Genomic DNA, 72089 nt, shown 5'->3' with positions numbered 1-72089 from the left:
GAGCCTGCCAAAGCGGTAGTGCTGCAAGGCCTATTGTGCAGCGCTGCACAACTACCATCCTGCCTGCCTGTGTTTGATTTAGCGCTCCACTTCCTTCCTGGAGTGCAAACGCTGAATTTTTTAAACGTAAGAAAACATTAGCGCCTGGAACTAATTTTTCCAACTTTTTAAAGTTAACGCCCCAAACGGGACGCTCACAAATTTCTTCCCTGTATACCTTATCTTGTGGGTGCTATTATTTCTAGAATTGTTCCTTAAAAATTTTGCTATCACAGAGTGGTCATTCTAGTAATATCAGATATACTGAACACATTGGAGATAACTTTAATCCCCCAAAACAGGTGGGATGTTAAAATGTAAAAAATCTCAAACCTGAACCCAACCCGCTGCAAACCCGCCCACTTCCAGTTTTATTGGAGGCGGGATGAGGGGCGGACAACCAGGAGGCAGCTTTGTCATTTGAATATTAGAATGAAGCTGCGTACCTCAGATTCTATCTCTCTCCCAGCTTTGACGCTGGCCAGCCGTGTTTCCCAGGCCTCGGGAAACCCGGCAGCTAAAGGGATGTAATGATTTTTGGATGGAAGAGGCAAGTACCTTTCCAACAATTCTCGTGGGCCAAGAGGAGCAGGGATGCTTCTCCCCAGCACGCCTGCTTTCCTCATCGCGATCAGACCCCCTCCTAATCGAACCCTCCCGTGATCACTGACTCCCTGTGATCACGGATCCCCCCCCCTCCCCATGAGCATGGACCCCCCACAATCATCGCCCTCCCCCCATGACCATCAACCCCCCCTGCGGTCACCGACCCCCGTGATCAACACCCCCCCCATCTCTGCTCCGAACCCCATCTCTTTGTGAACCCCTGCGATCACTCCCCTGACCCTCTAAGCCACGATGTAACCCCTCCCTCCCCATGATCTGTACCCCAGTAGTAGGAACCCTACCTGCCCTGGGGCGGTGGCCTCTTCTGCAGCGCTCCCCACCCGACAGAGAGCCAAGCCTCTCAATCATGATGGCGACTGGACAGGGAACCTATTGAAACAATTCCACCATGTTCAGTGAAACCAAACTTCCAGGTTTCCCGATCAGAACCTGCACCCCCAGATGGAAATCCCGCTGGGTCGGACATTGGATGAGGTCAAATACAGATGCAGCTGTAATGTTCCCCGTCCCCTGCCATGTTTGAAGAGCCTGCCAGCATTCAAGGACTAGGCTCATACTCGAGTGAGACGTCAGAGAGCTCCAGCACCTGTGGAAATGCATTCCAGAAAAATCCTCAACTTCAGAAGAGAGCAAACAAAAAACACTGAAGAAAATTTATATTTGATTAAAGCCTACTTATTTTTAGATTCATAGAATCATAGAGTCATAGAATGGTTACAGCACAGAAGGAGTCCATTTGGTCAGCTGAGCCCGTGCCAGCTCTCTGCAAGAGCACTTCAGCTAGTCCCACTCCCACATCCTTTCCCCGTAGCCCTGCAAATTTTTTCCTTCAGGTACTTATCCAATTCCCTTTTGAAAGCCACAGGAATTGAATAAGTACCTGAAGGAAAGAAATTGACACATTTCTATTATAAGAATTCCAGTGGACACATTTTGGCCACTGCCATCTTTGACATTAGTGCTATGATGGCTTTATCAGCAGCATTGCTGTCACACAACATATATCTGTAGGCAGTAATTTTTGACCTGCAAGCTAGCAATACGCTGGCAACTAATGCTGTTTAAATGCAAACTTGCCATACTTTGAATGAAAGTAAAAATGTATTTACTGAATATGAGCATGAATGTGTGTAATCTGGGATGTAAACATACTAAAAGGTGTAATTCAGGCAGAACAAATCCCCATCACGGAAATTTACAGCTAGCCGTATTCAGGTCATAAGAATGAATATAATAACAATAAACAGAAACACTTTGAGCTTTTCAATTTCTGTCCAGCAACAGAAATACAAATTTGTCAAGAATTCTTTTAAGTGGAGTCAACTGGATTGTAAAATCACTGATTTAATGCTATGATGAAACAAGGAGAGCGTGATTAGGGAGTGACACTACAATACTGGGTATCAAGCAGCTAATGGGGCAAAAAGAGCAAGGTGCAGTCATCTTGATGTTGACCTCAACGTGTGACCCTCAAGCATTGCTAATACTTTTGGAATCAGCACATGCAAGGTCTGCATGGGTACAGCTCATTGTATCCCTCTGTTAATAGCCAGAAAGGGGCTGGTGTATGGTGTATGCTTCACACTTCCACATCTATATTTACATCCTCTCCGTATAGAGAAGCAACCTGCATGCTCCTGGACTTTGAACCTCAAAAAGTTATAAAATTAATAAGCAATTTATATACAGGTGAGATTAACAATTTGGATAACTTTCCTTTATCTTTTGGGATGATATTACACTGTGTGACATTAGTGTACGAATGCACTGATACAATTATATAAAGTTCCTCTAGTTGCCATTTTAACCAGATTAACACCTTAATTAAAATAACAAGCAAAGGAATGTCATTTGAATCCATACTAGTAATTAACAGAAGCATACACCAGAGCTGTGATCATATAGATCTATGTTAACAATGCAACTCATTTGTGAGACTGGAGATAGTTTACATTAGATTATATATTACAGAGAAGCTGGAATAGCGTTTTAATTCCAAAAAAACCAAGATGCCTCATAAAAGCTGTTTTTTTTCTTTTAGCTAATATTAACTGAGCTATGTCTAAATTATTCACAAGTAGAAGTGTGAGAGATATAAAATGTTACCATACTATAAACTTCACTGTAACGAGCAGTTTTTATAAATTGTTTTAAATGTGAACCCAGATGCACAGTAGTTCTATAAATCGCGTTTTACCGCTATACTTGATACTTAAATGAAATGGTGCATGTAGGGAAGTCATTTCTCCAGGAATTAACCAAATGGTCAGGTGTTTCCTTAAAATTCCACTGCAATGCTCATGGTGCAGACAAGGTGGCGCCATCATCTGTTTCTGTAGTGAGAGATTAAAAAAGCCGACATGGATGCAGCTTAACTTCAGCACTTGGGGGGGAAAAAGCTCCCGTTTCTTACAATTCATGAATAAAAACATGCTGAAATTATGCATATTGTTCATTGTGGTTTTTGATGAATGCCATATTAAATTGTAATCTTTATTCACCATGTTTACCAATTGAATTTGCATTCCTGTTAATTTACTGCAAGCTACTGTACATAGACAGCTGCAGGCAAATGGGTTTTGTCCTTGAATCTTGAGAATAAACAGCAAAAATCCAGGTGAAAGATCATGCCCTGTTTGTGAAGGAAAGCTAAATGAAGGCTGCTGCCTATTTACAATGCAGATTCTTTTTTTATTTTAGTCCATTATTATTGGAATTTTTAAAAGGACAGCCATGAACAGATTTGTGTAGTTACTACCAGGGAATGCTATGCTGCTCTTAATGTCTGCTGACAACAGCCCTCTGATGTGAACACTGACAACAGTCAGCCAATCAAACAAGTGAAAGAAATAAAACATTATGCTTGTACTATAATAACTTTCTTTTTTTTAATTCAAAGTCTATGATTAATCTCACTTATATAAAACAGCCTTGGGGGTTTTACTGCAGTGCCAATGTAATATTTAAGGTTCAATATAAGCAAGGGACAGGGGTACATCATGTTGGAGCACCAATACATGTAGCCATGGAATGGCGGTGTGGATGAGAGGACACCAGGTCCATCTCCGTTTCAGTGAGCAACAATTTCAGTGCATCACTGTATATATATATTGTGTGTGGTGTGTGTGTGTGTGTGTGTGTTTGGGGGGGGGGGGCGGTAGATAACAACTGCTTCTCTAAAGTTAAGGGCAATACAGTCAGGGGCTCATCACTTGGATGGTCCTGCTTACCTCCTGTTTAGCCACCTCAACAGAAACAGATGGAGGAGCAAGCTATCTGAGCTTTAGAAAGTGACCTGGGAGGCCAAAAAAGGAGATAATAGAGGAGAATAAGAGAGCAATAAACATTCATTAAAAAAATCTTGTCGACTTGCAATTTTGATACGAGATCACAGGCAGGAAAATGTGAAAACATACCTGCTAGGTTGCACAGAGTAATCATCCATGTAGATTTCACATGGCTCCCCACCTTTCCCCTCCCCCATGTCAGCCATGTGTGTCCATAAACAATTTCATCCAAACCTCTGCTTCCCATATCCTAACTCCCACCCAGTCTCACTCACCCATCAACCCTGACCGACATTGGTTTCCGGTTGAGCAACGCCTTGATTTTAAAATTCCTATCTTTGTTTTCAAATACCTCGATGGCCCCACCCCTCCCTATCTCTGTAACCTCCTTCTGCCCTATAACACTCCGACATCTCTGTGCTCTTCCAATTCTAGCTTCTTGCGCATCCTCAATTTTAAACAAATGGTGGCCGTGCCTTCAGCTGCCTAGGCCCCAAGCTCTGGAATTCCCTCCCTGAACCTCACCACCTCTCTACTTCTCTCTCCTCCTTTAAGATGCTCCTTAAAACCTACCTCTTATATCAAGCTTTTGGTCAACTGCCCAAATATCTCCTTATTTAGCTCGGTGTCAAATTTTGGTTGATAACGCACCTGTGAAGCACCTTGGGATGTTTTATTACTTTAAAGTGCTATATAAATGCAAATAGTTGTTGTTGTTGTGCTGACTTCCTCAGTAAGGGCAGGAGAGGGCAAACGTTGCAAAATGGATCCAAACCTATTCTTCCACCTGTTGCAAACTCTATTTGAGTGACAGATAATTATAGAACTCAAACCTGTGACCATCTGGTTCAGAAGTCAAGAGCTGCCTCTGTTTAGGCTACTGGATCAGGTGATCGCTTAATCCAATATTTAGTAATTCAACGATTTCAGTGTGAGAAAATGCATAGAATAGCAAAATCAGCAGCTGAATATTACAATCAAAGAAAGGATCATTTTACAGAGTAGCATTTCCCTGGAATATCAATGACTGCTCTTAATGACAGCATGTGTAAAGAGCTTTAATCCTTATCAGCTGAAATACATTGGCTCAGAAATTCTGGCCTCCCGGGTCCGTACGGAGTGTGTACGGACCCGGGAAGGCATCGCAAAAGCCGTTTTTCAGCGCACAATGCGCATGTGCTGAAAACTGGCTTTTCTGATCTGTCAAGCTGGAGCTGGAGCTCGACAGATCCTCTGCATCTCGCATAGGCAAGATTGCAGTATTTACCCATATCTTGCCCAGCGGGTGTCCTGAAAACTCTTGCGCCTGATAAAAGCAGGCGCATAGCCTACTTTTACAGGGGTAAGAATTTTAAAACACACTTAAAACATAAAAAATAAAATTAAAAAAAAACACATTTAATTTTTTAAAACCCTGCCCACTACGTTAAATTTATTTTAAAGCATAATTAAAAAAACGTTTCTAAAAAATCGGAAAGATATATATTTTTAATAATACATAAATAACTTTAATTTAAATTAATGTTTAATATGTAGTGTATTTTTTCTATTTTTTATTCATGTTTTGTGTGTTTGGGGGCGTTTCTCATTCATAATAATGGGAACTCCAACTTACAGAGTTCCCATTATTATGAATGAGAACATACTTTACCTTGATTGGCTGCCCAGAGCCATGTGACTGCAGCTGCAGCTCTGCGCACGTCCTGACGTGCACGCACTGCGACGCGCAGTCAGTGGAGGCCTCAGAACCGGGATCGCTCGTGGGCGCAGCAGCTTCAGGTAGGTGCGCTTCTTTTTTCTAGAATCCAGTCGAACGCCCGCGGGAAGGAGAAACCGGGATTTCTGGGCCACTATCAGTGTCTATTGCACTTGGTATGCAACTAGTTCAGTAAGAATGATATTATGACTAGGGATCAGCTCAAAGAGATGCGACATACATGAGAAAATGTGATTGAAAAGAAGCTACCTCCGAATTTCTGTTTTGCAAACATGAGAGAGAATGGTTAGTATTTGCTGACCATTTTCCTCCTGTATCATCAAAGAATATTGGTTGCACGTTTTAAAATAAATTCTGTTTCTCTACTAATTACAATGGCAAGGGTATCAAAACCAGGATGAAATTTGGAATTTCTTAGAAGTTTGGGGCTGCCACTAGGCCACCTATTACAAATTGTGTAATATCTTTCGATCAGAGACCTAGTTTAGCTGAGATCTAGCAAGTTGCATTATTTTCTATGAATCCCCTGCAAACTCCACTGCAGGCTAATTTGCAAGCAATCCTGTAAAATATCTTCAATCTATCTTAAGTGGTTTAGAGTGGAGCTACATTTGTCTCTAATTTAAATGTTACTTCATTGATGTTCTGCTGTGTGCCTATGGTAAGGCTAAGGTAGTAGTGGTTGGGTGTAACTTGCGTGCAATGTTATTTTTCCACTGCTGATTGATAAAATTATGTGCAATGGAATTGCCGTTCATCTGATTTTAAACCAGACAGTCTGATTTTTGAGTTGAACAGTCTGGACATTTCTACAATGTAAACTATACAGTCTCTTTTAAAAAAAAATGAAGTCTATTTTTATTTCAGGTATTCATAGAAACATAGAAACATAGAAAATAGGTGCAGGAGCAGGCCATTCAGCCCTTCTAGCCTGCACCGCCATTCAATGAGTTCATGGCTGAACATGAAACTTCAGTACCCCCTTCCTGCTTTCTCGCCATAACCCTTGATCCCCCGAGTAGTAAGGACTTCATCTAACTCCCTTTTGAATATATTTAGTGAATTGGCCTCAACTACTTTCTGTGGTAGAGAATTCCACAGGTTCACCACTCTCTGGGTGAAGAAGTTTCTCCTCATCTCGGTCCTAAATGGCTTACCCCTTATCCTCAGACTGTGACCCCTGGTTATGGACTTCCCCAACATTGGGAACATTCTTTCTGCATCTAACCTGTCTAAACCCGTCAGAATTTTAAACGTTTCTATGAGGTCCCCTCTCATTCTTCTGAACTCCAGTGAATACAAGCCCAATTGATCCAATCTTTCTTGATAGGTCAGTCCCGCCATCCCGGGAATCAGTCTGGTGAACCTTCGCTGCACTCCCTCAATAGCAAGAATGTCCTTCCTCAAGTTAGGAGACCAAAACTGTACACAATACTCCAGGTGTGGCCTCACCAAGGCCCTGTACAACTGTAGCAACACCTCCCTGCCCCTGTATTCAAATCCCCTCGCTATGAAGGCCAACATGCCATTTGCTTTCTTAACCGCCTGCTGTACCTGCATGCAAACCTTCAATGACTGATGTACCATGACACCCAGGTCTCGTTGCACCTTCCCTTTTCCTAATCTGTCACCATTCAGATAATAGTCTGTCTCTCTGTTTTTACCACCAAAGTGGATAACCTCACATTTATCCACATTATACTTCATCTGCCATGCATTTGCCCACTCACCTAACCTATCCAAGTCACTCTGCAGCCTAATAGCATCCTCCTCGCAGCTCACACTGCCACCCAACTTAGTATCATCCGCAAATTTGGAGATACTGCATTTAATCCCCTCGTCTAAATCATTAATGTACAATGTAAACAGCTGGGGCCCCAGCACAGAACCTTGCGGCACTCCACTAGTCACTGCCTGCCATTCTGAAAAGTACCCGTTTACTCCTACTCTTTGCTTCCTGTCTGACAACCAGTTCTCAATCCACGTCAGCACACTACCCCCAATCCCATGTGCTTTAACTGTTAGAAGATCATAGGCAGGGTGCCCACAATGCACTAGTAGTGGGTAAGGTTTACCGCTGGTGGTGCAAATTCCCAAAATACCCCCTAAACAGTAGCAATAAAGAAAGTTACTTACATTTTCCTTTGGGTTTTAGATCAAAGTGTAACTAAAAACCGCAGCTGGTTTATCTCCGGGTCAGGGGTGTTAATGGATCTATTATGCCAGACACTGTACCATAAGCTGCTGAGGAAATGGGTTTAGGCAGCAGGTAAGTGAGAATTGCAATCTGCTTAATCTATCCACATTAAGCAGCCTGCAGAGTGTTTCAACTTGTGGGGAAGAGCATAACTAGCAGCCATCAATATAAGATAGTCACCAAGAAATAAAATAGGGAATTCAGAAGGAACTTCTTTACCCAAAGTGTGGTGCGAATGTGGAACTTGCTACCACAAGGAGTGGTTGAAGCAAATAATATCCATGCATTTAAGGCGTGGCTAGATAAGCATGTGATGGAGAAGGGAATAGAGGTTTATGCTGATAGAGTTAGATGAGGAAAGACGGGAGGAGGCTCGAGTGAAGCATAAACACTGGCATAGACTGCTTGAGCAGAATGGCCTGTTTCTGTGCTATATTTCCAATGGAATCCTATGTAAACTATAGAACAATTGTTTTTTAAGGTTTCCAATGAATTTTCATCAGCAGTAAAGAGAACATCAGGATTCAAGCCAGGATTCCCTCATTATTGCACACTCATCCTGCCCATTATCCAGCTCTGGACTTGTCAAAATGTGGCAATCCTAAACCCAATGTTCTTTTGATGGTTTTCAGATCTTGGACTGAACATGATCCTGGGGGTCATTTTTGGGGTTTGTGCAGCCACGGGTCACTCGCTGGCAGCACCTGTTAGAAGATCATAGGCAGGGTGCCCACAATGCACTAGTAGTGGGTAAGGTTTACCGCTGGTGGTGCAAATTCCCAAAATACCCCCTAAACAGTAGCAATAAAGAAAGTTACTTACATTTTCCTTTGGGTTTTAGATCAAAGTGTAACTAAAAACCGCAGCTGGTTTATCTCCGGGTCAGGGGTGTTAATGGATCTATTATGCCAGACACTGTACCATAAGCTGCTGAGGAAATGGGTTTAGGCAGCAGGTAAGTGAGAATTGCAATCTGCTTAATCTATCCACACCCAAATGATGCAGCCCTGTTTGTTATTTTGGGAAAAATGTCGAAGGGTCAGGAGGAGGGTTCCTCCACTTAAAATTAAAACTCTATTCCTAGCTGGGAAATCATAGATAGTAGAATCACAAAACTACCCACTCTAACATAAACCATGGCAGATTAAGCAGCACAGCTCCTCTCGGTGAAATGGTGTTACTGAACAAATTAAATCAGACCCACTTTAACTGCATCTTAGTTATGGAGAACACTTTTACAGAAGTTTAACAGGCTGATTTTCTTGTCCTTTACCCCATGAAATGTCCACACATCACGTGCAACGGTCAAGAAAAAGGGAGCAGAGACCCACTGTGTTGGTCCTCCGGCCTCTTTACACTGCCCTGGTCTTCCCGGGGAGGGGGCAGAGTTGGACCTGTGATTATAATAGGTGCATTCTCATTGCTGACATGTAAATGAAAAGCAAGGATGTGTTCCCAGTCTTTCGTTAGTTCCTGTTGTTATGGCCACGGGTCTGAGAGGGATCGAGCAGCAAGTGAAAGCGGGCTCCCAATGGTAGGTGGAAGTTTTATCTTCAGGTACCCACTAGATCTTTGGGCCTTGGAGCCTTCTGGCTGCTACTATCTAGAAGGTCCCAAAGCCAGTGACTAGGCCTGCAGCAATCATCCTCTCAGATTGGCAGTTGCACTCCATTTTCTGGCCTGGTTTTCTGGTGCGAAGCACAGCCAAGGGATGCACTCTTGGGACATGCTAATGGTCTGGGACACTGACATCAGCCACAGTTAAACCTTGGCACAGCTATGTACTTTAGATGTACTGCTCCTACCCAGCTCTGGGGTGTGGGTGGGGGGAGGGGGGGCAAAAAATCAACCTCTAAATGGGGTTTATTGGCATATATTTTATAGATTCTCTTTTTGCAAGGAGGAGACAAACAAGATAAAACCGTCTTCTCTTTGTTCCTGTTCTCTTAAAACAAGCAGTAGAATTTATGGATACATGAGAGGGAGAGAGAGGGGTTCATTAGGTTTTAAAGTAGGAAAAAAATTGGGAACATTAGCAAAAAAGACAAAAGCTTTAAAGCAACAGGGAGGCTACAAAAACAATTCCTGAGCCCCGAGACTGTAAGTCAATAAAAATTGACCAGTGAGTAACCGGAGATTTGTGTGAGACTAGGTAAGGTAGCTCAGGGCTGCCGGTCTCCAATCGAGCCTCTGTATATTAGGGACATACTCCAATGTAAATGCTACGACCTCAGTGTCTTTATAATTCACAAAGGAAACTAAGCTAAACAGTATGAGAATGTGGTCGGAATGTAAAGGTAAAAGGGAGCAGAAAATCAAAGTAGTTAATAGACAATAGTTTTGCTCCTTAGCAACAGTGAACTTTGAGTTTATAATATTAGACAAGCTTAAAAAAATAAGAAGTGTTGGAAACTACTGCAAGGTTTAAAAGCTTGAAGTTTGCAATGTAACATAAAGCAGAACAAACCATTATTGATAGGACGAACAGTTCCAAGACCAACTGCGGTTGCTGAAACCGAACCTGAAATCTTAATAAAAGTAATGAATGTAACAATGAACTTTTGACTCATATACTTGTGCCTGATATAAACTTATTCATCAAAAGAAAAGTCACAACAAGACTTAAAACAGACACGTGGAAGTTCATGAAAAAATTGCTCTAGTGTTTATGTACAAATGTGTTTATTTTACTGCACTATGATATATTTCATTTCTACTTTATTGCAGTCCACAATGTGCAGTATTCACCTTTCAACCACATTGCATCTGAAAACCAAGAAGGGTAAATGTAACCTCACTGGTTAATAAGATCATACAGCATTCTGTTAAGTGAATGTTGTACATCTAAGGGCACCTGCACCAGTGTCGCACACTTACAAGGTAAGTGGCTGTGGCATCACATCAACAGAGGCTATGGGGGTGGGGAAGAATTTCTATACAAAATTAAGATTTCTAGTATGATCAAACAGCATTGGCAGACATCTTGCCATATTTTACTGTGAAATGGAGGATGGGCAGATCAATTGAAGGACTTGACCTGAGAGTTTTGTCCTTCCCTTGACCTACTCTTAATTCTTCAGTTAAGTACATGCAGGATTCGCTTGCTGCGTAACTGAGGACGGTTGTGCTCAACTGACAATACTTTGATGCTGTCAGAATGGTCGTATGAAGTGACATTGGATTCAAGTACAGCCACTGGCTGCAAGGCTTTATCAACAGCCCAGTCATTTGGTTGTTTTAAAAACAATGTTAAGCAATACTGCAGAAAATATATATATGTGTGTAAAAAAACTGTGCGCTTGGTGTCAAAAATTGTAAACCAGCCCTTTATAAATAGGTTTAAGATTTCCTTACATCAAGCACTGAGGGGAAATGTTTTCCCAATGAGTGCAAAAATACAGAATTGGGAAACAGACATCTCAAAGCAACAAGTGAACATCTATTTAAAACTTGGCCTTCCAATGAGACTTTGGGCTGGATTTTCTGCCCCTATATGACCCCATTTTGCATTTAAACGATGGCAGGGAAGCATTGAAATAAATTGAAAGAGTGATTACTCCAGTCCCCAATCTGGACCATTCTTTTTTTATTTTGGTGTTTTTTTGCCAGTTCCTGTTGGCATTGGGCTGGTAGAAATAATTTCAATCATCACAATGTGGCTTACTTTGAATGTATGAGCTAGTAAGATATTTTAATTCAACGCAGTTGTGAATTATTCTTTACTATTAAGCCTAGTTTTGGGTTAATATACCTATGCATATGCATACACATCAGGATTATAAGACTTCAATGACCAATGAGAAGATCAGGGAATTGAAGCACTAGCTCAGGATTACTGCCGTGCTATGATTCTGATACGTGCAACCATTGACATAGCGTAGGTACCTCTGGTCATCTGTAACTGTGAGGGAGCAAGAAATCTATTCACTGACAGAACATTGACTAAGTATCTCTCAACCACACCAGAGTGATTCGACATAACTGAAATTTAGTTACTGAGAATTAAGCATTAATACAATCTGTGGATGATGGAATTCTGAAATAAAAAGAGAAAATGCTGGAAACACTCAATAGGTCAGACAGCATCAGTGGAGAGAGAAACAGAGCTAACGTTTCAGGTCAATGACCTTTCATCAGAACTGGAAAAGGTTAGAGATGTATCAGTTTTTAAGCAAGCACCTTCCAGGTGAAACAGCGACTTACATGTACTTCTTTTAATTTAGTATACTGTATTCGCTGCCCACGATGCAGTCTCCCCTACGTTATGGAGACCAAATGCAGATTAAGTGATCACTTTGCTGAACACCTCTGTTCAGTCTGCAAGCATGACACTGACCATCCGGTGGTCACTTGCCATTTTAATTCTCCATCCCACTCCCACTCTGACCTCTTTGTCCTCAGCCTCAAATCTGTTCCAATGAGGCTCAAGGAACAATACCTCATGTTTTGATGAGGCATTTTACAACCATCCAGACTTAAAATTAAGTGCAACAATTTCAGATCCTAACCACCACTCCCATTTTTTTGGACAGCAGATGCTGGTAATGGTTCTGCTATTGCTATTTACACCTCCTCTTGTATCATAGAATCATAGAATGATACATCACAGAAGGAAGCCATTCAGTCCATTGTGCCAGTGCCTGGTCTTTGGTAGAGCTATCCAACTAATTTGTGACAGCAGTGGATCAGTGTTAGCAATCTCAGCTCTGAGTCAGAAGTTTGTGGGTTCAAGTCCCACTTCAGAGACTTGAACCCACAACACAAAAATCTAGGCTGTCACTCCAGAGAGAGAGTGCCATCTTTCGGATGAAAAGTTAAACTGAGGCCATGTCTGCTCTCTCAGGTGGACGTAAAAGATCCTACAGCACTATCTCGAAGAAGAGCATTGGAGTTATCCTGGTATCCTGGCCAATTTTTATCCATCACAAAAACAGATGATCTGATCATTATCACATTGCTGTTTGTGGGAGCTTGCTGTGCACAAATTGACTGCCACATTTCCTACATTACAACAGTGACTACATTTCAAAAGTACTTAATTGGCCGTAAAGCGCTTTGGGAAGGCGCTATATAAATGCAAATCTTTCTTTCTAATTCCACTCCTCTACTCTTTCCCCATAGTCCTGTATTTATTTTTCCCTTCAAGTATTTATCCAATTCTCTTTTGAATGTCACTATTGAATCTGCTTCCATCATCCCTTTCAGGCAGTGCATACCAGATCACAATAACTCGCTGTGCACAAAATGTTCTCCCATGTTGCCTTTGGTTCTTTTGCTAATCACCTTAAATCTGTGTCTTCTGGTTACCTACCCTTCTGCCACTGGAAACAGTTTCTCCTTATTTAATTTATCAAAACCATTCATGATTTCGAACATCTCTATCACATCTTCTCTTAAACTTCTCTGCTCTAAGGAGAACAACCCTAGTTTCTCCAATCTCTCCACATAACTGGTACCATTCTAGTAAATCTCTTCTGAACCCTCTCCAAGGCTTTGACATCCTTCCTAAAGTGTTGTGCCTGGAATTAAATACAATACTCTAGCTGAGGCCCAACCAATGTTTTATAAAGGTTTAGTATAACTTTCTTGCTTTTGCACTCTATTCCTCGATTAATAAAGCCAAGGATCCCATATACTTTTTAACAACCTTCTCAACTTATCCTGTCACTTTCAAAGATTTGTGTACATGCACCCCCATGTCTCTCTATTTCTGTACTCCCTGGGAAACACCACTGTATATTTCCCTCCAGTCTGGAAAATAACCATTCACCACTACTCTGCTTTCTGTCCCTTAGCCAATTTTGTATCCACGCTGCCACTGTCCCTTTAATCCCATGGGACTTAATTTTGCTAATATGTTTATTATGTGGTACTTTTTGCACAGAAGCAGGAAGCCTTGACCATAGCCAGTTGGGTGAAATGAACCAATCAAATTACATAAAAATGGCAACTGGCGAACAAAACTCAATACCTTGATGACCAAGATTGATAGATTTTTATTAGCTAAGGGTTATAAGGGATATAGAGCCAAGGCAAGTAAATAGAGTTGAGGTAAAGATCAGCCATGATCTAACTGAATGATGGTACATGCTCGAGGGCCTGAATGGCCTATGTTCCTATGTTCCTATGAAATTGTTATTGTACAGGTTACATGGTACTTTGTGAAAACCACAAAGGATAGGTTTTCTTAAAGTTAATTAACATCAATATGTTACTATATACTAAAAGCCTGGGTTCATAATTGCCTTCACATTATTGTTTGCGCAACTTAAAATTATTTTGCAAAATAGGTTGGAGATATTATGCAGTAAAAATTGAGGTTATATAAGGTTATATATGCCCACAGATTAGGACTGAAGTTTCTCTGTGTGGACTGGTTAATCCATTTCTGTTAGATTTCCGTGTATACTATTTTAACAAAATCATTATGAAATATTTTTAAATAAGTAAGTTATCACAGAGTAATTTGATGCAAATGTTTTAACCAGTACAGTGGAAACAACAGATAAAAGAATTTCAATGCAATGCTTGTTAATAAGAGCAAGCACTTAGACATGCATACAAGTTTGGAATTATTAAATTATAAAAGTAGTGGGCAAGAAACTCAACACATGACCTCCAGCTTTTCTAGTACAAAATCAGGATTAGGCCGTTGAATTTCATATCGTAATCTGCCATGTCTAAACTGCGCCAGAAGCGTACAGGATACTATATTGGCTTGAACGAGTTTTAGTTGTCCAGGGCACCCACCTGAAACTAGTGTTAGGTTCCTTAAGTATGAAAATCAGGGTCCTACGCTGGCTGTCGAACCCCAAATGTGAACATAGGCAGAGCTTGCGCTGCGCACGATTTTCTTCATTATGCCGAGCCTTGAGTCTTTAAAGGGACTGCTAGAAACAGCTCAAAAAAAGGCTCAGGAAATTTTCAGTTTTTATTTTTGTAAGCCCAGGAGAAGCTAGGGTGCTCCTCCTGGGTTCAAGATAAAACTCCAATCCGCTGCTGGCATGTTCGAGGCCCCATCCCTCACCCAAGATCACCTATTACCCCCGAGATCACCTACCTCTCCTCCAGACCCGACCTGTCAGCTGCCTAAGCATAAGAGCCAGTTTCGGCGCGAGACACATATCTCCCCCAGTCTGTGAATTTATAATGGAAATGCTTACAGAGCTAATAAAAGCACATGGAACTCTAGCTCACCAGATAAAAGGGAATAGTAGAGGCTGAATATGTAACTGATGAAAGTGAAGAATTTAACCCTATTGTTTTCATTTTCTCGTATTACACAGAAATTCTGAGCTCTGTATAATTTGGATTTAAGCATAACATTTTGTGTCAAGATAGTTATATATTGGCTGGCATTCCACTATGCCCTCATTACAACATTTGAAAAGAATAATTGGAGCTGTTGACTGTAGTCAATTTTAGACTTGAATCTTTGTGCTGTATTGATTATGTAGAGAAAGATTAATACAATGTGGCAATAATTATTCAGTATGGGCTAATTTTTTCAACTCACCCAAAATTGGAATTATTTATGGTCAAAGGTCAGATTTTGTTGTCGTTCCTGGCCATTGACCAATATGGGAATTGCCCTCTATTCTCCATTAATCACATCAGTAACAGTGGGAATTCCTAAAAGAGCGAAGCTTTAGACTCAGACACTTTGTTTCCAAAGGCTAAAACATCTGTCTCAAAACAGAAGGATTAAATTATTAATTTCATTACTACATATAGCAGCCTGATCTCTGGACAACATCACAGCAGAAAATACTGGCTAATGATATACAATATAATTCAAGAGATGAAATAGAACAAAAGGCAAATGATAAATGTAACAGTCTGGGGAGTTTACCTCTTAGCACAGGTTGCTCAAAGGAATTTAACACCCACTGATAGCATTGCACACTACAATTCCCAAACTTAATGCGGGCAAAATTGCCACGCGCCCCGTTTGGGATGCATAATTTGAATTAAGTGAATATTTAGCGCCGATGAGATGGGCCACTAAATGTTGCAGAATTGGAGGCTTTGATTTTTTAAAAAATGTGCGGGGTGATATCGGAGGTGTAAATTATTAGCGCCAGAGGCGTTAACGGGGCTATAAAAAGGGGCAATTTCAGCCCCAATATCTTTACACACTTTAACACAGAGAGAAAAATATTTCTACATTCATTGCTATCTAACAATCCATTTTATTTCAGTTTGGTGTCATGTCCTAGTTAATCCTGTCACGCAAATAATTCACCTTTACTTACTCATTTCTTTTCTTTAAATATGTATATAATCATTGCAACCCAGGCAGTATCCACCCATTTGAGTATTAATAAACAGGAATGAGTTAATAGTGCATGAAGACCTTAAAGTGGAACAGTGGGAGTGTTGAATATTCTTTTCTTAAATCAGCTGTAAGTAATTACTGCATGGTGTGTTTCCGACTATTACCTCAACAGATCAATTGGATGTGAAGAATGGCTAATCAGAGAAGACACAGAGGTATTTTTGGAATATTGCTGGAATTACAGGTAAATCAGCAATGTCTTAAGTACCATTTCAATCTGTAATGAAATCATTAATTTAGCTTAAATGATGCCAGCAGATATCATGGAGGTATTATCTGGAAGGTAAAACTGTTACTACCAATTGAAGTTTTAACTAGTTTAAAGGAAAATCTTATCACAAGGGCTTCGATCAGTGTTAGCAGGCGATTTCTCTCCCATAGTTCTTACAAATGTTAATATTCATTCATATATGCAAGCATTACATTATGTAAACTAAGAGCTGCTTCTGTGCTCTTGTCCGTTTAATGGGTATGATGTTGGACCGTAGAGAGACACTTTCTAATTTGTATTTATTCATGTTTTATTCCTAGCTACAGCAAAATTTCTGAATAATAATAATATAAAATTAGCATTAATCCATGTTATTTTGCCTTGATATTACCTGATATTATTCACATGAGAAGTTATGTAATTTAAATTCCTAATTTAATATCTATCTTCCAACATTGCTAATATAAAAATAATGCTTTGAATAGATGGTCTTTGTATTAAATAACCACAAGGGATTAAATATCTTAGTTCAGTTTATTATCAGAACACACTGATGTGTGAATTTATTCTGTAGTACAAACCAGAGGAAGCATCCTAATATGATTTTAGAGGAAGAAATCAAGTTGAAGTTTGGTACATTCAATAAGTTATATTTATTGTGCAAATTGATTTATCAAATTCTATTTGAAATTGTTTGATCTTTTCAAATGTGTAGAAAATACTTTTAATGATCGTTGTGCTTAACAGACTTGCATATGTCAGAGTGTTCTTGATATTGAAGCGTAAGCACAGCAGTTCAATTAACTAATAACTTACAAATGACGTAACTGCCACAAAACTGAAGCAGCTTTGCCTGAGATATTGTTTCCCTTTGTTTAGGGTAAAACCAAATTCAGCTGAAGGAATGAACCCTTCCTGGTTAATCCGTGCCAGTACCCGGATACACAAATGATGTGGCTGCTATGAAGCGAGGCTTGATTAAATGGCCAAGCTATTCAATTCAACATACTGACCCACACGCCAGCTCATCGGCATTGTCTGTGTTTGAATCTAATGAAGGGCTTAACACCTGATGTGGTTAATAGGGTGCAGTTTTTAATGTCCTTTATTTCAGTATCTCTTCAAATGATTTTGAAAGACATAGCTGTGACTGACTTTATCCCAATCAGCAGTCATTCTGAAACCAACAGAAATATTGAGCTAGGTAATGACTCCATGGTAACATGTCACCATATAAGAAGTGAGTGATTGTGTTTCAAGGATCAATTTTATGTTAAGAGTTAGCACAAGAGAAGTGTCTTTGTTGTTTTGACAGTTCAAGCAAAATAGTAGTTTGTAATGACTGTAAATATGTTGTTTGCACTGAATACTGTTCACTTACTTGTTTACTGTTAAATAAATTTGTCTTTTGGTTTATAGTCTGAGGGGCTGAATTGGGCTCTGTAGTGCCCGTTTTTAAATGCCACACAGCATCCTAATGCTCGAAAATGCTGTCCGAGATGCACGCGCACACTTCTCAGTAAAGGGGTTTGGGTATGCGCACCTAATGACCATCAGCAGCATGCACAGCAGGCAGATAATGACGTTAAGGAATGTGCAAAGCTGATTTGATGCCAGCACTGCATTTTTGAAAGCCACGCTCCAGTCCACGGCCTGTCTTAACCTCGCACAGCTCAACACGACGTTAGATGGCATGAAGGAAACTCCACCAGCGCTACTTAAAGGGATAATGAACTACTTGCAGGTTAGTTGCTGGATTATTTCTTCTGGCTGCTGCTGCAATTGTACGCGTTTTCAAGATTTCCTATACACGTACTTGCATCAGTTTCAATAGTCTACAGGGAGAGGTCTGGCTGGTGCTGAAGTATTGTTTTGGTGATTTAAAGGCTTGTGCTGAAACGAATTGCTTCCAGGCATGGATGGCCTAGTAGACCTTCCTCTAGGAATTGAGCATAACTGGGAGAATGAGCAGAGGCCAGGCAGAGCAGGACAAGCTGCTAGAAGAGGGAGGAGGAGAGGGAGAAGGGATCTCTGCAGGAGGCTATATCAGCAAAGGGTCTTTAGTAGGCCATTCTATTACTTCAGCGATGACCAATGCTTGAGACGTCTTTGCTTCACTAAAATGGTTGTGACGGAAATCTGCTAATTGGTGCAGCATTGCCTGTGTGTGTCAAGGTGACTGTGGCTCTTAACTTTTATGCGTCTGGCTCCTTCCTGCTGCTGGAGATATTTGCAATACACTGTTGCATAATGGACGTCACTGAGGCTCTCTTTGCACAGACAGACAGCTACATCTCACTCCCTCTTGCCAGTGATAAGCAGGCAGAGCAAGCACTAGGATTTTGTCGGATTACAGGCTTCCCTATGGTGCAGTACGCCACTGACTGCACACGCATTGCCTTGCTTGCGCCTCATGTGAATTCTGCCATTTTCCTGAACCGAAAGGGATTCCACTCTCAGTGTGCAGCTGGTGTGTGACCACAGTAAGGTGACTGTCAGTTATTCTGGCTGCAGTCATTACATTACATAAGAACATAAGAACATAAGAAATAGGAGCAGGAGTAAGCCATTTGGCTCCTCGAGCCTGCTCCGTCATTCAATAAGATCATGGTTGATCGGATCATGGACTCGGCTCCACTTTCCCTGCCTGCTCCCCATAACCCTTTAATCCCTGCGGCAATCCTCTGTGCCAGTTGTATTTGACCCACCATGACAAGTCAAAGGCTGACTACCGAGCGACAAGTGTTATCTGATGACGTGACTCATGACTCCAGTCCGGAACCTACGCCCCCAGGCACAGCAGGCCTACATTGAGAACCATGCAGCCATAAGGAACATTATAGAGGACACCAATGTTCCCTCTTATTTTGGGGGGGTGCACAGCCTCTTTATGGGTGCTGCCCATTTAAAATAACACACATGCACAGTTTTTCACGCTGCCTGGACCACTCTGAAGGAACTCTGAAGTACTCAGCTGAGTCAGTATCAAGATTTACAGTAGTATGCTGCATGCTGCCGGAGTACAATGATGAGGGTTCTCTGTTTCAACCCTGGGTCTTGCTACATTTACCTAGATATTGGGCTGGCTAATAAGGGGCCGCCCATTTAAAACAGAAATGAGAAGGAATTCCTTCTCTCAGAGGGTTGTGAATCTTTGGAATTCTCTGCCCCAGAGAGCTGTGGAGGCTGGCTCATTGAATATATTTAAGGTGGAGATAGACAGATTTTTGAACAATAAGGGAGTCAAGGGTTATGGGAAGCGGGCAGGGAAGTGGAGTTGAGGCCAAGCTGTGATCAGCCATGATCTTATTGAATGGTGGAGCAGGCTCGAGGGGCAAAATGGTCTACTGCTGCTCCTATTTCTTATGTTCTTGTGCTCTCATGTTCCAAAGAGACACTCTGATTAATAGTAGATGTGAAGCCTGCTTACTGGAGAGACCAGTGACACTGGAGCATAACTAACCTAAAAGTCTAACTCCTTTTATGGAAAATCTCAGGCCTGAATGGAGCATCTCACCGTGACAGGCTATTCCATCAGAGTGGAGATGCAGGACGAGCCCAGCAGGAAGACATTCCCTTGCACTAGTGCCCTATCTGGGTCGCCATTATGTAAGGGGTGGTTTTCAGGGGGTCAGCCGATGTTTCGGGGTCCCACTTTTCGAGGCTGGTGTAGAACTTATGCAACGAGACTGTTAACTTAATAGTGTCTCTAGAAGCGCACCTAACTGCCAGAACAGGCCTTCAATTATACTAAAACAGGCTTCCTTATCTTTGCGCCAAATCAGGTCTTGGGCTTTGTTTAAACTGTTCTGTCCATTGATTTTCAAATGTCTCCTTTGTCAGTGTTTTTGGTGGGCTAGTCAGCAGTAACTCGATGAAGGTGTGATAATGTGCTATCACTGGTTTTGCATTGTTTTAGGATTGTCCAGTTTCCTGACCATCTCGTTGGGCCCATGATTTCCACTGTGCTTGATTGGGTAATTTGATTATCTCTTAGGGGGTGAATTGGTGTTGCATAGTTCCCCCAGACAGTCTGGGATCCTTAATACACGAATTTGCTTCATAGAGGTTAGCCCCACCTCCTGTATTGGGTAACTCTTTTTCGCAGCCAAAATGTTGTAGAATCTTAAAATTGATATGCTCCTTCCCATAGATGTTTAGGGGATCTGAGGCTTCTGTAATTTAGGTCCATTTTGAATTCTCTTTTCTAAAAGTCCAAACACTGAGGGGGGGGTCTCCATGAATGTATCCCCTTTTATCCCCCGCAGGCTTCGTCTCCTCCTTTAAAACTCATTTGTGTCCCGAAGTTTTTCCTTCCATTTTAAAAATCCAGAAAGTGATTCTTCTCCTCTGCAGGGGAAAGGTACCAGGAATCTTTGCGAAATATTGTTCAATTCTACATTCCCCCCTGTGATACCATATCACTTATGGTATCATTTTCCAGGTGAGCAAAGTTCCTAGCTCCCAAGAGATAACCTTCCCCGTAAATTAACTAAACTAATACCCAAAATATGCATTACGCTTATGCAACATCACCATAGATAACCACTTTTCCCTTTACAGGTACAAACTTTTTACATTTACATCCTCCCAGCTTGGAGGGGGGTTCAATCACTACAATTACATTTCAGCACAGTTACATTTCATTTCAATTACATTATATTCACCAGCATGTAGGCAACGTACAACCACATTACAGAAGGAAAAAAAAACATAGATTAAAATTAAACAACATCAATTACTGTAACATTAACCTTAATTCTAAACTAAACCTTAAAATGTAAGATGGTGCAGTCAGCTGCCTTAAACTAAAAATTAGAGCTATGTACAACTGCCACCCGTCTCCGGGTGGCCTGGTTAGTTCCTGTCAGGCCCATGCCTTGTGCGGCCTGATACCCGCCTGGATGCTAGGGTTTCTCCACAGCCGGTGAGCTGGAGACCCTTGTCTCTGGGACAGCTCGTTGCTCCTGTGAGACCCTCACCGCTGGAGGCGGCCGGCTGGGGGTCCCTATTCTGAGCGGCCTCTGTACTTCTGATCTTTGGCCTTCCCTGTCGGGCTGCCCTTCTCCTAGGGTAGAATCGCTGAAGCTCAGATGCCGGTGACCACGGTATCTTTGGCCGTGGTGTACGCAGGGTCCTTCTCAGGGCTTCGGTTACTGGAGGTGCGTCCAAATCCCAAACGATGGGTGGGATAGCCCCTCCAGTAGTGCAATTCACCGCTCCGAAAGGCACGGTTTCTGAGCCTGCCACATTCCCTGTGGGCCCTCCACCGTCGGGGGCGGACAACGGAGGGTCCCTGTCCTGAGGACGGTTCACTCCTCCCGGCTGCCCTCTGTGCTTGGCTGACTCTGGGTTGTACAGCTTGCACTGGTTGATGTGGAACCACTTAGTACAGTGGGGCAGCTTTATGGCAAAGACCATCGGGCTTGCCTTGTCGACAATGCTGTATGGCCCCATATATAATGCGTCAAAAACCCCTACCCGAGCATAGTTCCTCACCATGACCTGGTCCCCTATCTCCCATTCGTGGTGTTTGCTGGGTTTAGCAGCAATCGGTTACTCCGATGCTGTCTGCCCATTTTACTAGCAGTCTGCCAGTGAATCTGTCTGAGGTGTTCAAACAGGTTCCTGACAAACCGGTCCCGGTTCACCTCTCTGAGCTGACCTTCTGTGAGCACCGGGGCTAGGACATGGGTGAGGGTCCGCATGATCTGGCCAGTCATGAGCTCGTATGGGGAATATCCCGTGCTTTTTGACTGGCTGGCTCGGATCCCCATTAGGACCAACAGTAAGACGTCCACCCACTTTTGGGGTGAGTCTCCTGTTTCCTTCCGCAGCCTTTCTTTAATGGTGCAGTTTAAACACTCCACAATACCCGATGACTGTGGATTGTGGGCAACGTGTCATTTCCCCTCAATGCCGAGCACCTTAAGGGTTGCCTGCAATACCTGCCCGGTGAAATGGCTCCCCTGGTCTGACTCCACATACTGTGGGAGCCCCCACCGGGAGAACACTTCCCTCATTAGAATCTTAGCTGTCCCTAGTGCAGTGGCTGTTCGGCAGGGGAAGGCTTCAACCCATTTTGAGAACACGTCCACCAGGACTAGGCAGTATTTGTAGCCTTCCTGGGCAGTGGGTAGGGGCCCAATGTAGTCAATTTGGATTGACTGCCATAGTCCCTCTACCCTCCTGACGTGTCCTAGGGACACCTTCCTTTTCAGGGGGGTCAGGGTTGTTCGCAGCACACACCAGGCAGTTCGCACAGAACTCGCGGACGTCCTCCTTGAGTCCCGGCCACCATCCTGCCTGTTCCACCCGTTGCCAGGTGGTCTCAGGCCCGGGATGTCCCGCTCCTGGGCTCTCATGGGCCAGTTTTAGGAATTCCCTCTGCTGCGGCATGACCCATTGTCCCTCTTTAAACAGCATGCCTTCCTTAACGGTAATGGCTGCTATGCCGTACGGACCTTCTACTCTCTCTCCTCTAGCTAGCGCATTCAGGACAGCTTTCAGGACCGGGTCCTGTACCTGAACTGTTTTTGAGTCCGGGGCCAAAGCTATCCCTGTACTCTCTGCTGTTCTTATTCTTGACCGCTGCTATGCGGCCGGTGTCATAGGGGTCCCAGAACTTTCCCGTGCAGGTACCTTCTTTGGCCAGTTTATCAGCCTGTTGGTTTCCCTTTGCACGGGGTTCGGTTTTTGAATGGGCCTTCACCTTATGTATGTAGACCTTTCCCTCTTCCCCCACCGCTGTCATGATTTTCTCCAGCAGGGGCTTGATTGCCAGCGGATGCGTATCCGCGACGGGACCAGATAGCCAGGTACTCCGTACATGAATTACAGGTGAACATACTGTCCGAGCAAATTGTGTACGGGGTGGGGAATTCCTCGGGGTGGGTCACCACGTACATTACGGCGGACAGTTCAGCGTGCTGAGCACTCATGGTGCTGGGGAGCTTGATTGCCAGGGCAATACCTGCCCTTGGGTCATAGACTCCGCACCCGGTGAGTCGCTCGCCAGCAGATACCATGCTGGACCCGTCCACGTAGATGTCCTGGCCTGTAGGGTGTAACCCAGCCCGAAGGCCAATGTTCACCTCCCATACCCCTTCTATGGAGCACCTGTGGGCTTTCCCTGGGTAGATTAGGTTGGCTGCGAACCTTGGCTCGTGTGGGCCTTCTACTCTGAGGTCCATCTGGAAGAGGAGAAGGGTCCAGTGAGCAATGCGGGCACTGCTCACCGTCCCGTCTTAATCCTCCCATCTAGGAGCAGCTGAGTAGGTGTGTAGTGGGTTAGGAGTGTTAGAGGAGACCCTCTCGTGAAGATCAAGGATCTTTTCACTGCCCAATGTGTGGCTAGGAGGTGTCTCTCACAGTTAGAGTACCCCTTCTCCACATCTGTGAGGATCCTGGAGGAGTAAACCACCGGCCTCAGCTGGCCGTGCCGCTCTTGAAGCAGCACTGAGCTCAAACTGTGCCCGCTGGCTGCCACCTCCAGGAAAACTCCTTTCCTACATCTATCGCTCTTAAGGCTGGCATGGTCTGCAAGTCCTTCTTGAGCTGATTAAATGCTGCCTCGCAACACTCATCCCAGTCCCACTCTACACCCTTGTGTAGGAGCCTGAGCAGAGGGGCTGCGGTGGCTGCATAATCCTCAATGAAGTCTCTGCATTACCTGGTGAGCCCTAGAAAGGATCTTACCCCTGTCACTGTGTTGGGGGCTGGTAACTTCTGTACTGCCTCCCTTCTAGCCTTGTCTATGGCCCTTTCCCCAGCGCGCACAGTCAGCCCAGGAATTTGACTTCCTTCTGGCCGATCTGTGCCTTCTTGGGGTTTACTTTAAACCCTTCTTCTTTTAGCAGCTCCAGCAGCTCGGCCAGCAGTGGGCCATGCTCCTCCCCCTGATCGGTGAACAGGAGCAGGTCATCCACATACTGCACCAATTGCTGGGGTCTGCTAAAGCCCTTTAAACAATTTGCCATGCATTGGTGAAAAATGCTGGGGCTGTTGTGGAAGCCCTGGGGAAGACAGTTCCACGTGTATTGTTGGCCCTTAAAGGTAAAGGCGAACTTGTACTGGTCCTCCCGTTTTAAAGGAATGGACCAGAACCCATTTGAAATGTCCAGCACCGTGAAAGTGGTCGCGGATGCTGGAATACTCCCTATGAGGTCCGCTACGGCTGCTACAGTGGGTGCACAGGCAGGGATATTATTTAGTACTCGATAGTCCACGGTGGCTCTCCATGAGTTGTCCGGTTTCTTAACCGGCCACAGTGGAGAGTTCACATGGGTACTATCGGTCTTAACACCCCTTGCTCTACCACTGATCCCAGCGCCGTTGTCAGAGTTTGCCTCTGCCTCCCTGGGGAAGTTAGATTGCTTTTGTGGTCGGGTCATGGGGTCCCCTTTTATACTAACTTCCACCCCCGTTACCCTACCACAGTCATGTTTGTGGGTGGCGAATGCTGCAAGGTGTGCCCATACATATGCCTGGTACTCCACTGGGGTGTTACTGACCAGTAATTCCAAGTCATAACCCTCCTTTGGCTTCACGGTACGCTACGTTCCCTTGGCCCCTTTTTCTGGGATCACCGCCACCTCACCTTCCCTGTCAGTCACTATGGCTCCCCATAGACAGTGGTTCCTGAGATCCACTAGGATCTGATGGTGAATGATAAAATCAGCCCCCAGGATCCCTTTTCCCTTCTGCTCCCATTTCATCAGGACACACCTCCATTTGGTTTTGAGTGTCCCGAACTGAATGGTGAGCGGGATGGAAAACGAACCAGTTTGCTCATTGCCTGTGAACCCCACTAGACTGTACGGGACCCCGTTCGATAGAGGTGAGGTAGCTGGGTTATCTGCATATACAAAGGTGCTGGAAGTACCGGTATCTAGCAGGTAGGTCCCTTTCACTTTCGCTACTTCCATCGTAACGCACGGTCTCTTCCAGGCACCGTACTCTAGGGAACACAGGTACACAGGCTGCGCTGGCTCTAGTCATGCATCTGGGTGGGTTGGAGCAGAGGGTTTTACCGTACCGGCTACTGCACCGGTTGCGATAGCTACTGCTCCCTGTCCATTTATGAGTGTCTGTAGGGTGGCTACGAATGTCTCATATGAGTCGGGTATTCCTGCCACGGCCTTACGGGCTGGGGCTGGAGTGGCCTTTCCCTTAGTCTCTTTCCACAGTCCTTCCTCCAGTGCCCACTTTTCCCACACCCAAAACACTCGCCCCCTTTGTGGGGAGGGTTCCCACCTTCCTGATGCCACTCTCTCTTGCCTTGGCTGGGTTTAATCTCATGGACCCTCCCTTTAGAGGAGGGCTCCTCTGTCCCTCTACCGATCTGGTAAGCCAGGGTCAACTGTCTGACCACTGTCTCCTCGGTTGTTCTGCGATCTCTTGGAACGAACCAGACCTCGGCTTTTGCCTTTACTCCAGGTAAGCTGTTTGCCACCAGGCTGCGGAGCCAGTGAGCCAGCTCATTGGGGTTCAGGTGGGCCCGGTCAAGAACCCCACTACAGGCCCTTTCGTAGACCGGCCACAACCTGTCGGCGAAAGCCTGTGGAGTCTCCCCATAGAGCTGCACTGTTTTCTCCACTCGGGAGAAAGGACTCACGTCGTTCATACCCATGGCCTCTAGAACCTCCTCCTTAACAGTAGTGTACCTGTTTCGCCCCTTTCTGCTGTCTGCAGAGAGGGAATGGCACCGCTTGGTGTCTAGCGAGAAGAACAACAGCTTAGCCTGCTCCCAATCATCGCACCCGTTAATATCCCCTGTGTGTTCCACTTCCAGGAAGTGTACCGAGGGATCCCCTGTTGGGTGAGCTTACTTAGGTGGCCTATCATAGCCCTCAGTTTTTGGGTGTCATGGGGGACTACGAAGTTGCTTTCTAGGGGTCCTGCTGCCCCATTGGCATCAGGCGGGCCAAACTTCTGCTGCCGGATGGGTGCATTGGCCCTGGTTCCAGCCCTTCTTGTATTGGCTCGCCTGCTTCCCCCTGCTGCCAAGCCGAGTTAAAACTCGGGGCTGCCGGTGTTGGTAGTTCGCAATCCTTGCCTGCCCCGCACTCTGGCTGACATCCCTGCTGCTCCGGGCCATTCCCGGGAGCTGCAGGCAGTGACTGAGGGGTTTCTCCTTGCTCTACCAGGTGTTCCTGGGCTAAACCCGGGTTTATCAGGCACACCATGCCTTTAGCCCGGGATAGAGCAAGGTTCAAGCTTTGGATCTGCTGCTGGCAGGGGCCGTGGACTCCTGCCTCAAATTCCCTGGCACTGGCTACCTTATAGGCTACCTGACTGTCTCTCACCCTCTCCCCGTACTCTTTAACTTGCTTGGCGAGGCAGGAATTCTCTTCCCGCAACGCCCGTTCGCTATTTTTGGCTTCAATAATCTGACACTGTAAAAGGTCCAGTTGGGTTTTGTGCCTTTCTTTAGTGAGCTCTCTACTTTCCTTTAACTGTCCCACCTCTGTCCACAGCCTTTCCCCGACGGTGGCCCTTGCGTTGGATCTCTCTTCTGCCTGCCTCGATACTCCCTTTAATTTCTCATTCTCCTCATCTAAAAGCCGGATCTGTTGCTGAAGGCAAATTAGCCAAATGGCCTTCTCTATCGACTTTTTATGGTCCTTGCTCTCGGTCCATTGAGCTGCAGCATCTTCTGGACACTCAGCATATAACAGATCACGCACCCACTCCTTAGCCACATTTACCCTCTTAAACACATACGAGGAAATCCCCTCTTCCATTTTGCTTCTTTTCCAGAAACCAGTCTCTCTCTTATCACGTCCCTTGCACTAGTGTCCCATCTGGGTCACCATTATGTAAGGGGTGGTTTTCAGGGGGTCAGCTTTCCCTTCTGACCTTATATGAGCGGTTCCGAATCGCTCCCATACCCTTGGTTCTAGACACTGGAATTATGAAGGTACTGTGACAGACTTGGACAGACAATCGGTTTCAAGGTAGGAAGCAGATATGGCTTTATTGTGTTTAAAAAAAAAAGTAAAGGGCACACCTTTAATAACACACACAGAATATTAATACCAATACACACTGAGGGGTACAACACATTGAATAAAATGTCAAATTACAGCCTGTGGGGAAAAGAATACAGCTTAAACTCTAAATGGGGTAAAGAGGAGAATGCAGATACATTTACACAAGTTATCCCAGCCTCCCTCCCCTCCCAATTCCCCATACTAACTAAGTTATAGCTTTGGGGTTTCAGGGGCCATGCTCACCAATCCCTTTTGACAGTTCCATCTCCGGGGTTCGCCTTAGTTGTCCACGTTCTGTAGTCTGTACCCCTTTTAAAAAAGGAGGGAGAGAGAAAACAGGGAATTATAGACCGTTCAGCCTGACATCGGTAGTGGGTAAAATGATGGAATCAATTATTAAGGATGTCATAGCAGTGCATTTGGAAAGAGGTGACCTGATAGGTCCAAGTCAGCATGGATTTGTGAAAGGGAAATCATGCTTGACAAATCTTCTGGAATTTTTTGAGGATGTTTCCAGTAGAGTGGATAAGGGAGAACCAGTTGATGTGGTATATTTGGACTTTCAGAAGGCTTTCGACAAGGTCCCACACAAGAGATTAATGTGCAAAGTTAAAGCACATGGGATTGGGGGTAGTGTGCTGACATGGATTGAGAACTGGTTGTCAGACAGGAAGCAAAGAGTAGGAGTAAATGGGTACTTTTCAGAATGGCAGGTAGTGACTAGTGGGGTACCGCAATGTTCTGTGCTGGGGCCCCAGCTGTTTACATTGTACATTAATGATTTAGACGAGGGGATTAAATGTACTATCTCCAAATTTGCGGATGACACTAAGTTGGGTGGCTGTGTGAGCTGCGAGGAGGATGCTATGAGGCTGCAGAGTGACTTGGATAGGTTAGATGAGTGGGCAAATGCATGGCAGATGAAGTATAATGTGGATAAATGTGAGGTTATCCACTTTGGTGGTAAAAACAGAGAGACAGACTATTATCTGAATGGTGACAGATTATGAAAAGGGGAGGTGCAATGAGACCAGGGTGTCATGGTACATCAGTCATTGAAGGTTGGCATGCAGGTACAGCAGGCAGTTAAGAAAGCAAATGGCATGTTGACCTTCATAGTGAGGGTATTTGAGTACAGGGGCAGGGAGGTGTTGCTACAGTTGTACAGGGCCTTGGTGAGGCCACACCTGGAGTATTGTGTACAGTTTTGGTCTCCTAACCTGAGGAAGGACATTCTTGCTATTGAAGGAGTGCAGCGAAGGTTCACCAGACTGATTCCCGGGATGGCGGGACTGACCTATCAAGAAAGACTGGATCAACTGGGCTTGTATTCACTGGAGTTCAGAAGAATGAGAGGGGACCTCATAGAAACGTTTAAAATTCTGACGGGGTTAGACAGGTTAGATGCAGGAAGAATGTTCCCAATGTTGGGGAAGTCCAGACCAGGGGACACAGTCTACGGATAAGGGGTAAGCCATTTAGGACCGAGATGAGGAGAAACTTCTTCACCCAGAGAGTGGTGAACCTGTGGAATTCTCTGCCACAGAAAGTTGTTGAGACTAATTCACTAAATATATTCAAAAAGGAGTTAGATGAAGTCCTTACCACTAGGGGGATCGAGGGGTATGGTGAGAAAGCAGGAATGGGGTACTGAAGTTGCATGTTCAGCCATGAACTCATTGAATGGCGGTGCAGGCTCGAAGGGCTGAATGGCCTACTCCTGCACCTATTTTCTATGTTTCTATGTTTCTATGTTTGGTAGCGTAAGACCAGCTTGTAGAGTGGAGAATCTTCGGTTTTTCTTCGGCTTTGTCGGGTTGGTTCCGGTTGATTGTTTGGTTGGTCAGCATGGCCCGCAACTTTCCGATAGTCGTTTTGAAAGCCTGTTTGCTGTCGTGGTGCTGTCCTTCTGGGTTTTAGAGATTCCTTTCGCCGATGTTTCGGGGTCCCACTTTTCAAGGCTGGTGTAGAACTTATGCAATGAAACTGTTAACTTAATAGTGTCTCTAGAAGCACACCTAACTGCCAGAACAGGCCTTCAATTATATTAAAACAGGCTTCCTTATCTTTGCGCCAAATCAGTTCCTGGGCTTTGTTTAAACTGTTCTGTCCATTGATTTTCAAATGTCTCCTTTGTCAGTGTTTTTGGTGGGCTAGTCAGCAGTAACTCGATTAGGGTGTGATAATGTGCTATCACTGGTTTTGCATTGTTTTAGGATTGTCCAGTTTCCTGACCATCTCGTTGGGCCCATGATTTCCATTGTGCTTGATTGGGTAATTTGATTATCTCTTCGGGGGTGAATTGGTGTTGCATAGTTCCCCCAGACAGTCTGGGATCCTTAATACACGAATTTGCTTCACAGGTTAGCCCCACCTCCTGTAGTGGGTAACTCTTTTTCGCAGCCAAAATGTTGTAGAATCTTAAAATTGATATGCTCCTTCCCATAGATGTTTAGGGGATCTCAGGCTTCTGTAATTTAGGTCCATTTTGAATTCTCTTTGCAAAAAGTCTAAACACTGTGGGGGGGCGGGAGTGGGGGGGGGGGGTCTCCATGAATGCATCCCCTTTTATCCCCTGCAGGCTTCGTCTCCCCCTTTAAAACTCATTTGTGTCCCGAAGTTTTTCCTTCCATTTTAAAAGTCCAGAAAGTGATTCTTCTCCTCTGCAGGGGAAAGGTACCAGGAATCTTTGCGAAATATTGGTAAATTCGACACAACCCCAGATTTGCACCTCTTTCACCTTGCATGAGAATAGTGTTTTGGGACCAACATCTCAGAATGAGTGATTCCATTTATTTCTTCTGTTGACAAAACTAAGTGATGGACTGTGGCCCATAAGCATTCTAAAAAATATTTTAGAGAGTACATGACCAGTTTAAAATAAACCCACCTTTAGGAGATTTGGTGCCCTAAATTCGATAGTGGCCGATAATGGGCAGAAAATAATGTGCACACTGGACTTGTGCATCAGAAGAGAAAACCTGAGGACCATCCTAAATATGTCCTCAGACCTCACTGGAATAAACTCAGATTTTGGCAGATTTTGACATCAAGCCGGCCCACAGTTATTGGTGGGGGTGAGGGTGGTTGGAATTGGGGGGCGGGGGGGGCAGGGGGCGTTATTTCTCCTTCTCCTCCTAGCCCCTAGCTCCATGTTAGGATAATTTACAAAAACCTACTTGCCGGTTTCTTTGGTGGCCTCCAGCCAAATTTCAGAGAAATGGATGTAAGACCCTCCTTTATTGAAATGACATCTGTGCTCATTTTAAATGGGCACTTGAGCCACCTAAAAAATAGGGCCTGTTGAATTTAGCGGCAATTCAAACACTTGCAAAAATCAGGCGCGGGCCATTGCTCTGCCAAATTTTTCATTGTCACGCCCAATTTACACCTGTAAAATGAGCACAAATTCAACATCATTGTGCTTCTTTATTCTTCTTTATCCATACAGGTCAGGGTGGTATGAAGGTACTACCAAGGAAACCATTGACCTGAATCTTACCACACGAGATGTTCACATTCATTTCAAATGTCACTCAGTTGAAAATTAGGGATGTCTTTAGCCAGTCAGATGGTAATATTTAAATGAAGCATGGTTGAAAAAGCAGGATTGTAATAAGTAAGCCATGTGTTCATTGACATGTTTATATTTTGGGAAAACTGCCCAAATTGGCAGTTGGATGCTTGACAAAATTGCCTTCTGTATTTTTGTGAGTACATGCCCAAAGTGTCAAACTAATTTCATTTATTTTCTTGGTTCAACCATATCAAATTAATAATAATAAACGCTGGTCGAAATGCAGCCATTCATGGCTTTCATTTGGGAAGAATTGTGGTTAACCACTTTCTAAATGATCCAATGCTGGCATCGACTAGTTGTAGTAATGATGAACCATTAAATATTGTGAGAACAAGGGCCTATAACACTTGTCTATGGCAACATGCTGCACAACTCAGCACATTAACCCATTCTATTAACTAAGAATGTGTTTTTTCACTGAACAAGACAGATAAGATATTCAAAGCCAAATCTGCATAGTGTTTTCCTTGACTTTCAAGACTCTAGTCAAGTTTACACATTTTACCATGTCCAAAGCTGAGCAGGGACCAGGCAAGAAGCAGAGCAGGGAATGGGATCTTTGCTTTGCTACAAAAGAAAATTAATTGAAAATCTTAATGATTATTCTTTTCTCATTAAAATACATAGATTCATGGGGAAAAAAAGACTTCTGTTTTACAAATCAGACATAAGTACATAAGAAAAGGCCATTCAGCACATCGAGTTTCTCCCTTCAGTTATTTCAACTCACACAGCTTAGAACTAAATGCATCTTGGAGGCCCAAATATCTTGGATTCCACTACCATACTTGATAGATCATTCTAAACTTTTAAATCTCTTTGAGTAAAGAAATATTTTCTAAGATCCATTTTACATTTACTTTTCTATGGACATTGTGGATTAGATGCTGGCATTTTACTCATGACTGATGGAATGACAATTTTCTCTGTTGGCAGGGTCTAAAGGTTCTATATAAAGTGAATTTGGATAGTGTCAAATCAGTTCCTTGTGGCAATATGTACAAAGCTGCCTTCTAGGTTGGCACTAAATGGCAATGCCACTCAGACAGGCCTAAGAATTTTAACTTAACCTGGCAGGCGGGAAACCCACATGATTGGGTGGAAAGCCTGTTGTGTACGTAAATAACAGACTAACTGAAACAGGAGTAAAGTACTGTGTCCTTTATAGCAACTCCCCAAAATGGTGTCCCAAAACCAGCATGAACCAGAATGTTTACAGCAGTGTGTGAATAACTCCTGCAGGGTCTTAATGCCTGTCCTGTAACAAACAAATAGAGTATGAACACAACATATTTCCCCCCTTCTGAAAAATAGTCTATGAACAGACAAACTCCTTGAGATAGCCAGGCCGTGTTCTGATACGCTGAGACCGGCGTGCAGCTTGTGGTGTTTGATCGAGGTTTTTGGTTGGGAAACAAAACGGTGCCTCTGTTCTATCTTGCTGGTCTGTTGGCCTGTGAGTTGGGATCAGTCTACGAGCGTTCCATCGAGTTCCATCATTGAGCTCGTACGTGTGAGGGCTGAACTTTCGCCCAATCTATTTTGGATGTGAAAGTGAAGATGCGAGCTTATGACTCCAGTTTGGGCGCTTAACTCTGACCCAATATTTGTTCTTCAGTTGGGGCTTTTGAGCGTGTCGTTTTATGTCAGTGTACGACTTCGCTTTCCGTTGGCGTTCCGAAATCTGGGATGCGAGTGTGGTTATCTTCGTGCTAGGTTTGGCTGGGAGTTTGAGAATGTCCAGTAGCCAGCGAAGATTCTGCCCAATCATGAGCTCAGCAGGTGTCTTCCCCATTAGTGAGTGCTTTGTCGAACGGTATGTGCGGAGAATGGTTTGAACCGCTTCGTCGAGTGTAAACCATACTGGGTTCATCGCTATCGGGGTTGTCCACATGTCAAATATGCTGCAATGAGTGACAGACACTAGCAAAATGGTTCATTTTACCACATGCAGAGTATTTCTTCCCCCGTGCAGGGCAGTTAGGACTCTTTGCTGAATGTGATTTGTCCCCACAGTTAAAGCAGTGGAATTTAGGCCCACGGTCCATAGTGGGTGGCTTATTACTAGCCCTGGGTCTCTGCTGTGATTTCTGCTTTGGACGAACGCCTTGCACATGGGTAGTAGCTGCAGTCTGCTGCACAGGGAAAGCAGGGGATCTGATCGCTTTTGAATTGGAAAGCGCTGATTCGATTTGGATGGCTAAATTAGTTGCTTTGTCCAATGTAATTTTGTCATCCTCCATTTTCAAGCATTCCTGAATGTGGGGGAATCATTGTTTTCTCAATAATTTGATCCCTAATCATTTCCTCTGTGAGTGCTCTGAAGTTACACATAGCGGCCAGTTCAGTTACTGAAATGATATACTGTGTTATTGGTTCACTGTTCCATTGCCCCCTTTGACGAAATTTGTATCTCTTCCTCATGATACTTTTCTTTGGCCTAAAATATTTCTCTCGGGTGCTTACCGCTTTGTCGTAGGACTCCGTGTCTTCGATTTGGCCAAAGATGCGTTGGCCTTTGGTGCCGAGGCAGTGGATAAGTATTGCACGGTGGCGAGCTGGTGTTACATTGTCGCCGTCTAACCCACTCACCGTGATGTACGTAGAAAAGCTTTTTATCCACCTCGGCCACGGAATTTGAGGGTCCCCGGGTGTGGAGGTGAAAGGCGGGGGGGGGGGGGTAGGGAGGTTAATTTGATTCATTCTTGTCGCCAAATTATGTTGTGTACGTAAATAACATACTAACTGAAACAGGAGTATTGTAACTAACTGTGTCCTTTATAGCAACTCCCCAAAAAGTCAGCATGAACCAGAATGTTTACAACAACTGTGAATAGCTCCCGCAGGGTCCTAATGCCTGTCTAGTGTCCAGTAACAAACAGAGTATGAACACAACAACGCCCCGCCCAATATTTCTCTGCATTGACTTCAATGGGGGATGTAAAACTAGTGTTGCACACAATCCTGTCAGTTTCTGAAGTGCAGGTTAAGTTCAAATTGCTCCCATTCTGCAGATACTCCCGTTTACTTCTCATGTGTCAACTTTTCACTGAAACAAATCTTTTTTTTCGCTTATAAATATATGTTCCTTTTTTATTGCGTTTCGCTCCAGTGATCTGAGGTGACCTTGCAGACTTTAGTCCCATAGTCTGCAACATTAATCACTCAGTAATCAGCCAGAGCCACGTAACAAAAGTCTCAGAATTTGTTCATGGCCTATTCATTCAAAACTGTGAATCAAATGCTTGTGTATCATCTTACTTAATCCACACACTGCCCTGTACCTTGGATTTTCCGCTCTAAGATGTCTGTCACTATCTAACAATTTTTGATTTGGAAAAAAAAGTGCACATTGCACGAAGTAGAATTTACTGTTCCGTACCAAGTTAAAGATAAATTGGCAGCACCTTTTCATTTAGATTTTCCTCTCATTCAGGTTGCCTATTGCTACCCAGTCTTCTCATCCACCCCATGCTGATATACGTCCTCCTTAAACCAGTCAGCCCTTCCCTCGAAGTGTTAATGCTTCCTCTGCGACCTTTGGTGGGCAGGAGCTGTGTTAGTATATCTTCCTCAGTAGATTTAACATTAAACATTCCTCACTACAGTCAGGGCTAGTCCAACACATTGTAAACTTTGAACTGCAAGAGACCCAGGGGGTTATATTAACCTCTCCCCCCCCCCCCCCCCCGACCCTCCAGACAAACAGGAGAGGGTCGGGAGGTTAAAAAAATCATGAAGCGCGACCCCAACCCCATTTTTTATGGTACAGGGTGTGTGGTGTGTCTGTGTCCCACTCTCGAGAGGAGGGACACCTCATTTTAATTTTTAGAGCCGATTCCCACAGTGCAGACAGGAGCCTGATTTAAATGTACCGCTAGCTGGCCGGGTTTTCCAAAGCAGCGAAATGGAGATGGGAGTAGCGGGGTCAAACAGGTAAGTGCTTTTTATAACACAGCTTGTAAGCCAGGAGGAGCAGGCATTCTCTTCCCCAGCCCCTCAAGCAAACCTACTCGCGATCTGTGCCTCCGTCCCAATGGCTGGTCCGATCTCTCCCAATCCCCCTTTCCTTCTGACTGCCAGTCCAACTCCACCTTTCTGCCCCGGGATCTCTCCTCGTCCCCTCTCCCTCCTGATTGCCAGCTTGTCTCCCCTTCCCCTTCTGCCACACAATCTCTCCCTCCCGCTTGTCGGCCCGACCACTCTTCTGCCCTGCGAGCTTTCCCAATTGCCGGAGACCGCCCCCCATTGCGGCCTTTTCCGCCTGCCAGCCGACCAGCCTGTCAATCCGGGAAACGGAATAAAAAAATAATATTGAGGCCCTGCCGTTAAATTCTGAGATTTCCGGGTTTCCCCGCCCCACCATGCAATCACGCTCCCCATTCCCTCCCCGCCTCCCAGCAAATACCGGGGCCCGAGTCTCTCTCAAGATAAAATCGTTAAGATGTCCACCTAAAAACACAAAGTATTTATTTTATTGTGCTTCGATCCAATTTGCAAATTTAGATTTGTATGACGCCCAAATAAATAGATTGACTAAAACCACAGAACACTGGCTGCTTGCACCTCAACTGCTGATCTCTGATCATCTGTCAATCGCTCTGCCTAAATGTAAGTCTGCCTGTCAGTCACTCTGGTGGGATTGGGGTGGAGCATTTGTCAAACTCCCCAGACGTCATCAATTTGAAGTCCGGGCTATATTAACTCATCTACATCACGCTGGTAAGCAGATTTGGCATGGTTTCGCAGGTGGGAAGGGGTGGAGGGCAAACCCCAGGGCAGGAGAGGCCAAGATTTTTCTTGTGGGGCCCGTAGCAGCACTCCTGCTTAGCCTCCAAAGATAAGTTCAAAGCTTACTTCTTGGGTACGTTTCTGCTTCTTCCCTGACTGTTTTTACTGAGCGGGGTGGTCACATCTGTAACCATGTTCAATCGACAGTTAAAATGCCATCGGGCTCCTAATGACATGATAGGACCTCAATTTGCAGAGGATCCCATTTTGCATTCATCAATGAGGCATCCGCCTGACTCAGATGGGATACACCTACAAAAGGGGCCCAATTAAAGTGCTGCTGGGCAGGAATGGAACGGGAGTAGTAAGTTTTCAGAGGTGATTTTAACTGCACAGCCACCCAATCCCACTGGGCAGGATTGGTTAAATTAATCTCCTCTGTGTGTCTGTTGCTTTCCGTCTATTTTTTGATTTGTCAGTTTTCCCAGTTATGGTGCACGTTTTGAAGTGTCTTGAAATTTGGTATCACTAGGACCTGTAAAGGCCTGGGCCCTGTATGAGAGCAAAATCTTTGGTGCCAGTGCAAACAAAATCATTCGGCTTATGATTAAGTTCTCATTTTGTATTGTGCTCGGTGCAGTTTAACTGGTGGCCAACATCTCAGAATTACTTTAATGTCCATGAATTGCATGTGTAGAGTTTTTGTCGGATAAGCAGGAGTGCCCCACAAGTTTGTACTATTGCATTTTATTTTGTTGTCTTTCGTGAATCAGTTCAATTGGAAGAGTAGTTAAGCATTCAGTGGTGCTACAGATAGTGTGATACAGGATTTGCAGCATATTGTGCATTCTTTGCTTAGCAATGTGCACACTGAGGAAATATCAGCCCTGCATTCAAGTCTTTTACATCACCCATAGAATTGCAATCATACAAATAACATAAGGAAGAAAAGAAGAAAATGCCCCCATGTGTGTAGAAGCGCCATCAATGCATGACTCTGTCTAACTATTCTATGGGTGCCAGTAGGTACAGATTGAAGCAGTCTGTATAACAGGCCCTGCTTAGTAAATCTATCACTGCAGGTGGCACTAGAAGTACTTTTTCCCTCAGATTTTCTTCTGCTCTCCTGAGAGCAAGCACTGTTTCATGCTGGAGTAAGATCCCAAAGGCATCTGGTGCTCTGGTACCTTGCTCAAGAGCCATTACAGTATGAGCCATGACAGTAAGCCATTCTTTTACAAACAAACCCAATCCTGTCCTCACCTGTCATCCACATGTGTACCTTCCAGCAGAGGTCACTGGACAGTAATCAGAACTTGCTGTTCCCCCTCCCTCGCCCAAGGTCGTTACTGCTAATTTCAGCACATCTATTGCTAAACTGGCTGAGATGAGATAACTGTTACAAAAGCTTGGGTTGCACATTAGACTTTCCTGGTCTACACTGCAGGCTAGAGTTTCCCCTTGATTGCGCTGGTTTTTCCGGCGCAATTTGCGTAACACGCGCAAAACCTCATGAAAATTAAGTGCAAATTGCGTTCAGCGCAAATTGAGTTTCCGCGATCTTTTGTGATAGTTTTAAAAACATCGTGCCAGAAACCGGCCACATCCACAGATCGAATTAATCACCGTTGGGAATTTCCGCTAATTGCCCTCATTTGCAGCCCTTCAAGAAGGCTATACAAATTAAGCTGGTTCTTCTGGGCGCAAGAACACATTTTAAAAGCTTTTGAATGTTAAAACTGACTATTGTACCCCAACATGAATAGCAAATGGTTTTGTATATTTTTTAAAGTAATTTTCAGTAATTTGTTGAATTGACACTGATTTAAAAATGCTTATTTTTTTGAGAGAAATCCATTTTCAGCTGTATTAATAAAACTACACTAAGTTACCACTCTTAAATATATCAAGGAATATTTTTAAAGAAAAATATTTTTGTTAAAAAAGTTACCTTTTAAATCGCTGACTGATTGCACAGGTTCATGGCAGATTTTGTGTTCAGTGATATACAAATAAATTTGTGCGTAAACTCAAAAAAAAAAACACATTTCAAACAGGCGCAATTTGTTCGCAGATTGCATCCAAAGCGTAAACCCTGCATATATAACAGAGCATTGGAGTATGAAATTCAACTTCAGTGGGAGTGCAAAACGGGCAGGAGTAGATCAGCGGCCCATTATATACCCTGCCTGATTTCCATTGAAGTCAATGGAATGGATAAATAGGTGATTGTTCACAGTCAGCCGATAGGCTGCCGCCGATTTTGTGTCATGGCCAAGGCTAAGTTTCACCCCCACTGTTTCTTTTCCCTTCGATCTCTTCCTCCAATTATTTAGGTTGGTTTTTTTGTACTTTGATGGTAGATAATACTTAGTAATTCAATGCCTGAGGGACCTGCTTGTGTGTTGAAGATGGCCATGACACTAATAAACCGACCATGAAGTACATCAATATGTTGGAAAATAGAAAAGTGAGTGTAACATTTCCTATCAGAAATTCTATTGTTTGTTTAGTTTATACATATAATCAATCATTTAAACCTAAAAGAAGATAGCTAACTATTTTTGTAAAATGCTGCACAGAGATTCAGTAATTATAAGGTTTCTTATAATGCCTGAGTGTGATCAATGATGAATCAATAATTAATATTCTTAAAGCTTCCTCTTCTGTTCTTCTCCCTATTTCTCAGAATCCTGACATACATTGTGAGATCACTGTTGTTATCCTATTGAACTGCTGAAGCACTGGCTTGATATAATGGTATAAAACATGGCAGAGCTAAGTAGAAGATTATTTCTTAACAAATCTTCAATTGCATTTTTTTTAATGAACTGACCATGTTAGTCAATGGTTGGAATGCTGATTTGCGTGTTAATGTAGTGGTGTTAATATTTGTATAGTGTTCAGTAGATCGAGCAGTGCCTTTGATCAATTTGCATACTGTTTCTATGCTCTGCTCCACAGTTCTGTTTCAGAGCTCCAGATGAAGTGTGGCTGAAAAATAACAGAAAGCACTAATACTCTGGAGGCAAATCACAGAGTTCTGTTTTGTTAAGCACACAAATTTTATGGTGCTTTGTTTCTCAGATATTTTGGCAACTAAGCACAGATCTGGATTTGTCATCATTTTAAGTTATTACTTGTTACATCCACATTAGCTCTCTCTAAAAGTGCCATTAACACCAACCGTCACAATAATAATAAAGTTCCTTGTGCATGTTTCTACATGAGATCATGCAGGTCTATGACTATTGATATCTTGGTCTGCCTGACAACATCACAAGGGGCCCACAGGCACACAGCTTAGCCTTGGTTGAAGGGCAGACAAAGGATTTTATTCTAAGGGAGTGGATATTATATTTTCAGTGTTCAGGCAAGTGGTATTTTAATCAAGTGAAAATAAAAAATGATAATCTGCTGGGACAGTGGGCAGTGATCATGAGCAAATCAGGAATGAAATATGGTTTGCGTTATTAGCACACAGATATTTAATGCTTTTTTATCACATTTTGCAGCCTGTCATTTTAATGGAGGCATTAACCTGTTCAGAATAAACAATTTAACACTTCCTTTAATATAGTAGATAGAAAAGTGTCATTAGAACATATTGGGGCCAAAATTCATGGTCCTGATAAGGCCCGTTACTGCTGGAATGCGGCGGCCAGGCAGCGGAATCCAATGGCCGCTGCTTTGTAGTCGAATGGCCACCACGACCGGTATTTAGCGTGGAAGCTTTTGGGGCGGTGACCACTCCCACCACGCTCCCCCGACTTCCGCGGCGGTATGGGGCTTGCGGCCGTGATGACGCAATCAGAGTGCGCACCACTGCCGCTCCACCCCAGCACACATATTCACGAGAAAAAAGCCTGCCTGTCTTCTGACAGTGCCCCTGCCAGCTTTGGTGCACTTTGCCGAGCAGCTCGAGAACGCCTGCGGAGGAGACTGGAGGTTTGGAGGGATCGGGTTCTTTTTGAATAAAGTTTTGTGGAGTTCTCTGAAGGGATTTGCAAAAGCTGCAGCGGACTTCTGAGAACTTCTGAAGAGTTGAAAAGTTTTTCCCTCTCAGTGATTAGTCGTGACCTGTGGGCCTCCTCCAGAGAGGCCTGCTTGTGAGGCTCCAGCCTGCAGACTTAATGGGCTCAGTGTTGGCAGGGGAACGCCTTGTCCATATTGTGAGAGGCAGCGAGACACGCAGAAGAAGGCGGAGCCATCAGCAACGGGTCCAGAGGCAGCGGGCAAGGGAGGCAGCAGCCATGACTGCCCAATATGGAGAAGGGCCTGCAGTTGGCCGTAGACCTCAATGTCGAGAGGCTGGCCAGGAGGGAGCTGGCGTCAGGAGGAGGATCAGGTATGCTGACCACCTGCACCAGATAGTAGGCGAGGAGCCTTGCCAGCAGCAGCCTGCAGAGGCTGAGGAACATCAGCAGGAAGAGGGAGAAGGCAATCAGCCAGCTGGCATCGGAGGGGCCCAGCACAGACCTATGACAAGGAGGCCCGAACGTAAACGGGTTTACCGATGACAGTTTTCCTTCCTGGAGCTCAGCGATGAGCAACGTGTGCGAAGGCTTCGATTTAGGAAGGACATCCTGAGGGAGCTGTGCAATGCCCTGTGCCCAGATCTGGAGCCTTACACAAGGCTGAGGACAGCTCTCAGCGTTGAGACAAAAGTGACCATAGCTCTCAACTTCTACGCTACTGGCTCTTTCCAGTCTGCAATTACAGACATTTCTAACATATCACAATTCTCTGCCCATCACTCCATCCGACAGGTGACCGATGCTCTCAATTCCAACATATCTCCTTCCCGATGAGCAGGGAGAAGCACATGGAGCGGCAGACCGGATTTGTTTGAATTACAGGGTTCCCCAGGGTGCAGGGGCCATCGACTGCACACACGTCGGACTGAGGGCACCACTGAACCATCCAGAGATGAACAGAAAGGGATTCCACTCCCTGAATGTGCAGCCGGTGTGCAACCACCAGTGTAGGATCCTGGCAGTTGATGCCAGGTATCCAGGCAGCAGCCACGATTCCTTCATCCTGTGCCAGAGCAGTGTGCTCACCATCTTCACCGGGCCAAACCAGGACTGTGGATGGCTGCTTGGGGACAAGCGATATCCCCTGTGCACTTGGCTGCTGACTTCCCTGTGGATCCCCAGGACTGCGGCCGAGGATGCCTTCAATGCTGCTCGTTCTGCCACCAGGTGCATCATTGAGCATTGCATCGGGATCCTCAAACAGAGGTTCCGTTGCCTGGACCGGTCTGGTGGCGCATTGCCTGAACGGGTCTCCATCTTCGTGGTCATCTTCTGTATGCTGCATAATCTGGCTGTCATGAGGGGACAGTCGCCGGAGGTCGATCCAGCAGTACCACCTCAGGAGAAGCACCAACTCAGGAGGAGGCACAGGAGGAGGAGGTGCAAGAGGAGGAGGCTTAGGAGGAGGATGTGCAGGAGGTGGAGGGGGTGAAGGATGCGCGTCACCAGCTACCCAGGAGGCGTTGTCGCCATTTCAACCCTGCAAGGGAAGTGCAGACCCATCTCATTGCTGCTCGATTTAGATAATTTCATGCCCACATCAGCTTTCAGCTTCTATTTTCCATGGCCATCCCAATGAGTGCCTTCATTCATAATTGCTCACCATCACATTATACACCTGGCCAGATGTAGGTGCAAAAAATAAAGATTTAATAGATCATCAAAATCATTGGAAAAAACTAGCATGACAAAAAGCAGTGCAAAAAAAGTAAAGCACAAAACAGAGTTTGGCACCCTTGTACATTTCCTTATTACCCCTCGTCCGCGTGCCTATCCTACTACTGTGCCTCAGTGTATCCCCCATGGCTGCCTCATCATAGAATCATAGAAATTTACAGCACGAAAAGAGGCCAATTCAGCCCATCATGTCCATGCTGGCCGACCAAGAGCTATCCAGTCTAATCCCACTTTCCAGCTCGTGGTCCATAGCCCTGTAGGTTAATGTACTTTAAGTGCACATCCAAGTTGGTGAGAGTTTCTGCCTCTACCACCATTTTAGGCAGTGAGTTCCAGACCCCCACCACTCACTGGGTGAAGAAATTTCCCCTCATATCTCCTCTAAACCTCCCCCCAATTACTTTAAATCTATGCCCCCTGGTTGTTGAACCCTTTGCCAAGGGAAACAAGTCCTTCCTATCCACTCTATCCAGGCCCGTAATAATTTTATACACCTCAATTAGGTCTCCCCTCAGCCCCCTCTGCTCCAAAGAAAACAGACCCATCATTGAAACATTGAAAATAGGTGCAGGAGTAGGCCAGTCGGCCCTTCGAGCCTGCACCACCATTCAATAAGATCATGGCTGATCATTCACCTCAGTACCCCTTTCCTGCTTTCTCTCCATACCCCTTGATCCCTTTAGCCGTAAGGGCCACATCTAACTCCCTCTTGAATATATCCAATGAACTGACATCAACAACTCTCTGCAGTAGGCAACTCCACAGATTAACAACTCTCTGAGTGAAGCAGTTTCTCCTCATCTCAATCCTAAATGGTTTTCCCCTTATCCTTAGACTGTGTCCCCTGGTTCTGGACTTCCCCAGCATCGGGAACATTCTTCCTGCATCTAACCTGTCCAATCCCGTCAGAATTCTATATGTTTCTATGAGATCCCCTCTCATCCTTCTAAACTCCAGTGAATAAAGGCCCAGTCGATCCAGTCTCTCCTCATATGTCAGTCCAGCCATCCCGGGAATCAGTCTGGTGAACCTTCGCTACACTCCCTCAATAGCAAGAACGCCCTTCCTCAGATTAGGAGACCAAAACTGAACACAATATTCCAGGTGAGGCCTCACCAAGACCCTGTAACAACTGCAGTAAGACCTCCCTGATCCTGGACTCAAAACCCCTGGCAATGAAGGCCAACATACCATTTGCTTTCCTCACCGCCTGCTGTACCTGCATGCCAAGTTTCAATGACAGATGTACCATGACACCCAGGTCTCGTACCTCCCCTTTTCCTAATCTGCCGCCATACAGATAATATTCTGCCTTCGTGTTTTTGCCACCAAAGTGGATAACCTCACATTTATCCACATTATACTGCATCTGCCATGCATTTGCCCACTCACCTAACCTGTCCAAGTCACCCTGCAGCCTCTTAGCGTCCTCCTCACAGCTCACACCGCCACCCAGTTTAGTGTCATCTGCAAGCTTGGAGATGTTACATTCAATTCCTTCGTCTAAATCATTAATGTATATTGTAAATAGCTGCGGTCCCAGCACTGAACCTTGCGGTATCCCATTAGTCATTGCCTGCCATTCTGAAAAGGACCCGTTTATCCTGACTCTCTGCTTCCTGTCTGCCAACCAGTTCTCTATCCACGTCAGTACATTACCCCCAGTACCGTGTGCTTTAATTTTGCACACCAATCTCTTGTGTGGGACCTTGTCAAAAGCCTTTTGAAAGTCCAAATACACCACATCCACTGGTTCTCCTTTGTCTACTCTACTAGTTACATCCTCAAAAAATTCTAGAAGATTTGTCAAGCATGATTTCCCCTTCATAAATCCATGTTGACTTGGACCGATCCTGTCACTGCTTTCCAAAGGTGCTGTTATTTCATATTTAATAATTGATTCCAACATTTTCCCCACTACTGATGTCAGGCTAACCAATCTATAATTACCCGTTTTCTCTCTCCCTCCCTTTTTAAAAAGTAATGTTACATTAGCTACCCTCCAGTCCATAGGAACTGATCCAGAATCGATAGACTGTTGGAAAATGATCAGCAGTGCATCCACTATTTCTAGGGCCACTTCCTTAAGTACTCTAAGATGCAGACTATCAGGCCCCGGGGATTTATCGGCCTTCAATCCCATCAATTTCCCTAACACAATTTCCCGCCTAATAAGGATATCCTTAAGTTTCTCTTTCCCACTAGACCCTCGGTCCCCAAGTACTTCCGGAAGGTTATTTGTGTCTTCCTTTGTGAAGACAGAACCAAAGCATTTGTTCAACTGGTCTGCCATTTCTTTGTTCCTCATTATAACTTCACCTGAATCTGACTGCAAGGAACCTATGTTTGTTTTCACTAATCTTTGTCTCTTCACATATCCATAGAAGCTTTTGCAGTCATTTTTTATGTTCCTGGCAAGCTTCCTCTCATACTCTATTTTCCCCCTCCTAATTAAACCCTTTGTCCTCCTCTGCGAAATTCTAAATTTCTCCCAGTCCTCAGGTTTGCTGCTTTTTCTGGCCAATTTATATGCCTCTTCCTTGGATTTAATACTATCCTTAATTTCCCTTGTTAGCCACGGTTGGGCCACCTTCCCAGTTTTATTTTTACTCCAGACAGGATTGCAACATTCCTGCAAATCTCCTCTGCACCCTTTCCAGCATAATCACATCTTTCCTGTAATGTAGTGACCAGAACTGCACACAGTACTCCAACTGCAGCCTAACCAGTGTTTTATACAGTTCAAGCATAACTTCCTTGCTCTTGTATTCCATGCCTTGACTAATAAAGGCAAGTATTCTATATGCCTTCTTAACCACCTTATCTACCTGGCCTGCTACCTTCAGGGATCTGTTGACCTGCACTTCAAGGTCCAAGTTCCTGTACACTTTTCAGTGTCATACCATTTAATGTGTATTCCCTTGCCTTGTTAGACCTCGCCAAATGCATTACCTCACACTTATCCGGATTGAATTCCATTTGCCACTGTTCTGCCCACCTGACCAGTACATTGATATCTTCCTGCAGCCTGCAGCTTTCTTCTTCATTATCAACCACACAGCCTATTTTAGTGTCATCTGCAAACTTATACCCCTAACATTCAAGTCCAATTCATTGGGTCTGGGAAGGCTGCTGTGTTCCCTGTGTGGAAGCTGCAGATGTCCTTCAAGGACACCCTCAACCAGCTTTGGCCCTGGATCGGCCGGCTGCAGACTGGTCAGCACCTTCCTGGGAGGATTCAGTCTGGCTTGGCTCGGGCGACGCCATGCTTGCAGGCACTGGCAGAGTGTTGTGATCCTGAGGATGCGCATCATCCCTTTCCTGGTCCGAGGAGACCGAGTCACTCACCGGGGGTGGCACAATACCAGCACAACCAATCTGAGGGAGTTCAGGTCGGTGCTGCGGCGCCACACCGGAAGGTCCCCCGTGGCCCGTGGAGGACTCAGCCGTGAAGGCAACACTGAGGTGTAGGGTGACATCAAGCTGAGGCTCCATGAGAGCAGCCAGAGTCTCAAATTCAGCAGACGAGGCAGCAGTTTGACTCTTGCAGAGCCGCGACCATCCTCTCCAAAGCAGCACCCTTGCGCCTGTGCTGTAATGGCAGCTGCCACATCGCCTGCGATTTGCGGCCTCGCAGCTGGATCCACACGGTTTCTCTGGGAGTCCATCGCCTGCACACTGGTAATGATGGGCTCCATGGAGTGCGCAGAGCTGTCGACAATGCGGAAGGCGGACTCCTCCACGCTCCTCACCACTTCCGACAGCCTCTCTGGCACCCTTGCCAGAGCCCCCAACATCTGGGAATACATGGCCTCCACCCTTGTCTCATAAGCCTCAACATCGATGGGCTCGCCTGAGTCCTCCTCAGCAGAACTCCGGTGCGGCCTCGCCCTCCCCCACCCCCAGAAAGGTCGCACCTGAGGTTCCCTCGCCCCGTCACCATGCTGCAGCCCAGTAGGCCCCGGTGCAACACCCAGTGCAGACCCCTGTACTATCTGAACTAGATCGGACCATGTACTCCCAGTATCTGAGCTGGTGTGTGTGAGTGTAAGCAATGACGCGGTGCTGCCAGCAGTGTCCTCCTCTTCCTCTTCCTCTTGGGACATGTCCCCAAAAGATGGAGTGCACGCCAGGGTGTCAGCAAAGCTGGAGCCCTCAATGTCCTCAATATTGTCAGGATGCAGATCTCTATGATTGTCAGCAAAGGTCTCTTCCAGGCCTCGCAACGGTGATTCGGGAGGAGCCTCTCCCTTGCCTTGGTTGTCACTCGGCCTCTCATCTGCAAGCATCAATGGCACAGGGGCTGCGTGAGGGGGAGGTAGCGGATTGACGCAGGGAGGCTGCAACTAGCACACTTATAGAAGGAAAGGCACAGTAGGCACTGGCGCTTTCAGGGAGAGATAACGTTAAAGGAAGGCCTTCACTTACCCACATCGGCATCGTCAGTACTGGAAGCCACAGGCAAGGCACCATGTCTGCCATGCTCACGAGAGCCTCGGTCCTCGCCACCACCAGTCCTCCTTTGCTCCATTCTATTATGAGCTAGTTTGGCCTGCAAAACAAGGAATGGTTAGTGAATACCACTGTGATGACGCATCAGAAATGAGTGCACAAGTGTGTGCGCCTGACATGCAGCTGTAACTGTGAGATGAAAGGGCGCCTCCATTGCGAGAACACACACATATGTATATATATATGAGGCCTCAACAACTAAATGCTGCTTCAGTGACTATATAGTGAAGGTGGGAAATAAGAGAGGGTTGAAGTAGAGACTCGCAGTTGGTGGAACAGGTACTCACTTTCATCAAATGGATGATGTTATTCATCCTTTTCCGACATTGGGTTGCCGTCCGATCATGGATGGAGGTCCCTGAGACCTCCACAGCTATCTCCCTCCAGGCATTGGTAAAAACTTCACAACTGAGTCTCCCTGCATCTGGGTTATAGGACTCGCATCCTTCTCTCGACAGTCTGCATCAGGGTCTCCAGCTCCGCGCCCGAGAATCACCTTGACCACCTTGGTACAGCAGCACCAGCCGTGGCCTTCACTGCAAGGCGTTCCCTCCTCAGGGCCTGGCTGCAAACCGCGGCCTTTAAGAAGGCAAGGGAGCAGCTGGCTCATTAGCTGGAAATCACCAAAGGGGTGAATTTCCCCGTGGTAATTGTGCTCCAATCGACCCACCCACACCACTCCAAAGTCTCGATTCCCACCGTTCATTGCCGCTGGCTGCCATTTAAAAAAAAAAATTGCTGAAATTCGATCTAATAGCCGCCGCAACCATAACGACGGTAATGGCGACAAAAAGACAATAAGTGCGCCAGGTTTCTGGCGGGACTAAATTTCGGCTCCATTGGATGCAAAATTCGCACTACCAGTGCCCTTGCAGGTCCAAAATGGCATCCGCTGTGTGAGTCATGGCAGAGGCCATATTGGTGAGGGCCTAGACGTGCGTGGGCAATGAGCATCTGCCAGGAGTGTGCAGAGTAGGCAGATCATAGAAACATAGAAAATAGGTGCAGGAGTAGGCCATTCAGTCCTTCGAGGCTGCACCACCATTCAATAAGATCATGGCTGATCATGCAACTTCAGTACCCCATTCCTGCTTTCTCTCCATACCCCTTGATCCCTTTAGCCGTAAGGGCCATATCTAACTCCCTTTTGAATATATCTAATGAACTGGCCTCAACAAATTTCTGTGGTAGAGAATTCCACAGGTTCACAATTCTCTGAGTGAAGAAGTTTCTCCTCATCTCGGTCCTAAATGGCTTACCCCTTATCCTTAGACTGTGACCCCTGGTTCTGGACTTCCCCAACATCGGAAACATTCTTCCTGCATCTAACCTGTGCAGTCCCCTCAGAATTTTATATGTTTCTATGAGATCCCCTCTCATTCTTCTAAATTCCAGTGAATATAAGCCTAGTCGATCCAGTCTTTCTTCATATGTCAGTCCTGCCATCCCGGGAATCAGTCTGGTGAACCTTCGCTGCACTCCCTCAATAGCAAGAACGTCCTTCCTTAGATTAGGAGACCAAAACTGCACACAATATTCAAGGTGTGGCCTCACCAAGGCCCTGTACAACTGCAGTAAGACCTCCCTGCTCCTATAATCAATTCCTCTTGCTTTGAAGGCCAACATGCCATTTGCCTTCTTCACCACCTGCTGTACCTGCATGCCAACTTTCAATGACTGATGTACCAACATTGATTTGTCATCAGCGCTGCCATTTTGGAGCTCAATGCTCCAACTGACACTCTCTCTTAAGCACACATAGCAAAACACGCATTCAGCAGCAGGAAGGAACCTCACCAACACTATTTAAAGGGATCATCAACTACTTACAGGTTAGTTGCTGATTGATTTCGACTGACTAATGCTACAATTGTACAAGTGTTTGGTGTTTTGTAGAGTTCTTTAAAGTTGCTAAAGTCTGCAGAGAGTGGTGTGGCAGGTGCTGAAGGAATTGTCCTGATTTCAAAGCTTCTGCACAAACCACTTGCTCCCATACATGGGTGCACGAGTAGGAATTTCCCTTGGAATACAGCATGACTTGGAGATTGAACAGAGACCACGCAGAGCAGGACAAGCTGCTAGAAGAGGGACGAGGCAGAGAAGTGCTCTCAGCAGGAGGCCATGTCTGCCCAGCGTGTAGTGCTCCATCATGTTCTATGGTCGCGGCGCGTTCTTGATGGCCTCCGTCTTGGCGTTGGTGGGTCTGATGCCGTCTGCTGCGATTCTCCTTCCTAAGAATTCGACGTCCTGTGCCAGGAAAACACACTTCGAGCGTTTCAACCTGAGCCCCACGCGATCCAACCGACTAAAAACCTCTTCCAGATTCTTCAAGTGCTCCATGGTGTCCTGACCTGTAACCAATATGTCGTCCTGGAAGACCACTGTGCAAGGAACCGACTTTAGTCGGCTTCCCATGTTCCGCTGGAAAATCGCTGCAGCCGACCGAATCCCGAACGGGCACTGGTTGTAGATAAACAGACCTTTGTGCGTGTTGATGCAGGTGAGGCTTGTCGAAGACTCCTCCAGCTCCTACGTCATGTAGACCGAGGTCAGGTCCAGCTTGGTGAACGTCTTCCCTCCAGCCAGGGTCACGAATAGGTCATCTGCCTTGGGTAGCGGGTACTGTCCTGCAGCGAAAAACGGTTAATCGTTACTTTATAGTCCCTGCAAATTCGAACTGTACCATCCTCTTGAGTACCGGAACAGTCGGACTGGCCCAGTCATTGAATTACACCGGCACAATGATGCCTTTGCATTGCAGCATGTCCAGCTCGATTTCCACTTTTTCACGCATCATGTACGGTACCGCCCAAGCCTTGTGGTGGATGGGTCGCGTACCGGGAACCAAATGGATCTGCACTTTCGCCCCCGAGAAGCTTCCAATGCCTGGCTCGAATAACGAAGGGAACTTGCTTAGAACCTGGGTACATGCGGTATCGTCGACGGATAAAGCGCTCAAATGTCTTCCCAGTTCCAGTGATTTTCCCCAGCCAGCTTCTGCTAAACAACGTGGCGGGCCTGGCACAATCCACTAGCAGGAGTTCATGTACTGCTCCATCATAGGAGACTTAGACTTCAACACTGCCAATTATAGGGATTAGTTCTTTGGTGTAAGTCTTTAGTTTGGTGTGAATGGGGCTGAGCTTGGGCCTGTGTGCCTTCTTTCCCCACAGCCTGTCGAAGGCCGTTTTACTCATTATGGACTGACTTGCCCCTGTGTCCAGCTCCATACACACTGGAATACCATTCAGTTCAACTTTCAACATTATTGGTGGGCATTTCGTCGTGAACGTGTGTACCCTGTACACCTCTGCCTCCTCCGTACAAGTTTCCAACTCTGTCTGATCCACTGTGGATCGATCTTCCTCTGCAACGTGGTGATTTGCAGGGTTTGCAGCTCGTCTGCACATTCATTGGAGGTGTCCCATTGTCCTGCAGCATAGTGCTTTAAGCGGCATTGATGGGGCCGATGATCACCTCTGCAGCGCCAACAGGATGTTAACTGCCTCGCATTAACAGATGATGGCGGACTCTGGGTCAATTGAGGTCGGGCCACAGCAGCCTGCATATACGTTCTGCCCTGTACATTTCTGCTCAAAACCGACGTTACTTTATACACAGTACTGGCTGAAATGTCTTTGTTTTGTGAAATCTGTTTGGTGTTGTTGCTGGTGGACATAAATGCCTGGGCTATCGTTATGGCTTTACTGAGATTCGGAGTTTCTACAGTCAACAGTTTGCGAAGGATTGTCTCATATCCAATGCCCAGTACAAAAAAGTCTCTGAGCATTTGTTCTAGGAATCCCTCAAACTCACAATGTACTGCAAGGTGCCTTAGTTCAGCCACGTAGCTTGCCACTTTCTCGCCCTTCGATCGTTGACACGTGTAGAACCGATATCTCGCCATCGGATAAGGGGTAAGCCATTTAGGACCGAGATGAGGAGAAACTTCTTCACCCAGAGAGTGGTGAACCTGTGGAATTCTCTACCACAGAAAGTTGTTGAGGCCAATTCACTAAATATATTCAAAAAGGAGTTAGATGAAGTTCTTACTACTAGGGGGCTCAAGGGGTATGGCGAGAAAGCAGGAATGGGGTACTGAAGTTGCATGTTCCCTGGTGAGACCGCACCTGGAGTATTATGCACAGTTTTGGTCTCCTTACCTAAGGAAGGATATACTTACCATAAACAGAGTGCAATAAAGGTTGACCAGACTGATTCCTGGGATTGGGGATTGTCCTATGAGGAGGGATTGAGTAGACTTGGCCTATATTCGCTAGAGTTTAGAAGAATGAGAGGTGATCGCATTGAAACATACACAATTCTTACAGGGCTTGACAGGGTAGAATCAGGGAGGATTTTTCCTCTGGCTGGTGAGTCAAGAACCAGGGGTCACAGTCTCAGAATAAGGGGTCGGCCATTTAGGACTGAGATGAGGAGAAACTTCTTCACTCAGAGGGTAGTGAATCTTTGGAATTCTCTACCTCAGAGGGCTGGGGAGACTCAGTCTTTATTGAGGGAATCAAGGGATATGGGGACAGTGCAGGAAAATGGAATTGAGGTAGATCAGCCATAATCTTATTGAATGACGGAGCAGGCTCGAGGGACCAAATGGCCTACTCCTGCTCCTAATTCTTATGTTTTTCTGCTACACAACCTTGTCATCATGAGGGCACAGCCCTTGCCACCAGCTATATGGCGAGCAGGAAGAGGAGGAGCAGGAAGAGGTCAAGGAAGGGAAGAGGCAAACCAGACAGCCTTTTTCTGGCCGGGCTGTCGGTGAAGAACTCATCCGACTGCGATACCAGTAATGCAACCCCAATTCGCCATTCACCAACAGTCCCACACATTACCTTCCCTTTGTCACTGACCATCACAATGGCTAAGGTGCTACAATAAAAGCCAACACAAAATAAACATTCCAAACCAAATTTATAAATCAAATCATGCAATATTGCACACAAGTGTAAATTAATTAACCCTTGTGCATTCCCTCAGTGCCTGTCTTCAGTGAGTCTTTGCCTGTCTTAGTGCTCCTACGCAGTGCAACCTCAGTGGCTGCAGCATGGCTGGTGGAAGGTTGCTGATTTTCAGTGGGGGAGACTGCAGACGGCCTTGAAGGATGACCTCGAGTAACTCTGGACCGAGAAGGCCTAGCTGCAGACTGCACTATGGGCAGCAGCAGTCTGGGCTGGCTGGCTGACAGACAACAGCAAGGACACTGGCGGAGCGGCAGTGGTGGGACAATGAATGCTGTCATCCTGAGAGAGGACAGCAGGTTTATGCTCCATGGAATCACTGCCACTCACCGAGGGTGGCGCCTCAGCAATTCTAATAAACTGTTGGAGTACGGATTGCTGGACTGTTGTGAGACCCTGCAAGCCCTTTTGAACACTGGTATCTGCAGCCATTGTTATGTCTTGAATAAAGAGTCAGACTAGATACTGCAAGCTCAAAGTAATGTGTCACCGTAGTCCTTTATTACAGATCTCAGCGTGCCTCTCCAGCCTGTGAGGCCTCCTTATATACAGGTGCTCCCAAGTGATTGTGGGATCCATTGGGACTCCAGGGGATAAGCCCTCTGGTAGTTTGACATGGTATTTACAGGTTTACATACATAACCATGATGCTGTGGACACAACCATGATGCTGTGTTTAATGGACGCAGTCTGAGCTTCCACTGCAGCACTCAGACATTGGGTGGCTACTGGTAATGCTGCAATGGAAACTGAGACATCGGCCATCAGACAGAGCATCATGGTTGTGTCCACATGTGCGCTAACGGAGTTAGTTCTACTTCCATGCTGGAAATGATGGTCTCTAAGCTTTATGCAAAGCCCTGTGGCAAGTTGGTGCTGGACTCCTCTTTGTACATTAACATTGAATGTAGGCTTTCTGGCCGGCTTCCCAGTGTACCAAGCGTTCGGGTGTGTACACCCATTGGCCACCTTCTGTAGCCCTCTCCATTGAAGTGCTCATCTAAGTCCTCGTGTGTATCTCGGCCTCCGGGGAGCTGACACCTGCATAACCTTTGCCCCCTGCCCTGGCTGCAGGCCACTTGTGCCCAGTGCCTCACCACGTGCAGATCCCGTCTCTATGCTATTCTCTAAATTACGTGCAGCGTCAGTATCTGAGCTGTTGGCTGCGAGTGTAAGATCAGGTGATGGTGTTTATTCATCATCAGTGCCTTGTTGTTCTTCCACCTGTTGCTCTTCCTCCACTGCCTGGCCAGCTTTCAGTTCTTGTGCATCTGAAAGCAGAAAGGTACAGGCGAGGGTTGTGGTGAGGAGAGGGCAGGGAGAAGCAAGAGGTGCATGCTTACATCATCTGCAGCTTGAAAGTTAGAAGAGATTGTGGGCTAAGGGGGAAGTGGGATGTGTGAAGGAGGACTAGGTATGAGGGCAATGCTCTCTATAAGCCGTGTAACCGCGTAGCGCTTGAGGGAACCCGCCCAGCCAGCTTGCTAGCTTTTCAATTTAAAAACCGCGCAGCCATGCAGGGCCAAATAAATTTACAGGGAACATTGTCTGAGAATACTGTCATCTCCTGTTGCTTCAGCCCTGCTACTGGCCATGGCCTAAGCAATGGCTGCTCCAATAATAGCGAGCGCATCTCCTCCACAGGGGTAAGGACATTTAGGCATACCTGTCCCCTGCCTGTTAGCTTCTCCTGCCTTCGATTGTCCTGCAAGAGAGAGGTAAGGGTGTCAGTAAATGTGGTGCAATCTATTTGGATGATGTGGCTGGCATAGTTGAATAGCTGGCAGTGTGTGTAAGCTGTGAGATGTGAGGGTGTAGCTTGCAGCAGTCCAAAGTGTGTGAAGGTGAGGTGCAGCTATGAATGTGAGATATGAGTCCAGATAAATAGAGATTATTGGTAGTTGAGTGATGGGGGCATGGTGTATTTAGCGGTATCTGGTGGGAAGATGTATTCCATTGATCTTGATCATTCGTGAAGTCATTAAACTTCTTGCGGCATTGCATCTAGGTCCTCAGGGCTTGACTCCTGGCATTGACTGCCAAGGCTATCTGGTCCTATTGCCTTCTCAGTGTTTGTGTGGATGGTCTCCTGGCCCCCTGTGGATGCAGCACTTCTCCCTTCCACCTCCTCCACCAAGATCTCCAGTGCAGCGTCTGAGAACCTTGGAGCATACTCTTTCCCATGTTGTGCCATGATTCAATTCTTTTAAATGTCAGAGTGACTTGTACAAGGACTTCCATGACCTGTTCCAGCCACAATGTACCTCGCCTTTAAGAGGTGCAGGCTGGCTTTAAGTGGTGTAGGCTAGCCTTAACTTGTGCTAGCCTCTCACGATGTTGTGCCCTCTGAGGCGTGCAGCCACTTAACAGTGTAGTTAGCCCTGGTGGCATGCTACTCTCATGGTAATGAGCAGACAGCACAAAGTTGACATGCTGCCTGCATCACATTGATCGGGTGTGGGGGTAATCGCATATTGCGATTCCCGCGTTTGTTTTTGGGGCCTATCCAATTTAGCCCCCGTTAAGCATTAATCCGCTAATATCGCAACAATTTTTGGATTACTTCTCACTGATTTTCTGCAGGGGGGTGCTCAACACTAGTTGTGTGGCACATCTGAGGAACAAATCCAACCTCCTTTGGGCAGAGTTGCACTTCAAGCACCACCCACTCAGTTTTCTCCGAGTGATGTAAGTACATAACACTCATAGATGGTCCCTCGAACGAGGATGACTTGCTTCCACGAGAGTTCACAGATGTTTCAATGAAGGACCCGATGTTTCAGTCCTGAACTCCAGTTGAGGGGGTGGAAGATGCCTGTACATGGATTTTTTTTAACGTGTGGTGACCGTTGCACATCAGCCACCACACGGGCTCGACAGAGCTAGGCCTTTATGCAGTGGCAAGGATTAACCAGGACGACTGGAGATCTGCTATGCTGCACGGACCGAGTGCGCGCACGCATCGCAGTGTGGGCAGGCCCATGCTGCCCCTGGGCCCTCGGCTCTTCTGGGCCCTGTACCCTCATTTGCCCCACCTCTGCCACGATGTTCCAGGCCCCGGCGCTCCAGCTCTATTTATAGCCCCAACCTGCGGTGGTGTTCTCACACAGGTCGGGGCAGCCCACGGCCCATAACACTACTGCTGCAACAACAACAACTTACGTTTATTTAGCTTCTTAAACGCAGATAAACGTCCCAATACGCCTTGGGAAGGTGAGTTTCAGGAGGGCCTTAAAGGAGGCAGAGGGACAGAGGGGTTTAGGTGAGGAACCCTAGTGTATGGGGCTTGGGCAGCTAAAGACATGGGGATAGTAATTCATCACCACCCGAAACAGGTCGCACTGACCACTTTTGATGTGTTTTCTTCGCCGCTGTGGATGAGGTGGCCTCTTGCACGAAATTCAGCTCTTTGTCATTTTTTTCGAGCGGACCGGAATTCAGTCATAATGGGGGCGGAAGTGCAGCAGTGAGCATTCTAGAGGGGCGGAAGTGGAGGCGGGTCGGAGTCGCCGCTGCTGTCCGTTATCAGCGCTGATGACATCAAGACGCTGGTGCGTCACCACGTCGCTCTCCTTCACTTAAAGGGGAGAGCCGCTGCGAACTCTGCGATTCTTTTAGTTCGGTCCACTGGGCCACCGGGGAGGGTTTCGGCCGGGCCGGTGTCCTGATACCCAAGAGGGAGTGTCAGGCAGCCTGTTGGCAGCCTGGCCAAACCCGGGGGCATAACTGTTGTGCCAACCTGGCAGTCAGCTGACAAAAAAAATAAAATGGCGACTGCGTTGTGCACCCTTCCCTTGAGCGGCTGCCGCACAGCCATGTCGCACATACAGCGAACACAGTGCACCGACAGAAAAAACTGTCGGGGGCACCACTCGACAGCCCGAAGAATATTTCCCTCGAATTTAGGTTGAGCTGCAGGAGATTGGTGGTGCGCACTTTGATGCCGCACTTAGGAGGGGTCGGCAGCAGCGGGGCAGATGTGGGAACCACCGGAAAAAGCACCTCGGAGAATTTCGTGACTCCAAATTGGCAGCCATTTGACTCCGCTGCATGGCCACTGCTTTCCAGCGGTAAGAGGCATTTTCGGGAGGCTGAATTTCGGCTCCATGTGGGGCTGGATTTTTGGCTTTCAGCGAAAATGGGAGTGATACGTAAAATTACCGTTTTCGCTGCGCTACTGTTTTTAGGCTGAACTTTCAGCCTTTACGTCTTCGCCAGGGGTGCATCGGTAAGGGAGGCATTGAAGAAGCATTCGTGGCACAAAACGCAAGTTTCGGAACTTAGTCTGGGGCCAGGAGCGCTGTGAGAGAGGCCTTGGGAGGGGAAAAAAAAATTCCAAAAATATTTACAAGACCCTTAGCTAAGTAATCGCTGCAAAAAAAACCCCAAAAACTTTAACTTATTTTTTTTGCAGGTTTTCATACTGCTGCAGGCAGGGCTGCACCGACAGGTTTGACCTGTTGCTATTCTGGGCGCGTGTATTCTGGGAGAGTGCCAAAACTTGATCGCAAATACAATCTGAGTTGTTGCACGTAGGCGCACCTCTCCCCGGCGGTACTTGCAAGCACCGCCACAAACAGGTTCCCGAGCATCCCGCCCGGGCTTTGCGACTGGGTTTTCGCCGCGGAGGGTCAAATCACAGTGAAAATCCAGTCGCAAACCTCTCTAAAATCTGGCACAATGGTGGAAAAGAAGCCATCATTGAAGGTGATCTAGCTATGATCAAATAGATAGGATTGGAACCAAGTGAGGGCAATCATACCGACCTGGACAACGGAGCAGAGACATTGGAGAGGATGATATGGTTGACCGAGTTTAAGACTGCAGAAAGATGTATTAAAGGGTCATTGGCACCGTTGAGACCATTTCCTAGCATAAACCTGTCACTTCAGGATAGAAGGAAAGAACAGGTAAGAAAATGGTGAGGGGGAGGGGGTGAGCGGGGAATGAAAATGCCATAGTTTTGTGGGTTTTCACAGCTCACTCAAGATACTTCAACACTATTAATGTTATTTTCCTCAAAGTAGCAGCTAAGTGTACAAATATTTTAAGTATCTTTTCCTTTTCTTCCCTCTGTGCCATGAACTATTCCTCAGCTGCCAGTCCTGGTTTCAAGTTTCTTCCAATGCTGCTCTTTAACCAGCTGCTTAGAGATGTGTGAGAGAACTGCAGCTCCTAAATGGTAAACAGACTTGAAAGATGGTCATTACATTGTTATGGACTGTGCTTTATATTCAGGAATTTGTGAGATTTTAAGCAGCTCCTGGACCAGCACAAAGAAGAAGTATTGATTAAAGTGACAACTGCTAAAATCAAGAAGCAAGCAACTTGACCATTTTCTCCGACACATATATGGTTCCTTGGTATTAGTCACATTCTTTAAGAGGAAAAGCATCCTTTAACCTACTTACGCTGTCAATCAAAATGATTTAAATTGGCAGATCAATGATATCAGCTTCCGAAGAATGGGTTCTTACTGTATACGAGTGAAGGAATCACATTTAGTTCTGATCATTTTTTTGCGTTTGTTTCATTAAAGTATAATGTATAATGTCTCACAGTTTGTGAAATTACAAACTATTTTAAATAATTGCTTTTATGAATGAATTAAAAGAAACTTGCAAGTTCCATGTAACTATATACATTACAATTGCACTTTTCTCTCTAACTTATACCATGGTACTCACCATTATTTGCTTCAAAGCTATACAGTTGGCTAAACCCAGGCCTACTAGGCATTAGTCAATGTTTATTTGCAATCATTAACAAGAACAGACATTGCAGACACTCACTGACTACACCCTCCACTAATCCTCCACTACCTCATTCCTAGTTCTCATTTTTATCAATTTGCTTACCCAGTAAAAATAGGTTTAAAAATGTTTTTTTCTCATTTGCTGGTTGTAACCAGGAATGTATGTGGAAAGATTATTCACATCCTTTTGTCATCTGATGACATGCCAGTACTGAATACTATTGGCTAAAAACATGCCACATGAGTACTAAGAAGCACCTCATAATGGGACGTAATTATGTGGAAAGAACTTCAATGGGTTGAAATCGGATTGTTTGCTAGTAGTAATTAATTTGTAAAAATAAATGGGTAACACTTTTGTTAAAATGGTAGAAAAAGGAATTTCATAAATGCTTGGTGGATTTGTTGCTGATATTGCACTGTGAGATTTCCACCCGAAATACTAAATTAACAGTTTTTTCTGTGTTATTGGCTGAAAGAAAATAAAGGCCAAGAATTTCTTTGGGCCTTCTGCTGTTCCGCTGCTATAACTTTGGCGGAAACCCCATTTACACACAAATGGAGAGTTCGCCGAAATTCCGCCAAAGTTATGGTGGCAGAGTGGGAGAAGGCGAGGAAATTTCCAGCCAAATTGCAGAAACGTCATGTAGGACTTTGATTTCCTTGTACTTCACAAGCCTTGGCCTGATCTGATGACAAGAAGCTACGATTGATGTCTGCAAAACAGTGAATGGATAAAGAAAATAAAGGCAAGATATATTTATAATTTTAATCTTCTTTCCTTTCTTGTAGAGATACCTCTCTATTACAGCTCTCCCTGCTCTACCAGGTGCTACTAAACTGTTGTCAGTGAGGAAACTTGTCAGTGACTAGTTCTGCAGCAAATTTCAGTGATCAGAGTCCAAGCTGATCTGCGATGACAATCGGGAGGCTTTACAACTGGAAAAGTTCAGCCCTGGCAGGATGCCCAGTAATGCGATGCCATAACAGAATTTTCCCAGCTTGGCATTCTTGTGGACAACCTCCAGAACCAAAAAGAATGCCAACCTGTGGAATTTTCACTGCAGCCAGTCACTGATAGGCTCCAATGGTAAGGCTGCAAAACCAGGTTAGAGAGAAGGAGCGGGTCAAAATGAATGATCTTCACAAAGAGGAAATGAAGATACAGAACTAGTGTCTCACCAGGTAAGAGATTTCATTTTATAATTTTTTTTACAGTATGCAGATGGGGGGGCGAGTACTTTATGCTGAAAGTACTCCCACTACACTTTCCTTCGGCTTTAATCACCACTCCCAGTAAATGGAAATTTGCTTTTATAGTGAAGTAGAAAATTAATTAGTACTTCAAACTGGGTATTGGAGGAGTGTTCTGTGTATTAAATCGAAGTTGTTTAGAGCCCGGATTTTTCCTTTAATTATAAACATGACTATCTTTAAATGAACAACATCAAACATAAATGAAATCTCCACAAGAGTCAGAAGTTCATCATATTATTTTTACAAAGACTGCTTAGGAATACATAACAGGCTGCCTTTGTGCTCAACACTGCCTCAACATTGAGGAATACGTTGGCTTAGGAATGTGCAAACTGGCTCCAGTTTGGATTTCCAGTTTATTTCAACTTGAGCTGACCCCAGCCCATCAAACACCAAGCCAGATCTGAACTATTGGCATTGCTGAGCCAAAGTCAATACTGGAGAGGAAAATAGGGCTCTGCTCCAAGATTTTTGTTAGGTGCTGATTTTGATTTGTTAGTGAACACAGAAGAATCTCTATTTTCATGACAACTCCAATGAATGTCGAATGAATGTTGGCAGATCGAACCAACTGACTTCAGGCAGATTTGACTTTTCAACCAGCATTCGCCCTGAGTGAGTATGGGACGTAGGTCAAAGAGATTAATCTTTCTGAAGTAAGCTGGTTTGACTGAAGCAACATGATCCAAGATAAAGGTCAAAATGTGGCCCAATAGCATTGAATAGATTTGAAGAAAGTATTTCTTTATACTACCCCAGAGTCATATATGTACAGATGCTGAGCAAAGATTGTTGGAATACAGGAATGAGTCAAGAGGCAGGAAGGGAGGAGAGTGTACAGTAACTCATTTGGCAGGAAATATTTTACTGCACTCGCGGTAATTCTGGGTAAGCATTGCCTTTTGCGATTCCACTCCTGATTGTTTATCACTGTATAAAGGGATTCGCAGAATGCATCCTGTAAGTGACACCATTAACATAAAATGACAGGACTCTGACACTGGAATGCAGATTATGAACTGATTTTAGGAAACATTTTCATCAGAATGAAAATCAAGTGCCACACCAGTCAATCCACACTCCGTTTCTGAATTCTGATTCTAGGTGGATTAATGATGAAGCAGCACAGCTACTGAAAGATGGCAGACTTACTTCCTCACAACACCAGAAATATTAGACAGTTGGGCAAAAGATGCTGTCTTCGTATAGGTCTCCTATGGGAATTCATTTGACATTCAAAACTCAAATGCAGCAGAAAGTAAGAAGGATTTTCCCATCGAGAGGTGTGAACAGTAACTAAGAGAAACGATTGGAATAATTATGGAGCCTTATAATAAAATTGAAGAGTGAAAAGGATTACTAGATTATTACAGAGAGCTTTGTTCTTTATTAACAGATGCACAAACTAGGATGCCAGTATGTGAGAGATTATTGTGGTCTCCCATGCAGCAAGCGTATGTAGACGGAAGGATTAAAATAACTGCAGATAAAGTGAAGTTGAAACAAATGAACATACAATGAAATACTGAGCAGAGCCGTATCCTGATTTAGAAACCCTTCCCCTGGACAACTCAGTTCAATATATTCAACCTGCCCATGTTCAAAAGGGGTCTCACCAAACACAGCACAGTAAACTATGGCAGGGGTTAATGTTGACTGTGTAGTGACCTGTTGAACTGGTGTCTTCAGCTACAAGAGAAAGCCATGCTCCTTTAACCCTTTATATGCACAAGGTAATAGGATGATGTCAGTGTGTTACTAACCACCTTATGTTGAGACAACACAGTTTAAGCTCTGAAGTGTCCTTTGCTATGATGTAGAAACAGTGAGGGGAAGGGACTTTAACCTTGAAGAACTGGTGGCTTTGGGCCGGGTGAGAAGATAAAATTGGAAAAATTTCAACCCAACCTGCCCACTTCCGGTTTTAACGGAAGCCAATCTGATCTCAGGAGGCGGGTCAGTTGGTAAAAGCTTTTAAGGAGGCTGCATGCCTCTATTTTTACAGGCTTTTTGTTTTTAACCTATTTTGGCAAAAGGAATCAAGAAGGGCCGGATCCATGAGGTAAGTGCATTAACAACACTGCTTGCGGGCCAGGAGGAGCAGGAGTGTTTCCTCCAGGCCCAACAAGTTAACCTGCTTCCCTCTCCACGATCGGTGACTCCCTCCACGCAATCTCCCCCATTTCCATCTTCCACCTTTTCCCCGTGATCTCTCCCCCCATCATGATCTACCCCAAAACATGATTCCCCTCCCACCACAATCTCTCTCTCCTTGACTACGATCTGCAAACCCCAACCAAGATCTCTTTCTTGACCTGCAGCTACCCTCCCCTCAAACAAAATCTTTCCCCCCAACCACAATTCCCCCCAACAAGATTTCTTCCCTCCCCCTCCCCTCCTAACACAATCCTTGCATCCCCACAATCTCTCCCTCCCTTCCTCCCTACTTTCTCTCTGCTCCTTGGCTGCTTTCCTGTTGCTTTTGACCGGATGCCGCTGCCGAGATCCAAATGAACGGTCCCCGACACTCGGATAAGTTGGAGGGACTTGGAAAGCATTTGTGGTTGGGGGAGGGAAGCCTGGAGCAGAGCGGGCCTAATGTTTCCTTGCCTGGAGGAGCACTGCTGCTCCTGGCCCACAAGGAAACAACAAAAGGTCGTACTTATTCACTTTTCTGGGTCTCGTCTGGGCTCGGCTCCTGTTGCCACCGTGTGGTTTAACGGGTAAGTCAGGGCGACTTCCTCATGCAGGCCTCAGTTAAAAATTGCAGTTGGACCTTGATGATATAATCAGAGCCTGGTCTGCACATTTAAAATAGGCAGGTATCCCACTCTAAAGAGCAAGTTATAATTGCAACCTAGAAGGCAGCGAGATCAGTGGGGTTAATCACTGTGGTCAAAATTATGCAGAGCTACAACCATGAGCAAGAGGAATACACTAGCCTTTTAGTAGTGCTCCAAAACAAATGATTAACATTTATGCACAATGTGCATAGGAGTTACCACTGAAATATACTTGAGCCATGGAGCACTAGATGTGACTGTATTTGTTGTCTTTTACTCAGAGTGTACTGTAGTTTAGATCAGTTCTGCTTTGCCCATCAAGCGCATTTCTAAATCGTAAGTAGGGTGGAAATAGAGAGAGGGCAGCTCATATACCAATTTATTTCAATTATTTATTTTATGAAACATGAAATCTCTTAATAATAATGTCCCAAAACTTTATTGTGACCCAGAGCAGTAATGGAACAGCACTCAAGCAAGAGCAATACAGTATTAGGCACTGAAGAAGCTGGAATTTACTTGCAGGCCCCTGCAACTGTGAGTCTGACTTCACTCTTGTCCATTATCCCGGGCTTGTCTGAGCAGCATAAATGGTATCTGGTGGTAATTAAAGGAGCGATGCTGTGCCTAAGTGCGAATTACTTTTACAAGAAGACCTGTGCACTACGACTGACTGATAAAGCCCAGCAGGGCCACTCGGCTACCTATTTGTTTTATGTACCAATTTCTGCAATTTGAAGCATACTAAGGCACTAGCACAGCTGTGTAGATCATCGTAAAGACGATTCCAGAGGACAGAGCGAGAAAGAGAGAGAGAGAAACTTCTCCATGGTTGATGTGCCATGATTGTCTCCCTGCTGTTAGAAGAGTAAATGATCAATGAATTTTTACTTTTTAATTCTGGGAGAGTGCAATTAGAAAATACTAATGAAGCACTTCAGTGGATGTGTCATGAGTCTCAGTCCCTCATGCGAGCTCCCTTTCTGTCTATGTTTCTTTTAAAGCTGTGTATTGGTGTGTGTGTGTGTGAAACTGGGTTTGAATAAAATTGAAGAGAACTGATCCTTTTCATCAAGATCACTGTGTTACTTCATTAGCAACACACTATCTAATTTGCTAATTCTCTACATCTCAGCCAAGAACTTATCAAACAAATAACATTACCTCCAGAACCAAGCTACCTCTGCTGGATACATAAATAGCCAGAGAGAAAGTCTAGTTCTTGATGTAATATAGTCCTAAATACTTCAATTGATATTTCAAACAACTATACTCTGGAAGCTGTGCATTGGGACATTTACTTTCTCTCACTCAGCCATGCTCTCTGAACACTTCCACTCTTTAAGTTACACAAACTCTCCATTACCTATTTGCACATGTTGGATGCTGCGATTTTGATGACTGCTGACAGAGAAGACTGTTTGGTGTAAAGAAAATTCTGGCAGGGCCTACATTTCCCACTGGTCTCTCTGAGTTTACTGAGCCACCTGCCATGGGCACACAGGATGCCATATGCCAATGCTGTGCAATGACTGAGGTTGTTCTGCATTGTTGCTGTCAATCGTGTGACTGCCTATTTCTCTGCCAGGTAAAACAGGCTGCTGAGTATCAGAAATAATATTTATGTGATACCATTCTTCACTCCCTGTGACTCAATCAGCTAACATAGAAACACCACTGGGTACCAGTTGAGAAAATAATTGTATCCCATCGACTAAAATGTACTTATACCGTGAAAATGCTGAGAAATGGCAGCATCGTCATGGTGACTAACAGCGGGGTTTGACAAAGAAATGTTTAATTCTGCAGCAATAGAGACACCAGACGCAATTCTGTGATGCAATGAGATATGCAGTGTTGCTGTGAAGCATTGCTAAAATTCATGTGCCCCCATGAAACATCAGCTCACATCAATTAGCCATTGGGGGGCGGGGGTGGGGGGAATGCCATGAAACCTAGCCAGGTATTGTGACTGTTGTCATTAATAGGCTACTTTTAATTTTGTGAAACACAAGCAACATTTCAAGGCTAACTTTTCTAATGGTTATGCTTTCACACAGAGGATGTTATTTTATATTTTATAACTAGGTTTATGAGTGCATTATGCTGCACTTAAGGCACTATAGAGCTCCACATTACTGTTCTCTGCAGGAAAAAATATTTCGAAACATCCAGTGTGATTAGTTTGTGCAAAGCTGTAGTTTAGGAATGTAATGCTGCAACTGCTATTTAACTGGTTATGAAATTTTAAAAACAGTTGAGCAGGCTACTAATTTTGCAGTTGTATCTGGATGAGCATTTGGAGCTCTCAGCCACACCTAGCCGGGTTTCCTGATCAATATTTATCTTTCAACCACCATCACTAAATTCCAGCTTATCTGGTCATATATTTGATTCTTGTTTGCGAGACCTTGCTGTGCACAAGTTGGCTGCCACTTTTCTACAGTACAACAGTGACTACATTTCAAAAATACTTCACTGGTTGAAAACTGCTTTGGGATGTCCTGAAGTCATGAAAGGCGCTATATAAATGTAAGTCCTTTCCTTTATCTACTCATGCAGTTCTAGCAGAGGTCACTAGATAATAATCTGCACTGGAACTCCTCCCTAACCTGGGGATGCTGGGGCCAGTTCTAATGTTGTACAACTGTCCAGGCCAGCACTAAATCAGCCCATCCAATGATCAACTCTGCGTCTTCCCTAATCTGTATGACTAAGTTTTAGTTTAAAAGTTATACTCCATATATACTTCACTCTCTGTGGATTATTGTGCAGCATGCTGTTTGTGGCAGACACGCCTCATAAAAATTAATTAGTCAGCAATGGGGGCACCTCAGGCATCAATGCCGATTCCTTTATGGTGCACCACAAAATAAATGTTCCTTAGCAAATTATGGCGGGGGAAAGAATAAACAGTCCATAGAATGGTGGTGCATCAAAAATGCACATGTGTCTTGTGAAATATTGAACAAAATTTTACTATATAACTGGAAGAAATCTATCCCAGAAATTAAATCTTTTCTATCCATAACGTGCAAATACACAATTCCACCATATTTTGAAAAGTCCCACTGGAAATAAGGAGCCCTCTTGTATCTCCAGGCTGTAGATGGTACTAATTTAGTTTATTTTTAGCTTTGCAATCTAACCTCTGGATGATGAACTGTCCTGTAAGTTTCTAAGAACCATTATTAACATGTCGCTAACACAGGGCTTGCATGATTAGTTGATAAGAGAATATAAAAATGCCTCTTTGAACTCTGTAGGACTGAGTCTATTGTATGTTAATAGCAAGAGGTTTATGCAAAATCTGTTCAAATGGTAGCATAATGAGAGTAATGACAATCATGAATTGATTGCAGTGCTTCTAAGTATCATGCCTGTATCAATTTCAGCCTGAAATGAGCAGTTTTTCATTAAAATATATATTTTTAAAATCCTCTTAATAACCCAAATAATTTACAGGTTTGCTTCAGATGGCAAGAGTGCAGTTGGAGGCACCCTTGTAAAGTAAGTAAAACAATACTAGCGCAGCAGGAGGCACCAAGCCTCCCTTGGGAGAGAGTGCCTCTCTTGAGTACTGCTTGCAACAAGTATCAACAGTAGCTAGTGGCAGCAGTTAGATTATATGCAATAATTAGGTTCGATCTGACCTTTCAGCCCACTCATTTCGATATTGCAGGCCTGTACAGGCCTACCCCAGACATCAGGAAAGGTAATGGCCACGATGGCAGAATCATGAATTCAAATTGTGTTCACAACTTAAGAGCAATAGCACGTGGTTGAATCTCACTCAAAAGGAATTATTCGCTGTTGCTGTATCTGTCCACAGTATAAATGGGGTATAGTCTGCAGGGAAGGAACTGGGTCACAGTACAGAATCATTTCCAACAGAATCAGTTCTGTAATGGAAATGGATAGCTGGAGGTATAAATGGACATTCTCATTTATAAGGATCTATTAAGTGCATTACCAATACAGTTGTTTGTGCATCTATCAGATTCACAATTGTGCACTTCACAAATCAGTAAAAAGCAACTAAAAGAACAAATTCTAGAAAATAAATAAGGAAGTCTAGGACACTTTGAAAATTGGCTCCACTGCCACTCGACTACCATTGAAGTAGAGTTACATCTCCAGCCCCTCCCCGCCCCCCCCCACCACCCCCCGCCCCCCCCCTGCCCCCACCACCACCTACGTGCCATGGCAAAACTGGACATGTATTCTTGCTTAATACCAACTAAACTGCACACCTTGGGCCCGAAATTGATGAAGGTCTCCGCCTGCCCAAGTTCCGCCCAAAGGACCGCCGATGGCCGGCGAGGTCCCTGACGGTTCTTTGGGCGGGATTTTCATCACCCAGGTCCCTCGAAGATCGGTGGGTGGCAAATCTGCAACGTAAGCCACCAATCTAGGCGGCAGCCGGCGGGAGCTCTCATTCTCGGTGGCAGAGGCCACCGAGGATGGAGTCGGGCTCATGGAGGGTCGAAGAACTAAAAATAAAAAGCATTAAAAACAAAAAGAAACATCTGATGACCTTCAGGGGACCCCATCCAGGTAAGTACCTGTAAAGAAATAATTTAAATAAACTTCACTAACCTTTTTTACAGCATCTTCACACTTACCGTTGAGGACAGAGCTGCCTGCACTCAGCGGTCCACCACCATCTTGCCGCCGACTCCAGCCCACATGAATATGGCATCTCGGCGGGCGGGAGTGTACTTACGCACGTCGGCTGTCCGCTGACGTCGGTGGGCGCTTTCCGGCAGCTCTCCCCTCCTGCCTGCTCCAGGCCACGACGAAACTGGTACTGGGCGGTTCGACGAAAGGAATGTCGGTGGCAGTGGGTGGTAAGTTCTCCAGTTTCAGCCCCCTTATCTATGAGAATTTGATAGTTGCAATACCCTATGGGGTCCATATACCCATTGCCACCCTCCAGAGAACAAGGTGTATCCCTCATTTAGTCTTTCAATTAACCCAGCAGGCATCAACAATATATTAACCAAACCCCAGAAGAGAAGCAGACATGTACTTCCAGTACTGCCCCAGAGAGGCTGGAAAATAATTCTGCTAGACCTCTAGGTAACTAATCATATATATTTTCAGTCAGTTATTATCTCTGTACCTCGATTGAACTAGACACTTACCCACCACTAGAAATCATGAGAGATGGACAGATACCAGGCCTTATGGGAACTCATAAAACTAATTACATAGCCCCACTAGACTCTTATGGAATTGATCCCTCATGAACGCCTCCAGAGAACCAGTCAGACACGAGTACTAGAAACACTCCACCAAAGAGAAGCAGATACACACCATGCAGCACGAGGCTGTTGCAGCATAAAATGCGTGAATTTCATGGTCATTGAAAGAAAGAAAGAAAGCCTTGCATTTATACAGCATCTTTCATGACCACCAATGTCCCAAAGAGCTTTACAGCTAATGAAGTACTTTTTGAAATGTATTCACTGTTGTATTGTGAGAAATACAGCAGCCAATTTGCGCTCAGCAAACCCCACAAACAGCAATGTGATAATGACCAGATAATTATTATTTTTTTTTATGTTGACTAAATGGATCTACCACCATTAGACTATCACAGTAAATGGATCCTGTTCTTCTTCTTAGGCAGTCCCTCGGAGTAGAGGATGACTTGCTTCCACACCAATATGAGTTCTCAGATGACTGATGAGTCCAATGCGGGACCTACAGTGTCTGTCACAGGTGGGGCAGATGGTGGTTGGAGGGAGGGATGGGTGGGTGGGGTGCTTGAGTTGTCGTGCGCTCCTTCCGCTTGGTCTCTGCTTGCTCCCGGCGAAGAGACTCGAGGTGTTCAGCGCCATCCCGGATGCTTCTCTTCCATTTTGAGCGGTCATGGGCCAGGGATTCCCAAGTGTCGATGGGGATGTTGCATTTTTTCAAGGAAGCTTTGAGGGTGTCTTTGAAGCACTTCTTCTACCCACCCGGGGCTCGCTTGCCGTGTCAGAGCTCCGAGTAGAGCGCTTCTTTTGGGAGTCTCGTATCGAGCATACGGAGGATGTGGCCTGTCCATCAGAGCTGATCGAGCGTGGTCAGTGCTTCGATGCTGGGGATGTTGGTCTGAGTGAGAACACAGACATTGGTGCGTCGATCCTGCCAATTGATTTGTAGGATCTTGCAGAGGCAACGGTGGTGATACTTCTCCAATACTTTGAGGTGCCTACTGTACATGGTCCATGGCTCTGAAGCATATAGGAGGGCGGGTATCATTACTACTCTGTAGGCCATGAGCTTGGTGCCAGGTTTGAGGTCCTGGTCTTCAGACACTCTTCCTCAAGCGACCGGAGGCTGCACTGGTACACTAAAGATGGTGTTGGACATTGTCATCGACGTCTGCCCTTGTTGACAGTAGACTTCCGAGGTATGGAAAATGGTCCACGTTGTCCAAGGCCATGTCCTGGATTTTGATAATTGGGGGGCAGTACTGTGTGGCGGGGGCAGGTTGGTAGAGGACCTTTGATTTACGGATGTTAAGTGTAAGGCCCAATGCTCTTGTATTCTTCGGTGAAGGTGTTGATGACGATTTGGAGTTCGACCTCCAAGTGTGCGCAGACGCAAGCGTCATCCTCATACTGTAATTCAATGACCGAGAACAGTACGATCTTGGATCTGGCCTGGAGGCGGCGGAGGTTGAACAATTTGCCGTTTGTTCTGTAGATCAGCTCCGCTCCAGCGGGGAGCTGACTGAGGGCGAGATGGAGCATTGCAGCAAGGAAGATCGAAAAAAGCGTCGTGCGATGACATAACCTTGCTTGACCCCGGTCCGTAGGTGAATTGGGTCCATGGTGGATCCGTTGGTCAGAATCACGGCTTGCATGTCATCGTGAAGCAGGCAGAGGATGGTGTCAAACTTTTGAGGGCAGCTGAATTTGAGAAGGATGCTCCATAATCCCTCACGGTTGACAGTGTTGAAGGCCTTTGTGGGGTCAAAGAAGGCCATGTACAGAGGTTGGTGCTGTTCCCAGCAGTTCTCTTGAATTTGACGCGCGGTGAAGATCATGTCAGTTGTGCCCCTTAGAGGGCGGAATCCGCATTGTGGAGGAGCTCTTCAGCCACCAGGAGAAGGCGATTGAGGAGGATTCTTGCGATGACTTTCCCGGTGGCAGACAGCAGGGAGATTCTTTTGTAATTACCGCAATCAGACTTGTCACCTTTCTTGAAGATGGTCATGATTATGGCGTCTCTGAGATCCCCTTGCATGCCCCCATCCTTCCAAATAAGAGAAATTAGTTCATGTATTCACGCCAGTTGTGCTTCTCCACTATGCTTTATAAGAACATAAGAACATAAGAATTAGGAAGAGGCGTAGGCCATCTAGCCCCTTGAGTCTGCTTTGCCATTCAACAAGATCATGGCTGATCTGGCCGTGGACTCAGCTCCACTTACCCGCCCGCTCCCCGTAACCCTTAATTCCCTTATTGGTTAAAAATCTATCTGTCTGTGACTTGAATACATTCAATGAGCTAGCCTCAACTGCTTCCTTGGGCAGAGAATTCCACAGATTCACAACCCTCTGGGAGAAGAAATTCCTTCTCAACTCGGTTTTAAATTGGATCCCCCGTATTTTGAGGCTGTGCCCCCTAGTTCTAGTCTCCCCGACCAGTGGAAACAACCTCTCTGCCTCTATCTTGTCTATCCCTTTCATTATTTTAAATGTTTCTATAAGATCACCCCTCATCCTTCTGAACTCCAACGAGTAAAGACCCAGTCTATTCAATCTATCATCATAAGGTAACCCCCTCATCTCCGGAATCAGCCTCGTGAATCGTCTCTGTACCCCCTCCAAAGCTAGTATATCCTTCCTTAAGTAAGTTGACCAAAACTGCACGCAGTACTCCAGGTGCGGCCTCACCAATACCCTATACAGTTGCAGAAGGACCTCCCTGCTTTTGTACTCCATCCCTCTCGCAATGAAGGCCAACATTCCATTCACCTTCCTGATTACCTGCTGCACCTGCAAACTAACTTTTTTGGATTCATGCACAAGGATCTCCAAAAAGAGTTTCATGCACAAGGACCCCCAGGTCCCTCTGCACCGCAGCATGTTGTAATTTCTCCCCATTCAAATAATATTCCCTTTTACTGTTTTTTGTCCCAAGGTGGATGACCTCACACTTTCTGACATTGTATTCCATCTGCCACACCTTAGCCCATTCGCTTAACCTATCTCAACCTCTTTGCAGCCTTTCTGTGTCCTCTACACAACCCGCTTTCCCACTAATCTTTGTGTCATCTGCAAATTTTGTGACACTACACTCTGTCCCCTCTTCCAGGTCATCTATGTATATTGTAAACAGTTGTGGTCCCAGCACCGATCCCTGTGGCACACCACTAACCACCGATTTCCAACCCGAAAAAGACCCATTTATCCCGACTCTCTGCTTTCTGTTCGCCAGCCAATTCTCTATCCATGCTAATACATTTCTTCTGAATCCACGTACCTCTATCTTCTGCAGTAACCTTTTGTGTGGCACCTTATCGAATGCCTTTTGAAAAATCTAAATACACCACATCCATTGGTACACCTCTATCCACCATGCTCGTTATATCCTCAAATAATTCCAGTAAATTAGTTAAACATGATTTCCCCTTCATGAATCCATGCTGCGTCTGCTTGATTGCACTATTCCTATCTAGATGTCCCGCTATTTCTTCCTTAATGATAGTTTCAAGCATTTTCCCCACTACCGATGTTAAACTAACCGGCCTATAGTTACCTGCCTATTGCCTGCCTCCTTTTTTAAACAGAGGCGTTACATTAGCTGCTTTCCAATCTGCTGGTACCTCCCCAGAGTCCAGAGACTTTTGGTAGATTATAACGAATGCATCTGCTATAACTTCCGCCATCTCTTTTAATACCCTGGGATGCATTTCATCAGGACCAGGGGACTTGTCTACCTTGAGTCCCATTAGCCTGTCCAGCACTACCCTCCTAGTGATAGTGATAGTCTCAAGGTCCTCCCTTCCCACATTCCTGTGACCAACAATTTTTGGCATGGTCTTTGTGTCTTCCACTGTGAAGACCAAAGCAAAATAATTGTTTAAGGTCTCAGCCATTTCCACATTTCCCATTATTAAATCCCCCTTCTCATCTTCTAAGGACCAACATTTACCTTAGTCACTCTTTTCCATTTTATATATCGGTAAAAGCTTTTACTATCCGTTTTTATGTTTTGCGCAAGTTTACCTTCGTAATCTATCTTTCCTTTCTTTATTGCTTTCTTTGCTGTCGTTTAAAATTTTCGCAATCTTCTAGTTTCCCACTAACCTTGGCCACCTTATACGCATTGGTTTTTAATTTGATACTCTCCTTTATTTCCTTGGTTATCCACGGCTGGTTATCCCTTCTCTTACCGCCCTTCTTTTTCACTGGAATCTATTTTTGTTGAGCATTATGAAAGAGCTCCTTAAAAGTCCTCCACTGTTCCTCAATTGTGCCACCGTTTAGTCTGTGTTTCCAGTCTACTTTAGCCAACTCTGCCCTCATCCCACTGTAGTCCCCTTTGTTTAAGCATATTACGCTCGTTTGAGACAATACTTCCTCATCCTCGATCTGTATTACAAATTCCACCATACCGTGATCACTCATTCCGAGAGGATCTTTTACAAGGAGATCGTTTATTATTCCTGTCTCATTACACAGGACCAGATCTAAGATAGCTTGCTCCCTTATAGGTTCTGTAACAAACTGTTCTAAGAAACAATCCCATATGCATTCTATGAATTCTTCCTCCAGGCTACCCCATGCAATTTGATTTGACCAATCGATATGTAGGTTAAAATCCTCCATCATTACTGCCGTTCCTTTTTCACATGGCTCCATTATTCCCTTGATTATTGCCCTCCCCACCGTGAAGTTATTATTTGGGAGCCTATAAACTACACCCACCTGTGACTTTTTCCCCTTACTATCTCTAATCTCCACCCACAATGATTCAACAATTTGTTCATTAGAGCCAATATCATCTCTCACAACTGCCCTGATATCATCCTTTATTAACAGAGCTACCCCACCTCCTTTCCCTTCTTGTCTATCTTTCCGAATTGTCAGATACCCCTGTATGTTTAATTCCCAGTCTTGGCCACCCTGCAACCACATTTCTGTAATGGCCACCAAATCATACCCATTTGTAATGATTTGTGTCGTCAACTCATTTACTTTATTTCGAATGCTGCGTAGATTTTGGTAGAGTGTTTCAATACTAGTTTTAAACCATGATTTTTAGTTTTGACCCCTCCTACAGCCCCTTTATATTCAGTGGCCCTTTTTGTTTTTTGCCTTGGGTTTCTCTGCCTTCCACTTTTACTCATCTCCTTTCTGTCTTTTGCTTTTGTCTCCTCTTTGTTTCCCTCTGTCTCCCTGCATTGGTTCTCATCCCCCTGCTTCAGCGGAGATTCCATCTGCTCCTGAAGCTTTGTTGTTCTTCAGTTGTCAGATGGCCTTTTCAACCTCATGCACGCATGTCGAAGACAGAGTCTTGGTTAAGGAGATCTTCGAAGTGCAGAAATGTACAATTGTTGTAGTTCATCCATGCAGCCTCTAAATGTCTGCCATTGCCCATCCACAGTCAACCCCTTAAGTATCATTCGCCAATCTATCCTAGTCAATTCACGCCTCATACCTTCAAAGTTACCCTTCTTTAAGTTCTGGACCATGGTCTCTGAATTAACTGTTTCATTCTCCATCCTAATGCAGAATTCCACCATATTATGGTCACTCTTCCCCAAGGGGCCTCGCACAACGAGATTGCTAATTATGTTGTTTCAGAAACGATCGTACTATGCTGAAACAAAGGGGACTACAGTGGGATGAGGGCAGAGTTGGCTAAAGTAGACTGGAAACAAGGACTAAACAGTGGCACAATTGAGGACCAGTGGAGGACTTTTCAGGAGCTCTTTCATAGTGCGCAATAAAAATATATTCCAGTGAAAATGAAGAGCGGCAAGAGAAGGGATAACCAGCCGTGGATAACCAAGGAAATAAAGGAAAGTATCAAATCAAAGACCAATGCGTATAAGGTGGCCAAGGTTAATGGGAAACTAGAGGATTGGGAAAATTTTAAGCAACAGCAAAGAATGACTAAAAAAGCAATAAAGAAAGGGAAGATAGATTACGAAGGTAAACTTGCGTAAAACATAAAAACAGATAGTAAAAGCTTTTACAGATATATAAAACGGAAAAGAGTGACGAAAGTAAATGTTGGTCGCTTAGAATATGAAAAGGGAGATTTAATAATGGGAAATGTGGAAACGGCTGAGACCTTAAACAATTATTTTGCTTCCATCTTCACAGTGGAAGACACAAAAATCATGCCAAAATTTGCAG

The sequence above is a fragment of the Pristiophorus japonicus genome, chromosome 9 (genome assembly GCF_044704955.1).
Source record: "Pristiophorus japonicus isolate sPriJap1 chromosome 9, sPriJap1.hap1, whole genome shotgun sequence".
Classification (NCBI taxonomy): Eukaryota; Metazoa; Chordata; class Chondrichthyes; family Pristiophoridae; genus Pristiophorus; species Pristiophorus japonicus.
The sequence above is the reverse complement of the archived record's forward strand: the minus strand, read 5'-3'. Positions refer to the sequence as shown.